This window comes from Artemia franciscana, chromosome 5 (assembly GCF_032884065.1).
Source record: "Artemia franciscana chromosome 5, ASM3288406v1, whole genome shotgun sequence".
NCBI classification, from domain to species: domain Eukaryota; kingdom Metazoa; phylum Arthropoda; class Branchiopoda; order Anostraca; family Artemiidae; genus Artemia; species Artemia franciscana.
In genome coordinates this window covers 50,897,798-50,969,886 of record NC_088867.1, presented here as the reverse complement: position 1 = coordinate 50,969,886, position 72,089 = coordinate 50,897,798, and the positions used below count along the sequence as shown (strand labels likewise).

General features: G+C 35.1%; 1 protein-coding gene across 1 annotated transcript; it reads left to right on the top strand.

Moving 5' to 3' along the window:
- Positions 1 to 15,617: 15,617 nt before the first annotated feature.
- LOC136027561 (homeobox protein EMX1-like) lies at positions 15,618 to 66,115 on the top strand. The gene is made up of 4 exons (XM_065704930.1): positions 15,618 to 16,166; positions 31,941 to 32,547; positions 50,218 to 50,390; positions 64,450 to 66,115. Exons 2-4 carry the CDS (start codon positions 31,950 to 31,952, stop codon positions 64,750 to 64,752), a joined length of 1,074 nt encoding a protein of 357 aa, XP_065561002.1. The 5' UTR covers positions 15,618 to 16,166; positions 31,941 to 31,949; the 3' UTR covers positions 64,753 to 66,115.
- Positions 66,116 to 72,089: the final 5,974 nt, after the last annotated feature.

Sequence of the window (72,089 nt, the reverse complement as noted above, 5' to 3'; positions counted from 1 at the left end):
GATGCCCTTGAATTTTTTTGGTTGCTTAAAAAGGGCCCTGGAACTCTTAATTTTTACTCGAATGAGCCCTTTACCGATATTTTAGGACTATTGACTCGATGCGATCACCCCTGGGGAAAACAAACAAACGAAAAAAAAACAAATAAACACGCTTCTTCGATCTTTCTTCTGGCAAAAAAAAAAGTACAAAATCCCACACTTTTGCAGATGGGAGCTTGAAATTTCTTCAATAGGGTTGTCCAATATGCTTAATCTGATGATATTATTTTCATTAAGATCTCTTGACTTTTAGGGGGTGTTTTTCCTTTTTTTTGAAAGTCAGGCAAGTTTTTTTTTTTGGTGTATAGCTTTTGATGGGTAACACTACACTTAATGAATTTTATGTCCTTGGAATCAGCATAAAAAGCCAATTTTTTTTGATGTATCTATTGATATCCAAGTTCCTATTTTAGAGTCTACTATTGAGCCGCGTCGCTCCTTACCTACAGTTCGTTACCACGAACTGTTTGATTAAAAAAAAAAAAAGAAACAAACAAAAACTGGATGCCTCTCTCTGAGCCATGTTTTGCTGCGTGTTTTGTTTCATTAGCACTATTGAAATGGACGCCTGTTCTTGGGTTGTTAGGGAGGGTGGATTCAGATGGTGCTAGGCCTGGTATGGTGATAATGTGGATTTGGCAGCAATTCCCGGTGAAATTCTCTGAAGAAGAATCTGGAAGGGCGTTTGAGATGGAAGAAACTTGTGTGATGAAGTTTTCATGGACACTCTAGCTAAATCTGCTTTCTATCTCCTCAAATTATCCACATAATAGGCTCCTGTGACGGTTTTTCAACCTACTGAAAAGTTTGCAGGTACGACTCTTCTGCAATCCCTTAATACTATTGGCATTGTCTTGTTGACAAAATTCCACGTATTTTTTAAATGCCCCCGTATATCAGTGTCCAAAGAAAGAACGTTATCCTCACAGCCACTCATGATAGTGGCTCATAGTCATGAGGACTACCCCTTACAGCCGTGAAAATAACTACCATTCCGAGACTACGAAGTGTCCCAACTTAATAACGCTATTATTACAGCGTTATTACATTCCACTGCATTGTAATTCCTTAGCAGAGAAATGTTTTGTACTTCAGTTTTTTTATTTTCCAGCGGTCATTTATTGCTTAAGCATTAGTTACCTGTCAGTTTTATTTTCTGAAACTTTTTCAAAATATACCATAGGTATGATCCTTGCAAGCTTGAACTCAATATAGAAATTTATATCCTTATTACCATCACCCTGTCAGAACTAAATAAGGAATTTCCACCGTTCTTTAGAATTGACGACATCTGTATTCCGTATCGAATAACAATGCTATTGCTTCGCCCCATGTTTTTTTTCTTTTAAATCCCTAGTCCATATATCAGTGTCCAAAGAAAGAACGCCATCCTCACAGCTACTCCTGACAAAAATGTGCAGAGCATTACCCTTTATAGCCGTGAAAATAACTATCATTCCATGACTATAAAGTGTCACAACTTAATAACGTTGTCTGCAATAACTTACATATAAAAAGGTTTCTTATCCTTTTTGTCAGGCTATTGTGGCATAAAATATTCAGACATTCTTCCTTTCTTTTTTGTTAGTGACTGCACAGCGCTTATTTTTTAGGTTGTACATTAGTACATGAGCGAATTTCAGGAATGCGTTTGAACAAATTGAAATCTGTCAAGAGCCTTGTTGAGAGAAAAGATTTGTTGGGAACAAGTGTCACGGTTTCTTAACCCTTTTATCTATGAATTTTTAATTGTTTATTTTTATTTAAGGGCTAGAATTAAAGTAGCATAATCGAAAGAATACGATTTAAATTAAAGTAAAAAAAGCTTTAATTCTAATTCAGATAGAACAATTTTATGGTTATTATAGATGCAGGTTATAATCACCAGAATTATATTTGACCATTCCTTTTATTTCTCTCGCCCTAGTCCAGTACTACCACCACTCCTTACAATTCATTAGGGGGCCAAGCCATCTAAGGCCAACACATCTGTGCATGCTTCTCTTCCTCATCAATCTGTGAAGAGCTTCACAAAATATCCCTCCGATGAAGTTCCACTATCCTTTCAATCCTTGACCTCTTCCTATCTCGTTCAGCGACAATCTGCTTTCCATTTTGCCCCGGTTTGGCCCACCATTGCATGGTCAAAGAAAAAGATAAGGAGTCCTTCTTGGAAATTTCTTTTCAGAGGATTACTTCCTAACTATTGGAAAAACACATGGCGACAGTCAAGGACACGTCCGTGTTTTCGATGCTGGGAAGGGAAAGTTTTGAGTCCCTGCTGACGGGTTGCCGCCGGTTTTCTGCTGTTGTATAGCAGGTCAATAATTGAAAAGTGCTATTCTCATGCAATTTTTACATTAGGAGTATATGGACAAAGGAGTGATCAAACCCAGTTGCCAAATCTGGGACCAAATCTTAAATCGAAATATTAGTTCATTCAATTTTCTTTGAAAATTAAATCAATTGAAAGCACTTTTCAAATGAAATAAAGAAAGACCCAGCAAAAATGTCTTGATAGAGAATCCTTACTTGGTGTCTAGAGGTCAGTGTCTCTTGTGATACTACAATCAGACTATATTTCTTTTTTGAGGTTTTGGTAGATCTAATATAGCAATGTTTCGTGATCCCACGTTTTTCATAATGCATATATTCAATAAGTGCAATCAATCCCATGCCAAAAGACCCCTGAATTCAGATAAATGTATGTCGATGCTCCTCCATTAGCAGCGTTTCAATATATTACGTTGCGGCGAAGCGTCCGCCATATTACGTTGCGCCATATCCGTCCATTAGCAGCGTCCGCCATATTACGTTGCGGCGAAGAGCCCACCTCAGTGCCGAAAAGAGCAACTCTATCTTCAAGGGAATACCTTTCAGATAAAATTATTCTCTGAGTCCAGCATGTAAATAAAAACGTCTACAAGAGCTCACTACAATTTCATAAGATCAAATTTATCACCCATTCCAAATTTGAGTAATAAGTAATCAAATGATGTCGTCTAACACGTGTTTGTTCATAGGAAATAAAAAGTTTTAAACTGCTTTCTCTACAGGTGCACCCTTACCGGAATCACAGAACAGGCTGCAGAATTTTTTCAGTTACTTCTGTGGCACCACAAGCTCAAACTTACCAACGTTTACAAATTTAACTTTTATTTGTGTTTTACAAAACTTTTATAAAAGTAAAAAGTTTTATAAGAAATTTAAACTTTTGTAAAAGTTTGATAGGGTCAAGTTCTAAAAAACTGTCGAGTCCATTGATGAGTCTCGATCAGTCAATCAATCAATTTATTTAAAGAAAGAATAGAGAAAAGGTTACAGAACCTTAGACTCCCACAAAGGCTCTTTGGCCTGTGAGAGTGGGAGACTAAACATTATATGAAGTAGAAGCACTACTAATATATCTCCCCTAATTAATATATCCCACTAATATTAAGGGATAATAGATATCTGGGGAAGGCAAACAGAAAGAGTGTGCGAAAGCACAGGATGACTGGTCCCCCCCCCAAGAGCCTTGAAACAGAGATCAACACCACTGGTAGGGACCACCGGTAGGGGGGATAAGTCAAGTGGCATATTCTCGTATTCTCATATTATATGATTATTCCAAATTTATCCTCGGAACGGACGAAGATTAGGGGCTAAATCCTTTCTCCAAATTGATCTAAATTACCTCTTAAGAAAAGCTGGAGACTTTGGGTTCTTTCAAGGAGTTGAAGGAAAGTCCACTGACCTCCCCCCCCCCTAATAGTTGGTTCGCAAAATTATAACTGGCTCATTGTAACATATCACAAGTAGCTGTTTTCGATTCTGATCGTCTTGATTATCTTTAAAACAAAGAAATTTTTATCATAGTGACTCCTGTTTCATTTCAAATAGGTCTTCTAACTCCTGAACAATGCAAACAGATAAATCGTTGTGATAATTGATAAAAGTCTTGAATGGTGCCCGTGGTAGAACATGACATGCCTTCAAACCCACTACATCTCTGTTATCCCTCAAGTGTAACAAATAATAGTTCATTAATGCACATTCGAATGCATATGTGTGATTTCCAAAGCTGTTACCTGGTTTATACAACTAGGAATGATTATCACATTAGTCTGTCAGAATAATGATGCATTTCACTTAAATAAGAGCAAAGTACTATTTGCTCAACTGAAGAATATTCATGGTTGATTACAAGTCATTTAATTCCTGATGCATACCGAAGTTTTTTTTTCAGAAAGTGAGCTAGTAAGGGAGCTCCCGTGCTAAAATTTGCTCAATTTTAGATTGAACAATATTTCTTCGTAAGAATTAGGTATGATTTGGAAAACGATCAGAAATTAAATAAAAAAAAAGAGCTTTTAAACTGAAAGCAATGAACATATTTGGAACCTATTTGAGTAGAATATTCTTTGTATTGAGGGAGCTGTCTGCTCCCTACTCTTTACTGTGAAGTTGGGCTTTTTTCCAAATTTTTTACATAATATACAATTAAAAAAAAAAAGATTTCTCAAAGGACTAAAAACCTTTCGTTTAATGAAGAAAATGTTGAGAAAGGGGTAGTCCTCCCTTATATACAGAATAAATTATATTTATTTTAAGTTTCGAACTTGCTACTTACTTTAGTTGAGAAACCATTTCTATTTGTTTAATTACATTTCATGAAACTGTAAAGTTTTATAAATACAATACTTTTGGTAGCGCAGTAAGAACTATCAATATTTCAACGATCTCTATTTGGATTTTGATGGAAAATCAAAGAGCTCATGATAACGAACTGTAAGTAAAGAGCGACCCGACTCAATAGTACCCGAAACTCTAGAAAACGGAATTTTGATACTAATAAATATATTAAAAGAATTGACTTATTATGAAGATTCCAAATATATAAGATTCATTAAGTTTAGTTTTACCCATTGAAAGCTACAAGCCTGAGAAAATTTGTCTGATTTTCGAAAAAAGTCTAGAAGCAATAGAATTTTAATGAAAAATACATCAACAGATTTAACTTATCAAAGAACCCTGCTGTGTACATTTCAAACTCCTGTCTGCAAAAATGTGGAATTTTGTAATTTTTGCCAGAAGAAAGATCTCGGATGCGTGTTTATTTGTTTTTGTTTTTACTCGGCGTGATCGTATCGCCCTAGTGGGCCTAGAACGTCGGGAGATGGCTCATTCTACTTCTAGTGCCCTGTTTAAGTGAACAAAAAATTGGAAGACACGTGGACACTTTACACGTGGAGGTGTTGAGGGTAATTGTCCAGTGTAATGTTTCGCCAGAATTGAATTGTCCAGAGGATATTTCTATGGGGAGGGGGATTTTCCCGTGGAGGCGGTTTAGGTATCCTGGCTTTATTTAAAAAGACGATAAGAAATTAAACAAAAAAACGAATTTTTTTAAGTAAAAGTAAGGAGCAACATTAAAACTTAAAACGAACAGAAATTATTATGTACATGAGGGGGATTATCCCTTCCTCAACATTTCGCTCCTTACTAAAGTTTAAATTTTGTCCGAATTCTTTAAAAACGACTCCTGAAACACAAGAGTTGCTTCATGTTTCTCAATAATATTGACAGTTTTGAACTTGGTTTTTAAACACCAAAATATTTAATGCCTTTAGACTCAGTGTTTTTAAAAAGTAACACATTATCAAAGTAGTTTGTTTAAAGTAAAACATTAAAACTCAGACTAAGAAAATCGGATAAAAATTTTAAGTCAGTATTTTAATTTAATTTTGAATACCAAAAACCAATATATTTGACACCTTTACACTTCATAACTGTAAAAACTTAAATCATTTTCAGAGTGACAACTAGATAAATTCAATCAATCTTGGAAAATAGTAAATAATAATAAAACACAAAAAACGGGTCCGTTCATGGGGAGAATTAAATAAAAAAAAAGTTTTTTAAATGAAAGTAAGGAGCTACCTTAAAACTTAAAACGAACAGAAATTACTCCGTATATGAAAGGGGCTTTTCCTTCTCAACGTCCAGCTCTTTACGCTAAAGTTTGACTCTTTCTCTTAACTCTACATTTTAAAACAGTAAAAAACTTTAGCGTAAAGAGCGGGGCGTTGAGAGGGAAAAGCCCCTTTCATATACGGAGTAATTTCTGTTCGTTTTAAGTTTTAATGTCGCTCCTTACTTTCATTTAAAAAACTTGTTTTTTTCTATTTAATTTCTGAACGTTTTTGAATCAATGCATGTTTTGATTTTGGCTCTCCGCAGAGGAATAATTAAAACGAAATTTGTATATATATTTTTTTTGGCTAAATGGCTTTCTCATAATTTTGATCGAATGATTTTGAGAAGAAAAGAGCGGGGGAGGAAGCCTATTGGCCCTTCGATTTTCGGTTAATTAAAAAGGCAACTAGAACTTTTAATTTCTTACGAATCTTTTTATAAGTAAAAGATATACGTAACTTATAAATTAGCTTACGTAAAGAACTTTTGTATTCTCATGTTTTTATTACATATATGAGGGGGTTCGCCACCTCGTCAGTAGCTCGCTCTTTACACTAAAGCTTAAATTTTGTCCCAATTCATTAAGAATGACCCCTGAATCACAAAAGCCGCAGAATAAATAGTTGAAATTACTAAAAATACTTTAGCATAAAGAGCGAGGTATTAGGAGGAGGTGAGCCCCTCATATGGGTAATATTTTCTGTTCGTTTTAAGTTTTAATGCTGCTGCTTACTTCCAGCTGAAAAAAAACTTTTCCATATTTATTTTTTCATTGTCTTTTTTTAAGTAGTGCTAGTAAATCCTGCGCTCCCTTCATGAAAATTTTCTTCCCCCATGACAAATTCCTCGATGGAAGGCTCCCCCAGCATATCCCCCTCTTCTCAACCCCTGCCTCCAACCAAAAACTCCTCCTGAAAACGCCTGTACACTTCCCAATCACCATTACTATTTGTAAGCACTGGTCAAAGTTTTGAACTTGTAACCCCTACCACGGGGACTGTGGGGGAGTAAGTCGTCCCCAAAGACATAGTTATAAGGTTTTTCGACTACGTTGAATAAAATGGCTATCTCAGAATTTTGATCCGTTGACTTTGGGAGAATAATTAGCGTTGGAGGGGGCCTAGGTGCCCTCCAATTTTTCTGGTCACTTAAAAAGGGTACTAGAACTTTTCATTTCCGTTAGAATGAGCCCTCTCGCAACATTCTAGGACAACTGGGTCGATACGATCACCCCTGGGAAAAAAAACAACAAAAAAACAAACAAACAAATAAACACGCATCCGTGATCTGCCTTCTGGCAAAAAATAATAAATTCCACATTTTTGTAGATAGGAGCTTGAAACTTCTACAGTGGGGTTCTCTGATACGCTGAATCTGATGGTGTGATTTTCGTTAAGATTTTATGACTTTTAGGAGGTGACGTAACTTTTGATGGGTAAGACTAAACTTGATGAAACTTGTATATTGAAAATCAGCATTAAAATGCGATTCTTTTGATGTAGCTATTGGTACCAAAATTCCATTTTTTAGAGTTTTGGTTACTATTGAGCCGGGTCACTCCTTACTACAGTTCGTTACCACGAATGTTTGATACAGTAATTCCCAGCATTCCGTTCAGGGGAAACATTTCTGATTGGAGTGGCTTCATATATCAGCTCATGCATACTCTTGCAATGCAAGAAAAATTTGACGGCATATTTTTTGCCGAAATTGCCCCTTATTAAGTTGTTTTCCTTGTGTTTTCTATAATTATCAAACTTTCTTGTGTACTAATAATTGCACTAATGACTAATAAACCAATACATATTTAGGATCAACATAAAAAGCTGATTCTTTGATTGAATGTTATCAATAGTTAGGCTCTTATACTTTGTTATTGACAAGGATCGCTATTTATTACCATTCATACTATGAAAAATATGATTTTTTTTTTGTTGCTTCAACCGAATCATATAGAAAAATGTTTGTGGAAAACTCGAAAGGGGTCACTCAGTCACAAATTAGAGCTTTTATTTTCCTTATTAATGGTCAAAATCTATAGGCAGGCAGCCAACAAAGGAGCAATACACATTTTTCCATGGTTTGTCCCTATTCTGTTCTCTTGCCTTTGGTTTCCTCATAATTACTTTATAGTCCCTTATTTCCAGATAGGGCCATGGCCCCCTGCCCCTCTACTTGCCGGCACCCATGCTGGGGTCACTGCCCACTGTCTCCTAATTAACGCCTCATGCTTTCAGTAAAACTCTTTAAACTTTATTGTAAAGAGTTGGAATTAAGAATAAAGCAGCACTCCCTATTCACGGAATAATTTCCACTCGTCTGAAGTCTTAATATTTCTCTCTACTTTCAGTTTAAAAAAATGATATTGTGTTTGTTTCCATTTAATATTTCAGGAATCTATTTAAAGTAATCGCAGGATTAAGTTTACTAAATTGACACAAACTCATGGCTAAAGTCAAGTTATGTCAAAATAAAACATAAATTAAAATAAATTAAAATAAAACATAAATTAAGTAAGTTATGTCAAAATAAAACATAAATTCATACAAAAAATTGTATTAATATTAATACAAAATAAAACCATGTTCGTGAATTTACTATTTTTTTTTTTTTTGGCGGGGGGCATGTTTAAATATCCGAGGGGTTGAATTTACCAACGAAAATTCCAAAAGGAGTCTTTTCAGTAAAAATGCCCCCCAAAAAATGTATTCTTTTAAAAAATCGAAGCGGGGAAAAATCATGGAGGTAACAGGCCTCCCTGCCTCCACCCATCCCGAAATTGACGTTATTGAATCAAACCAACCATCATGACATTAAATCTTTTGCTCTAGATATATACAACTTTCTTCTCGCAACACTGTTTTAATTAGAAGTGATATTATGGACAAATCTTATGGATTTTTATCATAGGTGGTTTAATACCTTGCTTATCCCAAAATAATTATTCCAAAAAATGATACGAACACGTTTCAGGGATTAGGATATTATTGTCTAAAAGGATGAGAAGGAATTCTTATGAGTCATTTTAAATGGGGACTGTTGAATTGGCTTTTAATAATGTCATCAAAATCAATTTCGCTAATAAATAAACAAAATCAATTAAGCCTAATAAGATTATATCTGTGATTGCTCGGTACTAACCAAGATTCTCTTCTATTTATGAAAAATGCTTCTCTTATAACTACGGGGTTCAGATCCAGGGTAACGTTTGACGACAGGGGGAGGGGAGGGTATTAGATACGAGGAAAGGGGTTCTTATTTTCAAGCTAAAAGTGCCATGTTTTGCATTCTTGACAAATTTGCCCCTGATAAACAAAAATGCAGAAAAATCATTTGTTCCGTGGTTGTCATAACCCGGTTGGTCCTGTAAGGAGTTCTTCATTCAAAAGAACGTGTAAATGAACTTTTTAGGAGAGAGGTAGTCTCTCCTGGTCCTCTTGATTCAAACCCTGATTTTCGTTTAAAGATTCATATAAACTTTTAAGGAACAATATGAAGGTATTTAAAAATTTGAGACAGAATTTAAGAGAGAAAAACGGGAATAATTAAAAAACAGTGGAATAAAATTCATTAAGCTTGAATTTATATATTTCTTTGATATTTATATTTATATATTATTTTATATTTATATTTATTGAATTTACATTATGATATCAATATTAAAATTTATTAAATTTATTTAAATTGTACCCGTTTTTTCTCTCTTAAATTCTGTAAATGGAAAAGCAGTGTGGTCTAAGAAATTATTTATGAGAAATAATGTTTATGATTCGTTAGAAAAGGGGAATTTTGAGCTGGGCATTAATGAAGCCATGAAAATCAATCTTTTTATGATGTATAGCACGAACATGAAGGTAATAAAATAAACTACTTTGCAATTATTTCATAAATTCATTTCTCGCTGTGAATAAATAACAAAAGATAGGAATATCGTGCTACTACATAAATTAAACGTAATTTTTATTTAAAAAAAAGAGACTTACATCTGTAGAATACATATGTGTCTAATGTACTGTGTAAATAAATAACACAAATGTCATCGGACTATCTAATTAACTCAATGAAAAATAATGGCATAAGAAAAAAAAATATGAAAATCCTGTTGAACGCAATTTCTATTTAGCCCAAAATCACTTAGAACAATGTCACCCTAGACCTTAGTTCCTCCAGGTCCAGCCATGGCACATAGCGCGTCTACAAAGCCTCGCCAGGCGTTTCCGAGCAGAACTGAGGCAGTAACGTCCTCAAACTGCGTTCGAAGTGACAGCTCTGCTGTCCTCAAGTCTCGGTCGTACTGTCGTCTCAAGGTGTATTTAGGTCGATCTCTGCTACGCAGAGGTTCCCGCGTGGGTGCCAATCGTGTACGGCTCTTAGAAGTCGGTCCACAGTCATTCAAAGGACGTGACCAAGGTAGGTCCATCTTCTTCGCTTCAGAAAATCGGTAATAAGAGGCTGACCAGTTCGTTGACGAACTTCTATATTCGTGACCTACTCCTGCCACAATACGTACAACAGTCTTCTAAGGCACATATTCTAAAACGTTTGGACACGCTTTTCTAGCTATATATTTTGTTTCCATCACTCGCTAGTTTAAAGTAGAATGGAAATTCCATTGCTGTTTAGAAGACATAGCTTTAAGCTTGGTGAATATTTACGACTACACCAAATTGGTTTTAGTTTGTTGTAAGCTTAAGTTGCTTGTCCTATTCTCTTTTTGATTTCTTTCATGATTTCACCATCATTTATCCTTGCATCTCAGTATCAGTGGTGAGTTAAATGTTGTCATAACCTTGGACTTATCCACGCTTATGCTCAGTCCCACATTCTCGGCCTTATAAGTTATGGTGTCAAGTAGCATCTGAAGTTGTTGTTTTGTTTCTTCTAGGAGGATAACGTCATCTTCGAAGTCGAGATCCCAGATCTGCCTGCTGCTAATCTTTACTGTAGAACCTGATGATTTTTGTAGAACATAATCCATTATCATTACAAACAGAAACGGAGATAGAACGTATCCCTTTTTAATACTAGACATTATCCTGAAGAACCATGTCTCCCCATTTTCGGTTCGAACACAGCATTCGCTATTTTCAGAGAGGGCTATAATCATTTTAACTATTTACTCAGGTATTCCATAATACTTAAAATCTTCCATAAAATATCCCGGTCAATAGAGTCAAACACATTTTCAAAATCAATGAACAGTAGGTAGAGGTTTGTGTTTCATTCTCTGGACTTCTCCATTATTAGTCTGAGGATGAAAATTAGATCGGAACAGGATCTACCAGGCTGGAATCCATGCTGCTCTTCTCTGAGGTGCGAGACAAGGGCTTCTCTAAGGCAGTGCAGTATAACTGTGGCTAATAGTTTAGTAGGAACCCACGTTATATTGATAAATCTCCAATTGTCAGATATTAGGGCCCCTCCCTTCTGTAAAAGTCTAATTACAATTCTTCTAGTCCAGTCGGCTGGGATCTTATCGCTTTTCCAGATACTAACTAGAAGGGTAGTTCATATAATAATACAGGCTCGAAGGGATACCTTTAGCCTTTCTGCAGTGATTCCGTCAACTTGGAATTCCGTGATTTTGTGCAGTGATTCCGTCAAATGGGGGTGCATGGCCATTTTTCAGCTTTGTAGTTATTATTAATTCTTTGGTGCTTAGAGGGTCAGCACTTACGTCAGTTTGTAAAAACAGTGTGTCAGGTACTATTTCTCTGTCGTAAGGTCCGGATCTATTTAAGATTTTCTCGAAATGTGACGTCCATCTTTCATCAACTTTCTGGGGGTCAGAGATTAGCTCCCCATTCTCATCTTTTATCAGAGACGATCGGTTTGCTTTTTTACCGGCATTTGTTAAACGGTATACCATTTTCGAGTCCCATTTTTCGGCAGCTTCCTCAGTATATGCCGCTTTCTCATCTATCCTTTTTCTCTTGCCTCTTCTTGCACTTCTCTTGACAGTTATATTTTTCTCGTTATAGCGGAACTGAAACCGATCTTTTTGATCAGAGCTCGATGTAATCAGGATAGCTGTTTTGGTGTCCTTTTGTTTCCTTATGCAATCCCAGATATTGTCAGATATCCACTCTTCTTTCTTTCTTTTCTTGAATGGTTGTCTTGGCCACCTCATGGTACGTTTTCTTGACTGAGGCCCAGATACGTTCCACATCTGTGACATCGTCAAGTGTGTTCAAGGCTTCAAATCTGTTTTGCAAAGACATACAGAAACCTCTGCGTTTAACCCAATTCTCCAGCTTGTCGCTGTCAAATAGTTCGGAAACCTTCTTGGCTTACTGTTTCTGAAATTCTAGCTTAACTCGCATTTCAGCTACCACAAGAACGTGATCTGAGTTCATGTCAGCTTCTCGAAAGCCACGTATGTTAAGCAGGCTGCTTCTCCAACGTCTTGATATAAAGAAGTCATTGAACTGATTTCTCGTTTGACCGTCTGGGGACATCCATGCGTATTTATGAATTGTCTTATGCTCGAACAAAGTCCCATCTATTACCACAGCTTAGATACCAATACAGTTATGAATACTCAATTTATTTTTGGGACACAGTGCATGGTAGCGATGCTAGCGGCTGGAGACACGAAACTGGTAGTCTGAATCTAAAAGTCAGAACAATACCAATAGATACCAAAGTGCGTTCCCGCCTATGGTCTTGTAGTACGAGCTGGAGGAGGCGCTAAGTTCAGAGCTCTGTACCAAAAGCTTCTCATGGGCAAGATAGGAGTTTTCATAACTGTATTGGTATCTAAGCTGTGTATCTTACTAAATCGTTACTCAGTAGATAATCCACAAGAGGTACACCGTTTTCTTTGATTTCTCCTATGCCGTAACATCCTGGCACTTATGGACAGTACTGGCGATCCGCCCCAACTTTGGCATTTAGTTCATCAACGACACAATTTATATCGTGGCTTGGAACATCCTTAGTAACTTTCTGCGGCATGTTGTAGAAAGTGCCCTTTTTGTCATCATCAGCTTCATTTGTTGGTACATAACATGCGATTATAGTCAGTGTGTTGGAGACAACACAAACTGTCATTAACCGTTCATTGACTGGGTTCCAGCTCGCCATTGTCTTGTGTCTACTTCGTGACATCCTATCTCCCACACTAGCCCGGTGCATCGAGGAACCTCCTCAATAGGCCATAGTGTATCCATCACCTAACTTCTCTATACCACTTCCAGTCCACCTTATTTTGCTGATAATCAGTATATCAATCAGATACTGTCTCATCCTTTTAATAACTTGTTCTGTTTTCGAAATCTGGCTCATAGTTCTGATATTCCAAAACCCCTCTTTTTTTCTTTTGCAGTCAGAAATCGAGCCCGGGGTCAAGCAGGAGTCGTCATCAGAAAAAAGGTTGTATCCTAGGTGGTTGTAGACGTTTCAGTTGCAAGGCACTTTCCTCCGAGGATATCCCCTCAAAGTCCTGGGTATGGGTCACAAGCCCACAGCCCAACCCACCTCACTTTATCCAGGCTTGGGACTGGGTACTGTGCACACCAAAATATACATAACAGGTGGAGTTAAAAAGTTAGAACAAACAGACTATTTAATAGGAAGTTATGGGGAAGAATGTAGATTCTAGCAAACGCACGACATCTTAGCCAGATAAAGCCAACACGACGTAAATAGGTTCTGAGACAACACTGGCTAAAAAAATGTAAGGCAAAAAGTGAAAAAAAAAGAAAATGAACTCAGCTAGTGATACATTAAACAAGACAGATATTTCGACATGGACCTTTGCTAGGCAGTGGCATCAATCCGCTAAAATTCAGAGGGGGGAGAGGGAGATATAATATATTTTGCATTCATAAGAGGGAAAAGTGATCAAGAGGGAAATGTAATGTAAATTATAAAAAAACACATTTTCAGATAGAAATAATCTCCAAAATTGCATTTTTCAAAATCTAGCAGGGGGAAGGAGATCTAAAGGGCACAGGCCCCCTGCCATCCGCTGATTTTATGGTTTGTTTTCTTAACTGCCTTTTATCTTCCATGTTAATCCACCTTCTAAATATTTATCTGTCTTCTACCGAGAACACTTTTTTTCTTCTTATGTTTTTGAGATTCTATTCTTTTTGGTAAAAAGGTAATGAATTTTATAATTTTATTTCTGTAATCGGAAATAATGTGAAACAGGATAAAAAATCAAGCTGTCCCCACAAATAACATTGTTACTATCCCTCCCAAAGCCAGCAAAACTGTCAAAAATGTAGCTATCAAATGAACTTTTTAATGATGCTAAGAGGCACTGGGGAAAGTAAGTTTTATCCCGCCCTAATTGTATGCATCGAGCTTAAACACTGTACAGCTTCTCAATTGAACTTTTTTATATTTCACCAGCCACGCTGAAGTAATCAGTATTAGACCCTTTTTACAAGTGGGCACTGATTTCAGAGTCAAGATCTGTTCGAGAGGTGAGGTTAGTTGAAAATGAGGAAGAGAATACAAATTTTGAAACGTAAGAAGCTTAAATATTTGTGTATTTATAGCCAGGGCCGTATCAATGATTTCGCTCAGGCGTGGGATATCTTTTTTTCGGAGGAGGAGGTCCAAAAAACTTTGAAAACCGCATCAAAAATTTGTTTATATGCAGATTTGTTACTTTTTACATGTCCTAAAAAAATTTCTGGGGGTTCAATCCCCCTCCCCCTGGATACGGCCTTGGTTATAGTCTGGTCGATCCTACATGGAGTTATCTGTTTTATGTGATTCATAATGTATGTTGTTCAGTGTTAGAAGGGTAGTAATGCCTTATTACTTAGGTATTACTTTCTGATAATGGAAACCATAATAGTTTATGACGAGAAGTCCTTGTATTGCTTATATATCTTTTTTTTGTACTCCCCACTACTTTAATAGATAATACCTAAAAAATAGTAAAAAAAAGAGAGAGAAATGAGGACAATAACAGTGAAAAACAGAAGAGAAAATCCTGCAAATATTTCTGCCGAGACCTCCACTCATTCGTCCTCAGTGCAGAATAATATAACAATACAGGTAAAGGCCCAAAGGACAATATAAAAACCAAGCCTCAAAACGAACACTGAAACAAAAATAAGAACCGTTTCGAAGCAAAGATGAAAAGGTAACTCAGAAATTATATAAGGCAGTTTTTTCTTATAGCCACCACACTCAAGATCTTGTAACGCTAACATGAGACAATATCCGGTTTTCGGTGTCTTTATACCAGAAAATATTAGATTCGGCTCTGTGGGAAACTACATTGTAGGTATATTCTAATTAAATGTTTAGTTGGCATTTGGTTAGATTAGGTTACATATTTGATGTAATGCGGTCTCGGTGCCCCCCCCCCCCCCCATCCCACCTAACATGATTCTTTCTTGTATTTTCAGAATTTTGTTGATAAAGTATTATATTTTCATCATATTTTGATTTAGTTCATTAACATTAATCAAACTTCTCTTCTCGACGGAACTTGAGTGTGGTGCCTATAAGACGCAAGTACCTTATTTAATTGGTAAGGAGGGATGGGGCCCCCCATTTCTTATACATAACTCCTTATAAATAATATCTCTGTCCATCCGTCAAGTCAAAAGGTCTTCAGCTCGCTTTAACTTTATCGTAACTTTAGGCACCATACACCATCTCAAGAGTGTCCAGCTCCTCATTACCAGTTGATGGTTCTAATTGAGAAAAGAGCTAGTAATAATATAATGACAGTCAATATATTTCTCATTCAAAAGCTAAGAGAAGCAACATCTGCGTGCCGAAGTACCATTTTGAAACACGAACCCCAAGCTCGCGCCAATCTTTGCATTCATCATAGCTCGTTTGTACACCCTATTAATTCCAACTTCAATTTGTTAAAGAGATATTGGGACTGATGCAAATGTATATAATAATGAAGGTTCATCTCCAGTCCGTCCCTGCGAAACAGTCCTTTCGACCAATCGAGTCAAAGCGCCGCCCAACATCCACAAAATCCAGTGGCAGTTTTTAACTCATGGATCTTGCTGGAACTCAAATCTGGGAACTCAATGTGTGATATGTTGAGAGTGACATTACTGATATCCATCTTCTAGTTCTATTACTGGTTTAGTTGTTTGAATAATTGTGGTGATTAAGTAAACTAAATTTATTAAACACTTTTATTGCTAAGGATCTATTTTTATCTGGAAATAAAAGAGGTTGGTGACCAGTTATTTGTTTTTACTTCTGCTTATATTTGTTGTTGTTAAATAAGAAATAGTCACTTGATTCGGATATTGCAATCCTAAACACTGTATGTTACTACTAGTATGTTATATACTAGTCCCGGGACATACTTTAGTCTGTAGTTTCATCCCTTAAAGTTTCATTTTCCTAACCAAACCCTTTCTGACATTGCAAGAAGTCAATTAACTAGAATTTTACCAAAGAAAGAATTAACAAAACATCATAAAATGGAGAAATAAATTTCGTTTTTCTTACTGCTATTACCAAACAGTTATCTCTAAATGGAAGATTTTTTATACATCCAAGATACGACCAAAAAATTACACAGAAAGCTCCAGTTTACAAATACTTTCGCATTCGAGGAGCTTTCCAAAGCAATGACACATTAAGTTTTTTTAATGACTACAGCTACCAGTCGCGGAGGGGACATTATGTGGCTGGTACTCATGTATTATAGCAACCCCACTCAACTTCTTGATCTCGGTGAAACCAGTTTGTCTGTCTGCAATCGGCTATGATTAGTTTAGTCTTGGTAAGAAACACTATGATTTAGTTATATTTGAATTAAATATTTAATATATAGAGTACAATATATAACTTATAATATATAACATATAATATATAACATATATATAACAATATATAACAATAATTTAATATACAAATATGTTAATATTTAATATAAATATTTAATATATAATATAATATTTAATATATAAATATTTAATATATATAATTATTTAGTATATAGAGGTGGTTAGGTTTGGTAAATATAATACGTTCTGGGCCGCCTGCTTCCCATAATTATGTGTTGTAGTTTTCATAATTATGTTAATAAAGTAGTATATTTTCATCATATGTAGGTAGGCTACATTTCATTAGGATTAACCTAATTTCACTTCTTGAATGGGGTTGCTATAAAACATAAGTAGCAGGCGGCTTCTTCTTAAATTTTGAAACAAAGTTTCTTTTTTATTTTAATTAGAATGCGTGTTTTGGCACTTCTACTGAAAAATTGTAAAAAAGTTACCATCTCAACCCTACATTAAAAAAAAAAAAAAAAAATACAATTTACATTATTTAATTTTCTTGCATCGACACTACTGGCAGTTACATTCTTCAAGGGGCAATAAAGACAGATAACAGTCCTTTTTTATGAAAACCAAAGAATATAGGCTTGTTCGTATTTGTTTAAACATATACAAATAATAATTATACACTTTTTCTGGAAATTGATAGATAAATACAATTAGAAACTAATTCAATAATAAGTCTGAATAAGAAATACATCGTCATCAGAATCGTATCCAAGATTTCTAATGGGAGAGGGGGACATTTTTTGGGGGGAGAGGTTAAAAAAATAAAAACGAATTAAAATTTGTATTTTGTTACGCTTTTACGGGCCAGACAAAACATTTGGAGGGGGGTTCAAATGTCCCAACTCCCCCCTGGAAGCGGCCATGATAATCATATTGCCCCACAAGGCTCTATGGTTGGGAATACAGAGAAAGAAAAGAAGAAATAAACAAACAAAAGTACACGCACAAAAAGCATAAAATAATAAATGACAAACAGCCGCTCACCACTGATTTTTGCCGAAAACCAAGCCAGAGCAAAGTGCGATGCGCAATTAACAGTACAAACATACATTTCCGGCTTGGTCCAGAAATATCCACCGCATAGGGGCAACAAAAATAAATTAAAAAATAATGCGGAAACCGTTTTTCCAAGTTTTTCTAAAGGCACCTAATGAGTGAGACTTTTAAGCTGACTCAGACAAAGCATTCCTGGCAGCAGGCAGTTTGAAACCAGAGGCGCCATTTGGGGGGGGTCAGGGGTGGGCAAACGCCCACCCCAGATTTTCCAGGGGGCCCAAGCTTCCACCTCAAAGGGCCCTTTGCTGGCCATAATAATCCATTATATCCAACATAATCCATTCTCTCCAATTGATTTGAAATTACTGCACGCCTATTAACCAAAGAGCGTACTTGACGACCCTTGGGGTAATTACGCTATTTGCTATTAATCATTATAAACTTTGAAAGTAGGTAAGATACATAATAAAATTCTCGAGTTCTGTCAAATACCCATTTCCTAGATGATTACGCGACACGAAGTGAGTCGGGGGGGGGGCAAGATACAGTTCATGCCCACCCCAAGATTTGGTCCAAATGGCGCCTCTGTTTGTAACAGGCCTTGATATTTTTAATTTACTTTCTTCGTAATTTTCGGGAATGATCAGGCTGTGCAGGTTATGGCAAAAAAAAATATTTGCTTCTGTTTTTCCAAGATATCCGTAGATATCCGAGTTTCGGAGTTCTGCATAAAAAAGTTAATTTACAGACATGTATTTTAGTGAAAAAAAATTACATTTGAATTTACCTTTTAGATTTTGTTTAGTAAAGAAAGCATTTTTATCGAAAATTTTACAGAATTTATTAAGAGCAATAAATTCCCTGTGTTTTGAAACACTTAATTTTCGCCGTTTTCCTTTTAGTAATGTTTCTAGCACTTTCTAGTTTAAATTGTTACCTTTGTAGTGAAAAAAGACTACAAAAGTAAATCCTTTAGACACTCATATAAAGCTTTATCTCGTCTTCTACAGCTAAAAATTTGACTTCCAGTCAATAGATGTATAAAAAAAAAAAAAAAAAAAAAAAAAAAAAAAAAAAAAAACAAACAAAAAAACTACGGAAAAACTAAAAAAAAACTTATGGAAGTGTGATAAAATGTCGGTAACAAAAAAATATAAAATATTTAAAACAAAATGTGACCTGAGCCATATCCAAGGGCAAAGGTTACGTGGTTTGACTCCCCCCCCCCCAGAAGAAAATATTCGACTCGTACAAAAATAGCGAAACTACATGAAAACAAACTTCATTTCGTTGTATAGTTTTTTTACTACTCCAAACACCCCCGACAAAGAAATCGAGGGTATAGCCCCGGGTCTGACTTTAGGGTCTTCAAGAATGGGTGCACCTTGCGCTTTTGTTGCAGGCAAAAGGGCCGTTTCAGAACAGAGACACGGTTACCGAACTTTGTCATGTATAACATACATGTTCAGTTAAAAAAAAGTCTTGACTTGTACAAAAATAACAAAAGTACATGAAATGTGTTTGTACCCGTGTGCAAAAAGGTCTCTTTAACTGTGTTTGGGTTATGCTACCAATTCCTTTACGGAGGTGAAAGTGTGTATTTGGAACTTTGTAAATAAGCACAAATTTGCAAAGCCAAAAACGTTAGTTGACCGTTATTTCAATTGTTTTTTGCCTAGTTAATAAATTTTCGAAATAATGTGAAACACCGGCGCCAATTAACAGAAATTAGGAGAAGGGAATATATTTTCAAAATTAAGGGGAGGTTTTTTTTCTGAAATGCCAAAACAAACATTTTTCTATTGAAATACCAAAATAAGTATTTTTTAAATCTAGGGAGTGGCAAAAAATCTTGGGACTAATGTCCCCTCCTCTCGTCTATTACCGGCACTGATACAGAGAAGCATAACACTGAAAGGTGGTAAAAAGTTGTTTAATGAATACCACAAAAATAAGAAAAAACTGTCACTTTTGTATTTTAATATATAGGGCCGTCGTGAGGGGCATATCCTTGATTTTTGCTGCAATCAAAACGCTTCAATAGAGTCACGGTTGTCATACCTCTTCTGCAAACATATTTGTTCAATATGAAAAAGAGGATTAGGTTGTTTGAATGAGATTCATGGTACACTTTTGTTTTCGTGTGTATCAGTGACCTTTTCGGGTAAACTTTTATTAATTTACTATTATAACTTCACAGTTCTATCAGTTTTTTCTTTCGGTTAATATTTCTTCTTATATATAGCCTATATATTCAATATATATATATATATATATATATATATATATATATATATATATATTTATGAGTAAATTTATCTTTATAAGCACTGAAGGATTTGTCTGTTGCGCAACAGACAAATAATGGAAATTAATTAGACATACTTTTGCAATTAGAAGCCTCGAATCGTTTTTATGTTTGTTTAGCCCATTTTTTCAACCGGGAAAAAAATATTGGTGCACGTTCAATGATGGTACAATAAAGGCTGGCACCGTGAGCAGAGTATTGAAAAGTTGCAAGAGTTGAAACTGGGGCTAGTGTCAAAAGAATCACCAATGTCATCTAGCGGTTTGTGGTTTTGACATTTTTTCAATCTGTGTAATTTTTTTTTTTTTTTTTTTTTTTTTCTCAAAAAGTAAGATCAGAGCCATATAATTATACTAATTTTGACAATTACACTGCTTGCACAATTTTGAATTATTATTACGCTGAAAAAATGACATGCAACGCCAAACGCTAAACGACGCTGATGACTAGCACAAGATTCAACTTTTGGTAGTTACCGGTACGCTTTGAGTCTGGACTGTCTGTGTTTTAGATTCAACAATCAGAAATATAATGGTAATAGCCAAGACCGTATACAGGAAAGGGTGTTAGGAGGTTTGACCCCCCCCCCCGAAATTTTTGTCTGACTCGTAAAAACGTAACAAAAATTAATATAAACAAATCTTTGATGCGTTTATAAATTTGTACATATTCGGGGATACAAATTTGTACCCCCCGAAGCAAAATCCTTTTGTACCCCCCCCCAAAGAAAATACTGGATACGGCCATGGTAAGACCAGGAGCAGAGTTAGGCCTCATAATCTGGTGGACAAAGTATACCATAGGAGAATAAAACAAAAAATAGTGAAATTTAACCTCAGATGTAAAAAAAAATGGGGAAACAGTTGCTCCCCTTCACAGGCCTTGAGCCAACACTCGGTAAGAGGTGTGGACAAGTGAAAACCATAGAGGGCACCGATGCAACAACAGATATTTTGTAAAGGCTGGGAAAACAATTCTCTAAAACTTAATAGGGATCCTAAATAAGAGCTTTTTAGGAAAACTATCCTAAAACAAATATGTTTTAAAAACACATGGGGAACACTTCTTCTATGTGTTTTTAAATTCTTATATAACGATAGGTGGCTACTTCATGAGACCCCCTAGCAACACAGTAAAATAGAAAATACTTAACCCTATTTGAACGATAATCAAAATAATTATTTTTTCTTTAGGAAAAACTGAGTTTTTGGTTTCAGATTTCCACCAGAACAAATAGCTGAAAATCGACCTTTAGTTTCTAATCGAATTAAGTCAAACTTGTAGGCAAATAGTTTTATAAGCTATAAAACTGGAACAAATTTATATAGGAGGGGACCAAAAACTTAGTATTTGGAAAATGGTTTTATTTAGCAAATAGAAATATCATGTTTAGCGAATAGTTAAGATTTTATGTTTTGTAAATTTCTAGTTTTCTAGGGAGACCCTGGGACTAAATCTCCATTGCCATCCCCGAAGGGCGCTTATCGCATTTACTGACATGCCTCCCCCCAATATTATATTAATTCTTATGTATTTCAGCTGCAGTGCAACAATAGTTATGATTCCTTTTACTTATAAAAAGTTCTATTTTTCACCCAATTAAGCCAAAATTCACTGCCAAAAAAGGAAAAATAAGGGGGATTTTCAAGCAAACCAAAAGATTGATAGACTTTTGAATTTTGCTTTTAGCTGACTCTGCAAATTTTGGTTCTGACTTTTCCTTATCTTCTCCGACTCAGAAGAGTAAAATATCGTAAATAAATTAGACTTAGAATCTTTCAGAAGATTGATTTTGAATTGAAAATCCCTGACGTAAAGTCCCTGACTCAGTAAAATAATTTAAACTCAAATTTTTCAGAAGCTCAATTTTCAAATTTAAAATCCCTGGCATAGAAGAACAAAATGCCATAAATAAATAAAACTCAAAAGCTTTCAGAGGCCTGAATTTTAATACTTTGAGTACAGTCCTTTGAATGATGACTTTGATCACTGCATCACTTTAGTCACTACATGATGGCTTCGATCTTATGAAGACCTCTCTAAAGTCACCCTTATACAAAATAGTCTTTCTATTCTATGAAGTAATCAAAGGGATAACTGTATTTCGCTTTAGAAATTAGGCGACAGACGTAAGCCAGTGAAATTAAAACACACTTTTTCTGTGTGGAATTATATCCCAAAAATCAATTAAATTCTTGATTAGACAGGGGATCCCTTATAACTGAATATAAGTTTCATCTTCCCAAAATTCTGTCTTCCATGACTCCCTAATAGGTTTGATTCAGACTGGACATTCTCTTCAGGTAGATGCGCTACACAAAAAAAACTTGCAATCCTTCGAGTCATTTGAATTAAATTAAATCATTGAATTAAAATGGAATAGTTGTGGGCATCAAGTCATGGCAAATTGAAGAAAAAGCTAAGACTGATAGTCCACTTGAGTGAGAGGCAATTCTGGCATTAATCGTCCCTAATTAGGATTGTATAAAAATTATGTTAGTTAATTTGTTAATAGATTTTTCTATCTATTATCCGTAATCAGGTGAATTTATTAATTAAATTAATTAATGAAAAGATTGTTTGTATTTAAAAAAAAACTATCCTTTGTGCCATTTAAACCAACTTTTTGGACCAACAGATAATAAAGTAGAATTTATTAGTTAAATTTATTAATGAAAGGATTGTTTGTATTTAAAAAAAAGAAAAAAAGAAAAAAAATTACAATCCTTCGAGCCATTTGGACCAATTTTTTGGACCAACAGATAATGAAGTAGAATATATTAATTAAATTAATTAATGAAAGGAGTGTCTGTATTAAAAAAAAAAAAAAAAAAAAAAAAAAAAATACAATCCTTCGAGCCATTTGGACCAACTTTTTTGGACAAACAGATAATGAAGTAGAATTTATCAATTAAATTAATTAATGAAAGGATTGTTTTTATTTAAAAAAAATGAAATCCTTTGTGCCATTGGGACCACTATCGTCATCAAATTTGGCTTCTTTGAAAAAATCGAATCGTATTTTTGGCAATGTACTAGTAGTAATCTATAAGAAAACGACCATTGGTTATCAATAAAAGAAGATAAACTTGTAATTTCTGTATGTATTGTCAGCAGATTTCAAAGAAATTGGAAAATCTACTGTCCTATTTGTCGTCTCAATGACATGATGTATTTTCTATTTTTTTAGTGGAGAGATGAAAATGTAAATCAGCCTTGAGTGTTAAACCTGACGGAAAATATATTTCAGAATGTTTGTGAAAGCTTCATTCAATTTAGGTCCTATTAATATTTAAAGTTATTACGAAAAAGCAGCCATCAGCAGGAACTAGACCCAAGATCACCAGGATACAAACCCGACAGTGTAACAAACCCACTCGTTTTGTCTGTTCAAGTACCAAGGGCAGTAAATATATATATATATATATATATATATATATATATATATATATATATATATATATATATATATATATATATATATATATATATATATATATATTCATAACCATACATACTCGTGTCTCAAAAAGTTAAGAAAAAACCAGGAATTCAGTTTCTATTGAAAAATACCTCCGTATTCAGTTATGTAGTTTTTGGTTCTAGCGGGCATCGAATTTATAAAAGAAGATAAGTAGGGCTTACAAAAAAAAGTGGGTTAAAGTGGGTTACGTTTTTGTTTACAAAAATACATGGAAGAATATTCAAACAGTACTAGTCAATATAATTGGAAAAACAACATTATTAGAAGAAATATTCTTCTAGATAGTAACTAAATTCTGATGTGTCAAGCTTGCATTAATTTGAAACGTTCTGGAGCGCTCTATGTTTAAAAAAAGTGTTTTTATTTCCAGTTAAGTGTCATATTAATTGCAAATTATTACAAATTATCCTACTTTACGCATGGATGATTAATTTGGTCTGAACAGGGGAAATCTACCCTCGGTTTCATGCCAAAAAAAATTGAAGTAAAGTAAGCCACCACCAACTAGTGGCTTAGTTGTGGGGGAGAGAGTGATATCTATCCCCGGACTCAGGTCCTGGAGGATGCCAAATTGTGAAAATCCAAGCTAAATCTCTGCCACCAACTCATAAACTCAAACGTTTTATGGAGTTTCGAAGCTGGAGAGTATAAAGAAAAATAAAATCAACAATCAGACCATATGCAGTAAAATAAAAATACAAGCATGAATACTGGCCGAAATACACAGACCTAAATTATTCTTATAATACTTTATTACCTTCCTTCAAAATATCACAAATTTCAACATAAACAAGCAAACTAAAATCTTAAATTTTTTAAACCTTGAGGAAATTACAAAATATCTCAATTTGGGACTTGAAAATATTTAAAAAAAATACACATACACCCACTAGATTCAAATACAAAAATCTCCCAATAAAGGAAAATAACGGCAGGAAATGGCTGCGCCACAAAGAAACAAACAAATGGCTGCGCCACAAACAAAGGGACAGCTTGTAAATATAGCGACTCAAAAACTGTTTGTGCTTTTCAGTACCTCAAAATTCCAGACAGGAGAGCTGATCAGGTTCTTAATAGATGGGGTTCTTCGTAAGTGTGATTGGCTTGTTAAAATGCGTCAGGGACATAAACAAATAGATATAAAGCATTTTTTTTTACTACGGGGTTATATGGATGTAACCCCTCTGTTTATCTGAGGTTCAATTTTAAAAGAATCTGTTTTTTATGCTGATAAGCGTGTCAGGTATCTATTTGCATGCTCTCATTAAAAAAAAAAAAGAAAAACCTTAATCAGAACTGGAGAATCCCTGTCACTCCTATGATAGAAGTTTTGAAGCACTGCGGCTATAGTATATCGAAAAATATCATGTGACAATTTTTTTTTTGATGGTCTGCTCCGTAGAACTAAAGACCAAGGCACAGTGTGATTTTACTAATACTGAAATTCAGCCCGTTCCGAATCCCGATACTAACTGATGCTATTGGTCAGATTTTACTCTTTGCAATGAATTATTCAAACACTGAAATCAACTTATAACGTAATTATCCCTTTTTTGTTGTTATCTCAGGTCTCACAGAGTTTTTTCTTCTCTTATCGCACAAATGTACTGGAGATTTGACGAGGTTTAGTAACCCCTTCTGATATTATGCTTCCTTTTTATTCTACTTTTCGAATATTATGAATTTTTTGTTTGAGTTTTTTTTTCATTTCTGGGTAAGGTTCAGATATTGGCCAGCCTCAAAACTCAGAAAATTTTCTGAGTTTTCAGTATGAAAAATTTCTACTATCTCCATCTTAACTAAGTTCATCGACAGAGTTTCAGTTTTGCCTCGATCCACTTCCGGGGGCTAGTTAAATCATTATTTTGAATGGGTTGAGTTTCAACTAATTCCAGGAATTAATACTAGCAAAATTTTGGTATTATTAAACTCTCAGGTAAAATGGGCCTTAAGCAAGATATATTGGTTGGCTAAGTAAATGTTAATAATTTTTTTTTGTATATTCATTGAAAAATTACTTTTGGTGTTTTTAATGAAACACAAAATTGTTCCCTCTTATTTTTTTAAAAATACATTTGCCCCCTCCCCCTCTACATTTTAATGAATTAGGGCCGAGAACTCTCCCTTCTTAGTTGGTTATCATGATACTTAGAAGTTTCCTTTATGAAAAAATTCTGTACATCTCAATGGTTATTTTACGCGCAGAGGCATGGTAGCAGGGAAGCAGATTTTTTTATGGCATTTTGTTGGTGTTTTTTGGATGCCTTAAAAAGTATTCTTTTTACAAACAAATCCGACCTTACTAAAAGTAAAAAAAAGAGAAGAAAACTAGACTTAAATTTTGAGGTTTCTTGTCCCAGAGTAGCTCTATATCAATACTCTATATCAGAGTATATAGATCTATATCTATATCAGAGTAGCTCTATATCAATACTCTATATACTCTATACCTATATCAACTCTATATCAACGCTGCAGATCAACTTGAAACACTTTCTTAACAGAAGTCATCCTTGAAAATCCATCTATTAATTCAATAGACATAGCTCTAGAAAAAAAAACTGTAAAAAAGTTGACAAGGGGCATATCAGGCCCTAATTTTTCAATGGCCCTGTGTTATAAAAGCTGTCAAAAAAGAACCCAAATGAGTGCTTTTAAGGAATTTTGCTGTATCCTAGCATAGTATTCCACCTTACCACTAGCTTTTGTGATGTGACTGACAGTATACCAGAGCTTAATACTCTGACAATATCCCACTGCAAAGTGAGAGGATTTTTTTCGGGGATTTTGTACAAAAGGTCTTTTTTTTTACAAAACAAAAACTTTAAACACTCATCAAAAATTTGTTTATGTCCATTTTTGTTACGTTTTTATGACACGGACAAACATTATAGGGGAGGGGGTTACTCTCTAAGCCCCCAATAAAAAAAAACAATAAAAAACTATTGCAAATAAAAAAAAACTATTATGTTTAGATATTTTTAAATCGCTGCTATGGAAGATTAATAAACTATTTAAAAGCATCTAAAAGTTTATTTGTTCACTTGCCAAATTGACGTAATTCTTTTTAATGTTGTTTAACAACCTGAGACTGCAGTATAATTTTGTAGTGAAACGAACCGTTTCTTATTGCTGCTATTATAAAATGGGTGTTCCTTCTAGGTGTTGAAAGGCATGACCTATTGCTTATGCAACAAGTTCTTCAAGTTTATTATTGAAATACTTGTCCATATTGGTTCCAAAAATTCATTGAAAGCTCTAGGAAGAATTCTTTTAGCCAAATTCTTTTAATTAAAGTTTAAGGTGAAATCAATCACGGAACTAATTAGTTTTGAAATTAAAACAAATGCAGCTGGAGTTGGTAAAACATAATTGAACGCCAGCATGCCGAAGTCTTCAAATAACAAAAGCAACAAACAGATCCTGATTGGTTGACCTGGAATTGAATTGCTTTTGCGGATTTTGCCAATGAGTAGGACAGTGCGTTATGCACTTTATTAAAATAGTTGAGTTCTACAAAATGTTATTCATGAAACAGTTTTTGATGACGTACTGCAAGTAAAGAGTGACCTTTCCGATACTTACCAAAGCTCAAAAAAGTTGGAGTTTGGAAGCTTCAATGTTTAAATATTTAGAATTCGTTAAGTTTAAAGCTACCCATCAAATGATATTAGCAGAAAAAAGTTTGTATAATTTCAGAAAAGTGGGAAAAGACCCTCAAAAAGGGATTATATATTAATGAAAATTCTTCCAGCAACTTTTGACTGTCCAGGAGCTCCTTAATATAAATTTTCAGCTCCTACTAGACAGTCAAGGCTGGACTGTGTTAAATCAGTGACCGAAGAATTCTCCCGGACAGGACCAGAAAATTAAGAAGAATCGCTCATTCCATATAGTACACAATAGAATTCACAAATAAATCTCCAAAGAAAAGTAGAAAAATAGAAAAAAAAAATTAGACTTGAATTTGCAAAAATTCTGTTCAAGACTATTTTAGGCTTTTCAAAAGACACACTAGGAAATCAACCCATTCATGCAAATTATTGGTTTTAAATGGTACAGTTTATCATTGAATGGCAATAGTTCTGTTCTATGGCAATAGTTCTGACGGTCCAGTTATGAAGCTGGTGGTATGTCTTGTTCATGGTATTTTATACCTTTAGTGTCTGATTGGAGTTAACTCTTTAATATTCTTAGTTCCAATTTTTTTGTATTGCTGCTTATTGTGCCCACCCAGGGCCGTAACATGTTTTTTCTTTGGGGACGGGGGCGGGGTTTACAAAGAACTTTAAAACGCATCAAAAAGGTGCTTATGTATTTTATTACGTTTCTACGAGTCGTACATATATTTCGAGGGTTGGGTGAAACCCCCTGACCCCTCCCTTGAATGCAGGTACTCATCTTAGCCTATATTATTTTCTTTTACTGTTAATATCTGACAAGGGTGGGAGATAGAAGTTAATTGTCATGTCACGTCTTGTCAGGTTATCTTATCATGAACACACCTTGTAATACGTTAGCGAAGTTTTTGATGAGACAGAAATTTTGTTCGAAGTAATTTTAGAACCTCAAAAAATATCTTTTTTTTATGCGTCTGAAAAAAATTGTGTAAACGCCATCATTTAGGCCCAGGAACCAACTGATAAACTTTAAAAGAAAGGTTGGTACAATGTAACCTTTTGCATTCGAAATTGAGAGCAGATACAGGCTTGCATGATTGAAGGATTATGTGTCCTTTTTTTCTTGTATCCCAATAAAACTGTGGTCACAAGGACTATCACAATCGAATTGACGATCAAAACATTTTGAAAGGAAGCTTTTAATTGCTAGTTCAGACGTGAGGGCTCATATCCAATTTTTCTTAGAGGGCGAACAAAAATTATAATCCAAAATTCTCTAAGGTTCAGTTTTAGAGTTCTTAGAGCGAAAAGGCCCAACTAATTACTAAAAAACATCAGTTATTCCAAACGGTTTGGAACTTCTAAGTATCATTATCTGACACATGGAACAACGTACATTTTTGGCAAAGAATATTAGTGTGCCCGGTAATAGGCCAAACACCTGGCTGTTTCTTATCGATTTGAAACTTTAAGGCATAAATCTCCAGATCAAGAGTAGCCTAGTGTAGAAAAACTGTTTTAGAGGCATGGTCTTCTCTAAAATGAAATCCAAAAAGGGCAAAACACTTCTTAGTTTAATCAGTTAAGAACCTATATGCTAAAGTTCCTGAGTTAAGACGACTCCAATGCAAAAGAAAAAAGTATTCGTTCCATAAAAAAGAGGTTCGGCAAACTATGTTTTTTTCTGAATTGCTTAGAATTTAAAGCAGCAAGTCTGTGCGCCGAGTGGGCCCTAACAGAAGAAAAATTTAGTTTAGGGGCAAGCTCTCTGAAAATTGGGCATAAGAAATGACACAAGTCCTTTTTACAGATTGGCTTGAAACCTTCAATGATTCATTGCTGAGCTAAAGAAACCACACTCTATTGTTGGGATGGGATTGGGGAATTTTATAGAGACCTAGAATAGACCAATAAACTTTTTCTCTTTAGTTAATTTGAAATTTACGGCCGTGGGTCCGTGACCTAGGAAAACCTATAGTAAAACCAATATGCTAGGGTAAGTGGGGCCCAGAAGAAGGCTAAAAAACTCTTTTTCTGAACACAGAATTAGAAAGCCAAATAAATGTAGAGGCACCTAAGAGGGCAAGGAGGAGGTGGGAGTGGGATTGGTTTCCCTCTTCAAAATCCCCGCAATATACCTTGAAAGTTTCGACCTAATAACCACAACCGTTCCTCAGATACTGCTGATATTCCCTTTTGAGAACCAGCAAGCAAAAAGTGTGTTTTCATTGTGTTCAGAATCACTTTTAACATTTCCTTAAAGTTTCACCTTAATGCCCTAATCCTTTTTAGAGACCCAGGATCAAACATGCCCTCATTTACCAATATAAAAGCTTATATGTTGACAATGGGCAACTTCTATAACTTACAACCTTTGTCCCAAGGGCTATGGGGGATTTTGTCAACCCTCAAGGCATATTTATTTGATCTTAGGTGCACTTTGAACAAAATGGCTATCTCAAAACTTTCATTTGATGTATTTAGGGAAAAGAGGGTATTGAGAGAAAGGCCGGTTGTCCTCCGATCACTTTTGACTCTTAAAAGGGGCACTAGAACTTTTAATTCCCAATCAGATTAGCGCCCTGTGAAGTTTTAAGACCACCCCTTCCAAATGAAGTGACATGGGAAAAATAGTAATGATTGGCAACATTGAAGCCTTAAGATCCTTTTTTATAGGCAACGCTATAGTGTTTCATCTGGTTAAAGCTATAGAATTTCCCATTGGCGAAAAGGTAGCTAAAATGTTCAGTCTGCAATAGGTCTTTTGCCATTTATTAAATAAAAAACTAGTTTTTTTTAACTGAAAGTAAGGAGCGACATTAAAACTTAAAACGAACAGAAATTGCTCCGTATATGAAATGGTTAGTCCCCTGCGCAATCCCTCGTTCTTTACGCTAAAGTTTTTAATTGTTTTAAAAGGTAGACTTGTGGCAAAGAGTCAAACTTTAGCGTAAAGAGCGACGGATTGCGCAGGGGACAACCCATTTCATATACGGCCAATTCTTTAAGAATGACCCCTGAATCAGATAGGCCGTAGAATAAATAGTTTGAATTACTAAAAATACTTTAGCACAAAGAGCGAGGTATTTATCTCCTCCTAAATACCTCGCTCTTTATGCTAAAGTATTTTTAGAACCCCTCATATGCGTAATAATCTTTGTTCGTTTTAAGTTTTAATGCTACTCCTTACTTTCAATTGAAAAAACTTTTTCATGTTTATTTTTTCATTATTTTTTTTTTATAGTAATGCTAGAAAATCCTGCGCCCTTTTCATTGAATTTCTCTTCCCCCCTGACAAATTTCTCCAAGGAAAGATCCTGTCACATAGCCCCCTCCCCTCCATCCCTCCCCCAAACCAAAAAAAATCCCCCTGAAAACGTCTGTACACTTCCCAATAACCATTACTGTATTTAAACACTGGTCAAAGTTTGTAACTTGCAGCCGCTCCCCCAGGGACTTTGGGGGGAGTAAGTCATCCCTAAAGACATAGTTATTATGGTTTTCGACTATGCGGAACAAAATGGCTGTCTCAAAATTTTGATCCGTTGACTTTGGGAAAAAATGAGCGTGGGAGGGGGCCTAGGTGCCCTCCAATTTTTTGGTCACTTAAAAAGGGGACTAAAACTTTTAATTTCCGTTAGAATGAGCCCTCTTGCGACATTCTAGGACCACTTGGTCGATACGATGACCCTTGGGGAAAAAAAAACAAAACAACAAACACGCACTCGTGATCTGTCTTACGATGAATGCGATGGTGTGATTTTTGTTAAGATTCTATGACTTTTAGAGGATGTTTCCCCTTATTTTCCAAAATAAGGCAAATTTTCTCAGGCTCATAACTTTTGATGACAAAGACTAAATTTGATGAAACTTATATATTTAAAATCAGCATGAAAATCTGATTCTTTTGATGTATCTTTTAGCATCGAAATTTTGTTTTTTAGAGTTTCGTTTACTATTGAGCCGGGTCGCTCCCTACTACAGTTCGTTACCACGAACTGTTTGAAAAAGCAAACAATGCGTGTAAAGGTTGCGAAATAAAAATAGATTTTTGATTTCAATATTAAATATATAAGATCGTCAGCTAAGGGTAATATAGGACACTTTATTAGTTCTAGCGTGATTAAAGTTCTTGGGGCTTGACAATAAAAATGAAAATGTCATTGGGCAGAAATGTAGAATCAGATGAATAAACGTAATGAAAAATATAACCATAACTTTGTCTATGCTCAAAATATTGTTGAGGGCAAAAGATAGAACAGGAAGAATTGGTTTTTGAGGGGAGGAGTTGATTGAGGCCTGGAACGGGAAACTCCCCCTTCCCAATGCAGTTTATTTCCTGGCAATCACCAAAATTATTTACCAGGTATCGTTAAATTTAAAAGTGGTTAAATTCTTAAGTGCTAAAAGTAAAATATATGTTGTCATATTGAATATCAATGGCTATAGTAGTGAGTTGTGTTTAACTGTTTTTTCCAATTCCCTTTCTTTTGCTTGTCATGTGCATCTGATTAAAAACTAAGGAATCAGTATCCAAGTCACGATATGCCTTTTTATTATTTATATTGTAAAATTTTTAATTTTGCTCTCACTGTACTTAAAATTTGGATGAGCAGACTGAACAGCTTTACTTATAACTATACAAAATTGTAAAACTGTTGCATGTACCTCAATCTTTTAAAGTATTAGTTAATCTAAAGAACTTATTCAATAAAAAATGAAAAAGAAATATTTTACAGATCCAATTCATGAACAACAAAATGGATATAGTACGGCCACCAGAACCTTCAGTGTGGGATAGTTGGCATCGTCAGCTTCTTGAAGAACGAAAGAGGCTGTTAGAGCAGCAAAATTCAAAGCTGGGCTGTGAAAAACCAAAACTAGGATTTTCTATTGACTCTATTGTCGGCGAAGTTCTGCCACTTATTTCAAAAAAGCCGGACTTAATTCCTCACCAAGAAGAGAGTAGAAAACGACAAAGATCCCTCTCTCCGGTGCCACCTAGACCTGAAGCGAATCATTCACCTCCAAAGCAATCGACACCACCCCTGCAGCAAAAAATGCAAATGCCACGGTCAGACATCTCACCACCACAGCCACAAGTGTCGAATCCTTATATGGACGCGTTAAATGGTTTAAGGTCGTTTTTTCCTCATGAGATGGTCCAATCTCAAATGCCATTAATGAGACCACCCATTCCTATGATGCCTGGACCATCTTTACCACAATTCCTGCCTGGAGTTCCTCCCCCTGGCTTCCCTCCACATTTGCCAAGAGAAGCGTTCGCCAATCCCTTATACCCTTGGCTACTAGCACGGCAAAGGTTTCTTCACGTTAGATTTCCAGGTGAGTTTCATTCAAGTCAATTAATATTAAAGAATTTAGTTATTCTGTATATGATCCACATGTAGAATTTGGAGCTTTTGCTCTTCTGATCCATTAATAAGGTATATTTCAAATTGGGCCTACCAAATTTGTTTTATGTTTTCGCATGTAACTGATTTTCGCATCAGGATTTAACTACACCAAACAATAGTAGGTAACTTTTAAGTAATTGCTCCTATTTTCTGGAAAGGAATTGTTCTATCAAAGCCATCTTTTGACCGCTTATTCTGCAAGTGAAGGTTGAGCTGAAAAGAGAAAGAGGGTTTAATTTCCAATAGTTCCTTGGTAAAAACGATGGTTGATTTTCATTGGTCTAGTACTGTGACGTATTTTCATATCTTGTACAACCTTGTCAATTGTAATAGCCTTGAAGTTGCATAACCTTGGTTTTTTAAAATTTTATTGGCTTACTAATAAAAATTTTAAGCCAGTAATAGAACATCAAGCTGTTTGGCCACGAAATTTCTTTTTATTACAATACTTTCTTCTTCTTCTTCTCCCTCTCTCTTTCTCTCTCTCACTCTCTCTCTCACTCTCTCTCTCACTCTCTCTCTCTCTCTCTCTCTCTCTCTCCTCTACCTCTCTCTCTCTCTTCTACCTCTCTCTCCTCTCTCTCTCTACCTCTCTCTCTCCCTCTCTCTCTCTCTCTCTCCTCTCTCTCTCTCTCTCTCTCTCTCTCTCTCTCTCTCTCTCGCTCCTCTCTCCTCTCTCTCTCTCTCTCTCTCTCTCCTCTCTCTCTCTCTCTCTCTCTCTCTCTCTCTCTCTCTCTCTCTCTCTCTCTCTCTCTCTCTCTCTCTCTCTCTCTCTCTCTCCTCTCTCTCTCTCTCTCTCTCTCTCTCTCCCTGTGGTTCAATCGAAGCCAAAAATCTATAAGCAGTTATTTTAATGACATTTTGGATTCTAACGATGAGCTTGTCACCTTGATGTATATCAGAGAAAATTATGATCTTTGGGGACCATTCATTGTATATGGCATTCGTTTATGTTTATAAACGATTAACATTAACTCATGATATTATGTGGTAGGATACCAATTCTATCCTTCATGACCCAAAATAATTGTTTCAAAATTAACCAATTATCATCAAGCTAGTTGATGTTTAATGTATTTTGAAATTGGTTGATGTTTAGTTGATGTTTAATGTAAGTTCAAAATTAGAAATTTTGAACTTTCAAAATTTCTAATTTTGAAAGTTCTTGTTAATCTTTTAAAACTAAAGTCAAAATCTTTTCCTTACCGACATCCACCGATATGGACACCATATAATAGGTACCTTGTAAAAAAAAACTGTTGATAATCTTTTTTGGAGGGGGGGTATAGAATGTATTTTTCAATTTCAATGCTTGCACAAATTTGTCGTTATTCATTGGAAATAGCAAAAAAAGGGCATTTTCAATAAAATAATCCCATAAAGGTACGTTTTAAATCTTTGGGGGGGGGGAATCCAAAAGGGTACATCCTCTTTTCCGATCTACATTTCTGCCATTTTTCCTTCTCTCAAGAAAAACGGTCACTTCGTCTAATGCAATAATTGTCATGGAAATAAACTGTGATTTGGCTGTATTATTCCGTAGGTTACTTCTCCGGCAAGGGCTTTATCCTAAGCTGTCAAGTTCGTCAACATTACCAATTAAGTCATGGATCATACACATCAGCGGAAGAGGCAATTTCTTCCCACGCATGAAGATGCATAATCTACTGACTCGACAATCATTTCGACAGCCATAAAAGAGCATCTCGTTGTAGAGATCCAATCATTGAGCTATTTGTTCGGAAATATATGCTAATATAAATGATGAAGTTTGGCTGTACAAGAAAGAAAATCAGATAAATTGGCTTATTAATTTATTTCCTCTGTTAAAGTCAATTGGGATATTAATTACGTCCTTGCTCTATCCATGTTGAAGTATTAGCTAAATGTTGGCGACCGTAAGATGATATGATCAATACATCTTATTATAGTTCGGATATGCCAAGACTACCGCTTTATGCCCAGTAGTCATTGCCTGTGCTAGTAAATTGTGCAGATTCTAAACCGCGGTGAGGTCATAAATCAGCACTGCTAGTTCTTGGGATTTTTCCCAGGAATTTGATACTTCAGGCCTAAGCTAGGGATTTTAGAAAGCAATACTATCCTAGACTATGTCTCATTATTGTGTATGTCTTATTGTTGTTTAGCATCTTTGAATTTTGTGCACTATTGGAGATTTTCCGCAGGTGAATTTCCTGAATGCCCCTAATGTCTTTTAATTTATTTAAACATTCACTAAAACTTTCCCTTAAATTTTGGACTTAGTACCCTTAGCCCTATCTGTGGTATTGCATATACATCATTTTGACAATCTGTCTGCATGTATTATATTGTAATTTAGTTCAAAATCCCTGTTAATCTTCCCTGAAACTAACAATTTAATACCCTTAGTCAGTTTCTGAGATAATGCAGATTTATGTATATATGTCTTTGGGTTTATTCCAATATCCCCCCTCAGCATCCCCTTAAAGTTTCAACTTAATACTCTTAGCCAGTCTTGAGATATTGTAGACACATTCCTTTGACAACCTGGAAAATCAGAGTCTCTTATCATTTATTTCAAAATCCTCCTAAACAACCCAAAACTAAGAGCTTAGTACCCTAAGTCGTTTTTATGATATTGCAGGTACGTCGTTGCCTTCCGATTTGGTTCAATTTTCTGTGATGTTTTCAATTTGATATTCTTAATTGCTCCTGAGATATGCACCCCCTCCCCTTTCCATTATAAAGCCTTGCCCCATGACCTATGGGGTCAAATTGTCCTATGAGGTACATTTATTCGATCTTTCGGCTATCTTGAATAAAATGACTATCTCAAAATTTGGATTGAACGTCTTTGAAGCTTAAGGCTGAGTAGCATCAAGGGCAAGAGGTGAAGGATAGTGGCCTTTCATTTGTCTTAATTCCTGGAAAGAGCATTAGAACTTTCAATTTCTAATCGATTGACCCATTCCAAAAATTTTACGACCACCCCTTGCACATGAATTGGCTGTGGGAAAAAAGAACAATACGTTGAAGGTATGCGTCTCTTTTCTATTCGTAACACCAGAGCGTTGCCTCTGATACTTTTGACGAGTTTGAAGTACCCTGATGATGGCCAGCGCAGGACTGGTAGGAACTATTTCTTGAAGATAATATCGGTTGAAACTTCAATAGCTAAACTTGAGCATGTATTTCAATCAAGGTGCATCACCTTTGTGTAAAGAGGTCTGTAGGGAGAGAAACAGGGGGTGTTGGAGGAATCAAGGGCTGACCTCGGTTCTCCAGGCACAGCAATAAAAAAATTATTGTATGATTCCAGTTCAAACAAGGTCAAACCTGCCTGTCTTTCTGCATCAAAGTTGGAGTAGAGAGGAGCTTACACTGCAAAAACGTTTTAGGGGAACAGAGTACAGAGACATGAACTGTTTTGACGAGAAGAGGGAGAACGGTCCCAAAACCCAATTTTCCTTCCAACCATAGTGATTGAAAGTAGTAACATGAATATGGTTCAGGCAGATTACTGTATGCCTATATTTCAACTAAAATATTTATACTAGAGGTAGAGGGAGGACTCTTAGTGGGGCCATCGAACCTTGTTTTTTTCTCTACTCTTAATAATCAAAAATCTTTAATGATTCTTATTCAACAAGGTGCAACATGACTACCTCCCTGCTATAAATTTGGTGAATAGAGGGCAGAGAGGGCAAAGAAGGTGCAATATGAATAACTTTTTCTTCCCAAGAAATGATGGGGGAAATGAGAAGGAGTGGGGCTGTAAAGGCCAATAGCCCGGTTTGGTCTTCCAATCATACAGATTGGAAATCCTTGCTTTATTCCACCTCAACCAAAGTATAATATGCCTATTTTTCTACAGAAACCTAGGAGTTAGAGAACAAAGGGGTAGGAGGGTTTCATGGCCCAATTTGGCTCTCCCATAATAAGGATTGAAAATAATCTCTTGATTCTGTATGAAACATGGTGTAATGCCAATTTTCAAGGAATGGCGATGAAGATATGGCAAATTAAATGAAAATTTTGGATTCAATTTGCTTATCCTTACTGTCATATGCACCCTCTACTTTATTTTAATAAAAATTATATTTCAAAATTACAAACGTTTCAAAATTACAAAACAATTATAACCGTTAGATTTTTTTTTCAAATTTTACACCCCTAAAATTTCTGCACCCGGAGTAAGTGCCCCCTCTGTCCTCCTCCCTAAGACCACCTCTGAAGTCTTGTGAAAAAAAGTTAAGCATTGCAATGACAAAAAGGTCAGCCTATTATTATCACAAAAGTTCAACTTCTAAATTGTTTGTCAGCGTCTGTTGGAGGAAGACTTCATTTTTGGCTCTTCGCTATTGGCTAAACGCTGTAGTTTTCAAATCTTCGAAACTTTTAAAATTGTGTATAGAAGAGCCGTTTCTTCTAAAAGAAAACTAATGTTACATTTAGTAATGTCAGCCTCAAAATAAGCTGTTCTTTTTATTCTGTAGTCTCTGACACCTAATCAGTGCTATTACTTCTAAAAATGCACAATAATGCCTTGTTACTTTGACCAAAAGCGTATACTAATTATCTATTTCCGATTAGTTGGGGATAACAATGATTCGTTTTTCCAGAAATGGATATACTTATCTCAAATGCAAACCAGAATTGGCAATATAAGCTTAGAGTAAATCTATAACCCTTCTGTCCTTTTTTCGCACATGTTATGTGATTCGAGCTTACAAGCCGTATTAAACTTAATACTTCTTAACTGCAAGTTACGATTAATAGGTAAAATATCCACCAGAAATCAGGAGCCCATCATCGGCAAAGATAACCATGTTTTAACAGCCGATTGTTATCCAGAAACATAAAACCTACACGAACTCTGATACTTTAAAACTAGAGAATGGTGATTACATGAAAAAGCAAACATTGCAATTTGAAAATTTCCAACGTAACACATCATGTCTGATGCTGTGAAATAATCTTAAAAACTTAGTGTAATGATCTAAGTACGAGCTGTTTTCCACTTTGTAGTTGCTACCCCAACTGACATAGTCGAACTTCCTTTTTTATAAATTGTGTCCCTATTTTCTAATGGCAAGCTTCGATCAAGCAAAATACTATTCAGGAAAGGCAGATTCTACTTGAAATAAATTTGAATTTACTGACAACAACTTTAATCAAGTGCTTTGAGTAAAATTTAAATAGGCCCTAAATTTTTTTAAGTTCACGGCGCCATGTATAATTAAATATTTGTTTTTCCGCTAGTCTTTTATCGAGGTTTTCAGATGGCTATTGATTCTTTTTGTGAAATAGTCAACAGAGTAATTTTAAGGGATCACTTCTTCAGTAAGATCGAGGTGCTATTTTAGATGACACTGTTTTTCAAATACTCTGTTCTCGAATCCTCAGCCTGAAGATAATTCGACCAAGCATCGTGTGTCTGACTTGTTGGTTTGACAGTTGTGGTCATAATACGATAAAACTCTAGAAAGGGAGGTGAATGAGGGTACTTATAGAAAAGAACAATAGACGCTGTATTAAACCTTTCGCTAATAGACTGGAAAGAGTTGTGGGTAATGACTAAACCTGTCCTATTATCCCTAATTGTGGTCTTTTGGTGTAATACCAGCAGCTTTCTAGGAGCATCAGTAAACAACAGGAATTCATAATCGACACTGGGTCTGATTTGAGACATCTTATAGTTCTTGAAGAGGGTTGAAAACTTTCTGGCTAAAACGGGCCTTGCTAATCTAACTTCTAACTTATTCTGTAGAAAAAATATTTTGGCTGCGAGGTGTAGTTGAAGGGGAAATTGGCTCACTTTTGTTCCCCATTTACACCCATTGCAAAACACTTCAGGATTCCAGTTCAATTAAGCTGCAACAGACCAACATTTCTGCTTAAAGCCAAAAGTATGGTGGAAGGACACTTCCACCAGTGTGGTAGAAGGTTAACGGTAATTGTATGATTCTGCTTCAATTAAGGTGTGACATGTCCAGATTTCGGCTTTAAAGTTGGTGTTAATAGAGGTCGGAAGTTTTGTAGAGACATACAAAACTATTTTCCCATGTTTTCAAGGTATTACCTTTCTGATTCCTTGCTTAAGAAAAGCCAAAGAGTTAATTTTTCTTGTTTAAAATTTAACAATCAAGAGCTGACCCATCTTAGTTCACGGTTAGTGGAGCATTTGTGGAGTGTATTTCAAGTTGAATCTGATTTAGATTCTCTTTTTGATTTGTTTCATCATTCATTGAAAGAAGTTATCTTGGATACATGTGATGTGTCCCAGTCAAATCTAACATGAAAAAGAACAGTCTTATTAAATCTTTGGATGACTCCTGGACTCCTCCTTAAGCTGAAAGAGGAAAAATAACCTTTAGAAGATTGCTCTTCAAGTGAATATTGAGTTAAACATCTCACAGCTTATAGGAGTGTTTAAAATTCGTTCTGTCGAAGCTAAATCAATTTTCTATATTGGAAAATTATCTAAGAAAACATTAGGAAGACATTGTAAGTAATCAATTCTATCGTCAAACCATCTTCTTTTCCTTCTTCTGTCCCTTGAAATGTTTTTTTTTTGTCTGGTGATATTTTCAAATTTCTGGTAAGCTGAATTTTCAAGATGCGTTTACTTCTTATTTTGCTAACATTGGCAAAACTTCGACCTCTTGCATAAGTCCTCTTTCTTTTCCACCTGATTTTGGTTCTGGTCTTGGACCTACTATTCTTAGATTAATGGCTTTAGAACATGAAGGTGAAGTTGGCAGAATCGTCAATGATTGGAGTGGTTCGTCATTTTCTGCACCAGCCTGTGTTCCTACTAAAGTGGTCAGGTTCATAATTCATGTCATCGTTCCTTCCCTAGTGACGCTTGTCAATGCTTTACTTGAAAATGGCTTATTGCCAAGTGCTTTTAAGCATGCTCGTGTTATTAATCCTTTTAAAGCTATACCATGAAGAAATAGTGCAAATTATCGTCTCATTTCTCTTTTTTCAGTGTTTAATATAATTTTGGAAAAGGCTATGCATTCTCGACTTCTAGATATTCTTAATTCTAAGCTTTTCTCTCAAGTTTTTTCACTTTAGTTTTAAGACAAAAATTGAGAATATATGTAGAATTCTCGCCAATTATTTACATTCAGCTTTTGACTCTGGTATGAGACCTACTGCTCTATTTCATGGTGTATGAAAACCCGTCGATTCATTACATATATGATTTCTTCAGAAATTTTTCACATTGCTATAAGACGTAGTGCTTATTTTGGTTTCTTTTATATTTATCTGGTCGAGTGATCTGGGTTGATCCACTCCTTTGTAACCCTTCTGTAACAGAACTTGGCGTTCCACAAGGATCTGTCGTTGAACCAAAACTCTTTATATCTTAATAACTTTATTAATGAGGGTGCAAATTCATAACCTACGATTTGCTGTCGCCTCTGTAAACCATTATCTAGCAACAGCTTTGACAAGAGCTAATCCTTTCTCGATGCATTGATTGCTTCTCTTGATCACAGTGCTCTTGGAACAGCCGGTAGAGCTCAGTATAATCTTTGTTCAAAGACATCAGCCTTTTTTGAAACAATTATCCAATAGTTTGATGCAAATGATATTGCATTAAACGTTGTAAGTCATGCCTTCTTGTTTTCTCAAGAGTCTCAAAGCTTGCCCTGACTGTATTCCATTCTCAGGCATTGTGCTGAAATGAAGATTTTTGAAATCAGTATCATGCTGACCTGACTTGGATGAAAGTCTCCAGAAGTCTAGGGTCATATGCTTCCTATTGTCCTGTTATTTGTATGTAAGCCTTTTCCTTGTCACTCAGGCCATTTTCAAAGCCTTACGATAAGAGAAAGATTATTATTCATGAAAGTATCCGTTCTTCATTTAAAGCTTTGCTTGATTTGAAATCTCTTTATAGTTTACGTGTGCCTCTTTTACTCTTATATAATTGCATTCAATAATTTACTTTTCCCTTTACTTTTACTTTTCTCCAATTTATTTTTTGTAAACCCTGCCTAGCTTGTGTGGGGATTATTGAGGTAAGAGATTTCTTTCTCTTTTCATTGAATGTCTTTGTAGCTGACGAGGGGGGGGGGTCCCTTCCTTACGACTCTAATGCCTTGATAGCTTCTCTTTTTTAGATCCTTGAAGGTGTGAAAGTGTTTTATTTTGGTTTCTCTCTTGTCGTTCCTGGCAATGAAAATGTTTTGCTGGTGAATTTTTGTTGTATTTTGTGTTTCTCTCTTACCGTTCCTGGCTTTGAAAATGTTTTGCTTGTGAATTTGTTTATTTTTGTTTCGTTTTTTTAGTTCTTGGATTTGAGAATGTTTTTCTGTTGAATTTGTTTTATTTTTGTTTCTCTCTTTTCGCTCCTGGCAATAAAAATCCTTTGCTGTTGAGTTTGTTTTAATTTTGTTTCTTTCTTTTCGTTCCTGGCTTTGAAAATGTTTTGCCGGTGAATTTTTTTTTTCTCTTTTCGTTCCTAGTTTTGAAAATGTTTTGCTGGTGAATTTGTTTATTTTTGTTTCTGTCTTGTCGTTCCTGGCAATGAAAATGTTTTGCTGTTGAAATTGTTTTATTTTGTTTCTCTCTTTTCGTTCCTGGCTTTGAAAATGTTTTGCTGGTGAATTTGTTTTATTTTTATTTCCCTCTTTTCGTTCCTGGCTTTGAACATATTTTGCTGGTGAATTTTTTTTTATTTTCATTTCTCTCTATTCGGTCCTGGCTTTGAAAATGTTTTGTTGGTGATTTTGTTTTATTTTTGTTTCTCTTTTTTGTTCCCGGCTTTAAAAAGGTTTTGCCGGTGAATTTGTTTTAGTTTTGTTTCTCTGTTTTTTTTTCCTGGCTTTGAAAATGTTTTGCTCTTGAAGTTGTTTTTATTTTGTTTATCTCTTTTCGTTCCTGGCTTTGAAAATGCTTTGCTGGTGAATTTGTTTTATTTTTTTTTCTCTTTTGTTCCTGCCTTTGGAGCGTTATGGGGGAGACTATGTTGAAGTGTTTTTGTTTTGCATTTACTATTGAATAAACTCTGAAGCTCTGAAAGGAACGAAAGGCGCACATTGTTGGCCGTGGTGCAGGACAACAAATCTCTCGACAAACTGGTTGTTTGCCACAGCGGCAGACTAGGGCGTAGTAGATAAAGAAGAGAAATAAAATTTTTATTGATGCGCGTGAGATTGGCCCGGAAGCTTGATAATAGTAAATTGAATAGGGAACAGATCATTTATGTATATATTGATAAAATAAATAAGAAATCCGAATAATCCAGAAAAACACTCCTATGAAAATTATGAACGCAGAGCAGTTAAAAAGTGTTTAATATAAAATGCAAAATACAGGCATTTCCTAGAAAAATCTCATAAAGAAATTTACATGCTTCTTTGTATAAATTTCAAGTCTACACCAATTTATAGAAGATGATGTTTAGATCTGTTAACCCCTTTTCTAAAATGTTTTGTATCCCCGAAAAGTCGTATCATTTTATTTTTTTAGCACCATGTGTAATGTTTCACCATATTTTGCACCGCAGATAATTGATTTTTTTTTGCAACTCTCCAAAGATGCAAGGATAAATACCCCATGGACTCTTTTTGTCACAAGTTTCTGACTTTTCAAGGGAAAGTTTAGGAGAGATTCAAAGTTAAACGCATATTTTCCACGGGGAGAATTTTCTAAGGGGATGGAAGTTTCCAGGAGGTAAACTTTTCAGGGGAAATTTTACACTTAGAGAATTCACCAGAATTCTTATACGAAATTTCTTTATATGTTTTGCTTTCTCTTTGCTGGCTGAATTTTATTTTATATTTCTTTATATTATATAAGAAATATTTCTTTATATGTTTTGCTTTCTCTTTGCTGACTGAAGGTAATTGTTCTGGGTAACTTTTCACCGGGATTGAATTGTAGAGAGGATATTTCCATGGGGAGAGGAATTTTTTTTGCGGAGGTGGATCCAGGTATCCTAGCGTTATTTAAAAAACTGATCAGAAATTATATTTTAGAAAAAAACAAGTTTTTTCACCCCAAAGTAAGAAGCAAGATTAAAAATTAAAACTAACAGAAATTATTACATAAATGATGGGGGGTTCATCCCTCCTCAACGCCTTGCTTTTTATGCTAAAGTTTAAATTTTGTCCCAATTCTTTGAAAACTTTTTTGAAGTACCAAAAAACTTTAGCATGAAGAGCGAGGCGTTGAGGGGGGGGGCTCATAGTTAAACGTAAGTTAAACGTATATTTTGCACGGGGAAAATTTTTCTAAGGGGATGGATGTTTACAGGGGGTGATCTTTTCAGGGAAAATTGTACAGAGTATATTTTGATGGGGAGGGGGAGTTTTCCCCCAGGTTGTTGGTTGCTATGTAAGAAAAGTTCAGAAATTAAATTTTAAAAAACAAGTTTTCCACCTCACAGTAAGAAGCAAGATTACAACTTAAAACGAACAGAAATTATTACGTAAATGGGGGAGGGTTAACCCTTCCCAACGCCTTGCTCTTTATGCTAAAATTTAAATTTTGTTCCAATTTTTTAAAAACGAATCCTGAAAGACAAGGGTTGTTTAGTTAGAACAATAAGTAACTTTTTAAAGTACCGAACAACTTTAGAGTGAAGAGCGAGGCTCTGAGGAGGGGGGACCCCCTTATATACACAGTAATTTCTGTTTGTATTAAGTTTTAATATTGCTTCTTACTTTGAGCTGAAAAACTTGTTTTGTTTAATTTGGGGTTAAAATCAAATAAAATAAAGTTAAAATTGATTTTATGGCCAGTATAAGACAATTGAGAGCTTTATGAGTTTTTCTTTTATTTTCTGCAAGCCGCTTAAGGGTTTTTCTGTTTGTATCCTTGTTTTATTGCTTCTAATTTACGTTTTCAGTAAAACACTTGATTCCCAGCCCCAGAATTCTACGAATATAGGGAAATATTTTAAGCAAGTTTTTTTGAATAGCTTTTCAAAAATATGCTGCCTAAACCCCGAAGTAGTAATTTTTGTTTCTTTTAAGTTTTAAGTTCGCTCTGTACTTTCTTCCGGAATTTTTTTTTTCACTTTTAATACTGTACAATACGACAAAAAGTAGTCAATGTTGTCTGAAAGACCCTTCCACCCGCCAGCAGATGCATCGCTAAGCAGAGACAAAGCGAGAACCCTCATGTTTTGCTTTTTTTTTGTATTCCCACGAATGCACAAAAATCGACCAGTCAATAGCAAAAACTTAAGACAGGGACCCTAATGATGTAAGATTGTGTACTGAAACACCTTCTTAATTAGCTATGAAGGTATAATTGATGAGGTAAATAGTTGAAGTTTTTGCTCACAGTTTGTGCGAAGGTTTTCCACAATCAGCGTTTGTAAGAAATAACCATATTTACTATATCTCTTCAGTGCTAATCTGTGGGACTGGTAATCGAACACAACGTCTGTATATGCTTATTAAGGGAAAAGCTGTTTTCTAGGTGATGAATGAAGATGAATTTGAAGAGCGTAAAATAATAATTAAACGCCAAGTCAAACGGAAATCTAGTAACAAGAGACAGAACAAACAGTATTTTTTGCTATATAGTTAAGACTTATGGCAAGAAATATAATTGATGACTTAAGAATTATGACAAGAAATATAATTGACGACTATAGACTGAGGAATGTTGTTAAGTGTCAAGTATTATGTCATTGGTTAACAACTTATTTCACCAACAGGACTAGTTTTTACGAGTTTAAAGTAACAGATTTTGAAGACATTTGACGGTAGATGTGTATATTAAAATTTGGTTTTCTTTCAAAAGTGTACTGCATCACGGAAATTGATGTCAGATTTTGGACACATTTTCATTTTTATTTCCCACTATAGAGATTTCAAATTACCATCTCTTTTGCATAAAAGTCACTAGACTGACTTAAGAAGGTAAAAACTAGTTTTTGGAGAATGACTTGAAGATTGGTTGCTCTGCAATCATTGTCGACAAAACATATAGAATATAAAAATAAAAAATAAAAATAAAAAAGAACAAAAACTAAGCGTCAGAAAAAGAAAATCCATCTCTGCATTTATATACCTTTTCTGACACCAGGGTTTATTTGTTATCAGCCTAAATGCTCCTTACGCAAAACTAATTTAAAAACAAAGTTTTTCTGAGCGAACCGAAATTATTACTTCACAGCCTTTATAACATATATCGATAAAACCAGTGCAAATAAACCAACTGGGGATATTTCCCCATGTTTGCAGGGTTATAGAAAACTAGCAGTTTACTGAAACCACAAAACAATATAGGAGTTTTGGTACAGTAAAAGCAAACCATTTAAGGACACTATTAACAGTAGAAAAATAAGGCATTTTAGGATTGTTCCTTTTTTCATTTAATTTGACATCAGTTCTGCACAATGAGCTCAGTCCAACGATTGCCTCTCTTTTTGGATATGAAAATGACATTTTAAGATTATTTTGTAAACAAGTTCGAAGTAAAGTAATCTTGCTCGGAATACAGACTCACTTTAGAATTTGCCTCATAACTCGAAATTCTTCGTTGTATAGAGAGAAATAACCGGATTTCCAGATTTCAAAAAATGGTCCATTTGTTCTTTATTCCGAATAATATTACGTGAGACCAAGATGACTGAAACTAACTGATATCACAGCTCTTGTAAGACTATGAAAAGCGTTATAGATTTGTTTGTTGTTGTGAGGCTATGTACTCAGGTCTTACTCCTAAATCAATATCCTTGTTTTTTATGCTTGGCTTTTGTGTTTTCAGTAAAGTGCTAGTTTTCTATAATCCTACAAACATCAACGGGGAAGTATCACCAGTTGGTTTATTTGGAATTTATTTACACTAGTTAGATAGGCTGTGAAATAACAATTTTTGTTTGCTTTAAGTTTCAACTTCGCTCTTTACTTTTCTCAGAAAAAATTTGTTGTTTTTTTTAAGTTTTTTGCCCTTTTTTAATAAAAAATCATATAGAATGCAAAAAATAATGATTGAAAAAAATACCCGATATCAATACGCCCGATACCGATACGCACGATACCAATACGTCCGGTGCCGATAGTGCGATATCGATATGTCCGATACTGCTACACTTGATACCAATTACAGCCCTTTCCCCAGGGACTAAGGAGGGTAATAGCATCCCCAAAAGCATATTTATTGGACCTTTGAACTATGTTGAACAAAGTGGCTATCTCAAATCTTGGTCGTACCACTTTTGGAGGGGGGAGAAGAGGGATGGGAGCTAGCTACCCTCCAATGTTTTTAGTCACTTAAAAAGGGCACTAGCAATTTTAGTTTTCCGTTAAAACGAGCAATTAAACATCTCTCTATGATGTTCTGGTAATTCTCTAGCCCTGCCAATGTTGGAGTAGCCTGCTGGTAAGCATATGATTTATGAAACTTATCAAGGGGACTGGGAGGGGGAGTACACGAGATGGGTTGTTTATGCCTCCAGTTAAGGGCTTAGGACCATAATTATTACAATGGTACCGTTTTATACTTCCAAGCACCAAATATGCCATTTTTAGTGCTATATGGCACTAACGGATGGTAAAATTGATAAAAAGCACGTAGATATGAGCAATAGCTTTAAAATAAGCAATTAAATATATCTTTTAGAAGTTCTGGTAGCCCACTAGCCCCAGATTTTCCACTTGAGACATGGGAACAAAACTGCCGTTTCTAGTGCCATTTGGCACTTTCAGATAGTGGAGTTTATATAAAGAACGTAGATATGAGCAATAGCTTTTATATGAGCTACTAAACTTCTGTCTAAGATGTTCTGGTAGACCGCTAGCCCAACCCCTACAGAAATGGCTGAAAAAAATACTCTTTTAGTGCCATGGTACACTTGCAGATAATGGAATTTATAAAAAGCAGGTAGTTATGAGAAATAGCTAAATGAGCTATCAAATATCTCTCTTTGATATTCTGGTAACCCACTAGTCCTGAAAAAAAGGAGACACGGCAATGTTGATTCCAATGATGCACTTTTTGTTTTGATCAGACGCCTTTTTCTAGGGGTTTTAGGTTTTTTTTTCTTAAATTACCATAGATTTCTTTTCGCCATTAAATAAAAAAAAACAAGTTTTTTTTAACTGAAAGTAAGGAGCGACTTTAAAACTTAAAAAGAACAGAAATTACTTTGTATATGAAAGGGGCTGCTTCCTCATCGACGCCCCACTCTTTACGCTAAAGTTTGACTCTTTCTCTCAATTCTTCTTTTTAAAACAGTAAAAAAACTTTAGCGTAAAGAGCGGGGCGTTGATGAGGAAGCAGTCCCTTTCATATACGAATTAATTTCTGTTCGTTTTAAGTTTTAATGTCGCTCCTTACTTTCAGTTAAAAAAACTTGTTTTTTTTATTTAATTTCTGAACGTTTTTGAATCAATGCATGTTTTGATTTTGGCTCTCCGCAGAGGAATAATTAAAACGAAATTTGAATATTTTTTTTTTTTTTTGGCTAAATGGCTTTCTCATAATTTTGATCGAATGATTTTGAGAAAAAAAGAGCGGGGGAGGAAGTCTAGTTGCCCTCCGATTTTCGGTTAATTAAAAAGGCAACTAGAACTTTTAATTTTTTACGAATCTTTTTATCAGTAAGAGATATACGTAACTTATAAATTAGCCTACGTAAAGAACTTTTGTATTCTCATGTTTCTATTACATATATGAGGGGGTTCGCCCCCTTGTCAGTACCTCGCTCTTTACACTAAAGCTTAAATTTTGTCCCAATTCATTAAGAATGACCCCTGAATCACAAAAGCCGCAGAATAAATATTTGAAATTACTAAAAATACTTTAGCGTAAAGAGCGAGGTATTAGGAGGAGGTGAGCCCCTCATATGGGTAATAATTTCTGTTCGTTTTAATTTTTAATGCTGCTTTTACTTCCAGCTGAAAAAAACTTTTTCATATTTATTTTTTCATTGTTTTTTTTTTAAGTAATGCTAGTAAATCCTGCAATCCCTTCATGGAATTTTTTTCCCCCATGACAAATTCCTCGATGGAAAGCTCCCCCAGCATATCCCCCTCTTCTTAACCCCTGCCTCCAACCAAAAAATCCTCCTGAAAACGCCTGTACACTTCCCAATAACAATTACTATATGTAAGCACTAGTCAAAGTTTGTAGCTTGTAGCCCCTCCCACGGGGACTGTGGGGGAGTAAGTCGTCCCCAAAGACATAGTTATAAGGTTTTTCGACTACACTGAATAAAACGGCTATCTCAGAATTTTGATCCGTTGACTTTGGGAAAATAATTAGCGTGGGAGGGGGCCTGGGTGCCCTCCAATTTTTTTGGTCACTTAAAAAGGGCACTAGAAATTTTCATTTCCGTTAGAATGAGCCCTCTCGCAACATTCTAGGACAAGTGGGTCGATACGATCACCCCTGGGGAAAAAAAAACAACAAAAAAACAAACAAATAAACACGCATCCGTGATCTGCCTTCTGGCAAAAAATACAAAATTCCACATTTTTGTAGATAGGAGCTTGAAACTTCTTCAGTAGGGTTCTTTGATACGCTGAATATGATGGTGTGATTTTCGTTTCTATGACTTTTAGGGGGTGTTTCCCCCTATTTTCTAAAATAACGCAAATTTTCTCAGGCTCTTAACTTTTGATGGGTAAGACTAAACTTGATGAAACTTATATATTTAAAATCAGCATTAAAATGCGATTCTTTTGATGTAGCTATTGGAATAAAATTTCAGTTTTTTAGAGTTTTGGTTACTATTGAGCCGGGTCGCTCCTTACTATCCCCGACTTTAATAAAAGTAGGATAATTCTAAATTGCCCGTTTTATATTTGTTACCTGTGCAAGAAGAAGTAGAATAAACTGACCAGACATTTAGCATTTGTATTGTTTATATCCCTCCATGTCCCCGTGACTCGTTGACGAAAGTATATTGCTGCATAAGTGAAATTACAAATAAAAGTTAAGTTTTAATATCGCTGTCTAAAATCTAGTAGTTTCTTTTTAATTTAAAACGGTTCTGAGTCTGCATTTTGGCTATACCAGCCTGAGCTATTTTTTCTAAATCCAAAATAAAATTGATGTGATGTATTTTGAATCTGGAGACTGGGAATGATGAAGGTGAAGAAAAGATGTTGGGTATCAAAAAGATTGATCAAGTAGATATATTCACTTACCCAGTCAGCATTATTAGTAAGGATGGTGGATGCAGTGATAAAAGTAGAATAGCCGAGGCCATGGTATTTTTTTTTATTTATTTTTTTTACAAAGGAAAAAAATGGAAGAATAGGAAGATAAGCCTGTGAACCTGTGAGGCCTGTGAAGATTAGAGCATTGAAAGCCAAAGTAATGATTGTGGTCATGTATGGATCTGTAACGTGGGTGCGTTGAAAGGTGGGAAGAGGTCTGTTTCAGAGGAATTGTCTAAGGAGTTTTTGGGTGCCAGTCTGACGTACCTCATTTCAAAAGTAAGCTGAACAAAAAATGTGATTTTATCTTGTATTCTGGTGCTATTATGAGGCAACGGTTGAGTTAACTAGTACAAGTTCAGCGGATGAAGGATAACAGATTGTCAAAGACCGTCCTTTCTGATCAACCATGTAGAGCGAAACGAAAACAATCTGTCCCCAAATGGGTTGAAAGAGGCCATAAGAATGGATTTTAAGGAAATTACGGCTTCTTGGGAGGGTGCAGAGAGGAAAGCATTGAACAGATTGAAATGAAGCAGGAGCGTGCATAGTTGTGATGGCCTCAGCAAGCTTGGTGCTGCAGTGAGTTGTTAGTAGTAGTATCATTAATCGAAGCTTATTTAGAATGGTAATATTCTCAGTAACTGGTATGCATCGGTATGTCGTGAGCTCTGACCATCGATCATGGGATTTTGAAAAAATTTACAATGTTTCACAGTACATCGGTGGCTATAAAAATATTGATTACAGTAGAGGGCCGTGACTCTTAATTAAAGAGGAGGTAAGGCGATACCCAAGACATCAGAAGTTTAATTTAAGTCTATTAGTTTTGAAAAGTAACTGCACTAAAAAGAGCTCTTTGTCTCGAAGCATTGTTATACAGAAGTTAAACTTTAGCATAAAGAGGGAGGGGACGGATGAGCCCAAGCAATACAGGTCATTCAAGTGGAAACAAAGAGTAATATTAAAACTTAAAATGAACATAAGCTATCTTGTACCTGAGGAGTGCAAACCAACTCTCCATAGCCTTCCACTTTGTATACTTAAGTTTCTCCCAATACTTCAAAAATGAATGGTCCAACAGAAGATAATGCAAAAAAAGTTTCACATTGCCTGATAAATGGAAGGGATTTGTGATAAGCATTTGCTCTGGGAAAGAACAATTTTAATCCAACTTTTTGAAAGGCAATTGCTGAACACAAAATTTGCCATTACTAGCAGTCTGTATTCATTGAATCCAAAAATACATGTAGTGTAAGTTAGCCAAATTTCACCATAAAGATGGTGGAAGTTGGTGGGGGGACTCTCCTCGTACATAGAATAATTTATGTTCGTATTGATTTTTACCAAGTAACATATGGATTTTGTTACTTAAGTAATTAATTCAGAAGAGGTGATATACTGAGTTATTATCAATTTTTTGCTGGATTATTGAAAATATTCATTGGTTTCTTAAGAATTCTTCTTAAATTTAGGACCTGAAATGGCTGGTTTTCTGCTTGCTCCGTTTCGAAAGCCAAAGAGAGTCCGCACAGCTTTCAGTCCTAGTCAGTTGTTAAAACTAGAAGCAGCATTTGATAAAAATCACTACGTCGTGGGTGCGGAAAGAAAACAGCTTGCACAGACATTAAACCTAACGGAAACTCAGGTAACTACATTTATCAATTAAAATTTTAATTCTCAAACAACTAAACATTTCAAAATCCAAGACCACTTCCGAGCCTCTTTATACAACATTCCCAGGATTTTTTTTTTGGGGGGGGTACAAAAGGATTTCTTACGGGGGAGGGGCTACAAAAAAATAAACTTTAAAAGCCGCATCAAAAATTTGTTTATATTCATTGTGGTTACGTTTTTACGAGTCGGAAATACGTTTCGGTGGGGGGGGGGCTCAAACCCCCTTATGTCTCCATGGATACATCCTTGATATTCATCAATATTTTAAGATGCATTAAAACTGAATAGTGACTTTATTGTCTCATGATTGTTGTCTCAAGCCATTTACTTCGACGTTTTTGTGAAATTTTCTTTTGTTTTTCAGATGCATGGTGGCCTTATGAATTTAAAATTCACAAATGAAAGTAAAAAATCTTTATTCAAATTTTGGCGTTTTAGGATGTGCTTGGACTTATTCTCTCCTGAAACACCATGGAAAATAATAACTTGAACGAAACTCGTACAATTTGCACGACACTAAATCTAAAAAAAGAACTACAAATTTATTAATTACAATTTTAATTTTGTATTTAAATGAAAATTTAAAAGAATTCTTTGCCACCATTTTGTCCAGGATAAGCTAGCATAAATAGATTGATCAATGTACTAAAAATCAATATGAACGGACATTTTATTGATAGAGAAAAGCAACCAACAACTGAGTTTAATGGGGAATAAAAAACAGACATAAAATATGTTTTCTCAATTTATGCTAAAATATACTTTTGACCGATCTATTAAACTTACAAGTTAAATTTTTCTGTATATCGATCGACGGTTTAATTTTTAGAAAAAATATGGTATCATACACAGTTTTTTGACCAGTATTTTGTTTTTTTAATATGAAATTTGGCCTAAACTCGGTTTAAAATTATGTTCGACATCTGCTAAGCTTTGGTGATATCTAATTGAATGATAATATTACTTTATTCGTCCCGCAATAGGCAAATAATATTTGCCTTTGTCGCTAAGTAGTCACCACTGAGTTTTTTGGGGGGATAGACTATTTTGTTCCTTGAAAACTTGAGCAACTACCTGCAAATGAAACGCAAAAGTAGGATTGAAATACATTTTTTTTTTAATTACACTGATTTTTGGTTACTTTGCGTACAACAAATAGTTAATTTAACCAGACAAACGGGGTACACTAGATTCATGTATTTTGGGCAATGTGAAGTGTTAAGGCAACCTTTGGTTTGCCGAATATAATTTAGCATTTTTTCCAATTTTTCATCTCCCTCCATCCCCCCAGATGGTCGAAGCGGAGAAACGACTGTTATTAAGTCAATTTATGTAGGTCCCTGACACGCATACCAATTTTCATCGTCCTAGCACGTCCAGAAGCACTGAACTTGCCAATGTACTGTATTGCTTGAAAAAAAATCATCTGGTAACTATCCAGTGTTTCCACTTCTGCCAGTTTTTTGGGGGAACTACCGAATTCCTAATCCATCTCCAGAAATAAAAGAAAATATATTTTTTAAATTTAATTATTTATAATTAAATTTTAATTATTTAATCAGTAATACCTTAAGTTCCTTAAAATAACGTCAGAGGAATAAGATAAAATGCAGATCCTATCTACATTTATAGACTACATTTACAGGGATAGACTACTTTGTTTCTTGAAAACTTGAGCCACTAACAGCAAATGAAACACAAAGAAAAATTGAAATCAGTTTTATTAATTATTCTGATTTTTGTTTCATTGCTTACAACAAGTAGTAAATTTAACCAGAAAATCGGGCTGCACCAGATTCATGCTGTTTGGGCGATGTGAAGTGTTACGGCAACCTTGGGTTTGCCGATAAAAGCATTTCAGGAGCAGCCTCCTGATTTTGTTTCTTCCCCATCTATTAAACAAAGATCTAGTACCGGCTTTGACTTTTCAGCGGTGGAAATTAACTGGTATCAAACAGTTTGTGGTAACAAACTGTAGTAAGGAGCGACCCGGCTCAATAGTAACCGGAACTCTAAAAAATGGAATTTTGATACCAATAGCTACATCAAAAGAATTGCATTTTAATGCTGATTTTAAATATATAAGTTTAGTCAAAAGGGGCCGTCCCTGGGGGCTGTTGCTTCCTCAACGTCCCGCTCTTTACGCAGAACTTTGACTGTTTCTCTCAACTCATTTGTTTAAAACAGTAAAAATCTTTAGCGTAAAGAGCGGGGCGTTGAGGAGGGAACAGCCTCTTTCATATACGGAGTAATTTCTATTCATATTAAGTTTCAATGTCGCTCCTTACTTTCAGTTAAAAACACTTGCTTTTTTATTTATTCGTTACAGCGACGATATGTCTATCTATGAGCTAAAAGGCTGATGGGAGTATTGGATAGGCTTGTGACTACTTTTCCTTTCTAGTTATACTGAGCAACATTGTTTTAGCGATTTTGGTTCAAACAAACATAACGTACCTATCTTGCAAATAGAAAGCTGATACGAGGAAAGGCGAGGGGATTTTGGATGGACTATTGGCTCAGTTGACTTTCTCCTCTAAATATGCAGAAAAACAACTGTGGAAAAATGGTAGAAAGAGATTAGCTGTAGAGTTCACTTGCCAATAGTGTGCTTTCGATAGCACTGATCTTAATTCTTTGTGTGACTCTGGTCCAAACAAGATGACAAATGTATTTAATTTTTAGTAAACATTTAGTGGTGGGCTGGAGAACATGAAGAGGTACTGCTCCTATTATGGCTGTCTCTTTCGGTACTGCTCCTATTTTGGCTCTCTATTTTCATACTGCTCCTATTTTGGCTCTCTATTTTTGTACTGCTCCTAGTTTAGCTATCTATTTTGGTACTGCTCCTATCTTGGCTCCCTATTTGGTACTGCTTCTATTTTGGCTCTAAAGTTATTCAAATCAAAAATTATTCTACAATTCCAACTCAAACAAAGTGCTACATGCCTATGTTTCTGATTACTAGTTAGAAGTAGGAGGGCATGGGGATGCGACTGAGGAGCCACTGGCCCACTTTCGTTGTCCAATCATGCAGACGGAAAACCCATTCGTGACTTTGGCTCAAATAATGTGTAACATGATCTCTATCTGTGACAAGCTGGATATAGTTGAACTGTGAAAGGAGGTGTTGGGTTAACCAGAGGTCCCTTAGTATCAGCTTGTTTTTACATTGATATACTAAATCTGATAGTATGACTTTCATTAAAATCACTTGACTTTTAGGAGGTTTTGCCTGCTTTTATAAAATCAGGCAAATTTTCTCAAACTATATATTAATCGGTATATTATTTCGGTTTTTGGATTTCGAAGTTTCGTTTGCTATTGGGCCGACTCGCTCCTTACTTAAAGTTTGCTACCCGGAACTGTTTAATAATTCTATTTATAAACAAACACTTGCAATTACCCATTAACTAATTTTATTGTACTTATAAATGCTTTCAGCTTAGCACTATAAACTTTTAGTGAAGAGGACCGGGGCTTAAGGAGGGGGCAGCCTCCCTTACATACGAAATAATTTATGCGTTTTTAAATTTCGCTTTAATTTTTTTTAGTTTTATTTAATCTCTTCATTATTTGTCTTATTTATCTCACCTTGGTAATTTCAAAACATGTAGTCGTACTCGTAATTTTAATGAGATGTAGATCAAATTGTCGACCGCAACTAACTATTTTTGGACGAAGAGATTTTTAGACTTAAGATTAAGTGTTCTATTCTGTTTTTCTTAAACAAAACTCTTCTATAAAGCCAAACGTAAAGTAAGATCGTAGATGCAATTTATATGGAAAAGGTTACATGACAACAATGCATAAATTTATAATTTTTGGGGACAGGAGGGGATGGGAAGCCTATCATCTTACTGCCTTAGGTCCAAATTTGAGGTCAAAAGTTTAATTCCTTCTCCATATTTGTCTGATGGAACTTTCTTTGAAAGTTTGAATTAGACCCAAAAAATGCTTTTTTTGCGGCTAAAAATATGATCTCCCAATAAACAGATCCAATGTACATCCCATTATGACAGAAGTCCTACTATTCCCCATAAAAATACAATAATATAAGGGAATTGGGGCCTAGAACACACTTTATTGAAGGGTTGAACCCCTCCCCTTGATTAGATACCCTAAGCTGTAATGGCGTAGATTGTTTGCATCTGTACCAAAACCTGATTTGGCAGATCGTGCAAATCTAAACTCGTGCTGAATCGGAAGTTTGTTTCTCCCATTGCTCGAATTAGAAAATATATTATTATATCTTCTACGGTGGTCGAAATCGCAACTGTTTCTTTAATAGACTGGTAATTGCGGATTTGTGGTCACGGGTGTGGTAAGACAACTAATCATTATTTGTAATTAGTATCAGACAAGTTCCTGTTCGCCAGACTTCAGAGAATGTTCTGTGTGTTGAACAAAGCGTTGGCTAGCCAAAAGTTAGTTTTTTGTGGCAAAAAAAAACGTTCCCAATTTTCAAAACTGGAAGGACTAAATGACATTTGCGTCAAAACTCCGTAAATAACCATTGGTTTGTAGAAAAACAACTTTTGGAAATTCCTTTTTTTTTAATTATTTTCCTCTTTCAATGACAATCCTTTTAGAAGAGACGTTACCTGGGACCCCAAGTTCATTTATGAGGACCTGAAAATAATTGCAGGATACAAAATATTTGAAAGATTATTTTTACTTCTCAATGTTGGTTGAGACACGATCTCTTTCCACCAATCGTAACGTCATGAGTCTGAAGCCTTGAGTATGCTCGTGTGTAAACTACAGCAAAACTAGTAGGTAGTAAGATCCATTTTTTTTTGAAAAATTTCGTTTTTTGAAATTAGCTCCATCTAAATATGATTTGCCATTATAATTCATCCGGACAGGGGTGTAGCTTCAGTATTTTTATGGGGGGGCAAGAAGGGTATCCACCCGGAGAGTCAGGGGGCATGGGCTATATAATAATTTTCTACAAATTATTGGGAGGGGGTAACTGCCCCCCCCCCCCTAAACGACACAACTGATCCCGGAGGTATGTACCCTAGGACCCCAAAATCATTGATCTGGACCTGGAACTAGTTGTGGGCTGTCAAATACTCAGCGTCCAAAGAAAATTTGTGTCAGTTATTTGTGTTACCGATTAGATAGAAATGATTTTCCAGCCAACCAATCAGATCATTTGAATTTTTAATCCTCCTTTGGAATCTTTTTTATTAACACTTGTAATTGTCTTTGTAGTCAATCACCAATCTTTGTTGTAAACACCAAACATTTACGCTAAAACAAAAAACAACTAGGCCACTCTTAGCCTAGTCTAAGAGACTCTTTGAAATCAACCTTTGAAAAGTGAATTACTTTTAACAGGTCGAAACAAGTTGATTACTTGATATCAAACAGTTCGTGGTAACGAACTGCAGTAAGGAACAACCCGGCTCACTAGTAACCGAAACTCTAAAAAACGGAATTTTGATCCCAAAACATAAATCAAAAGAATCGGATTTTTAGACTGATTTTAAATATACATAAATTTCATCAAGTTTAGTCTTACCCATCAAAAGTTAGGAGCCTGATAAAATTTGCCTTATTAGAGGAAAAAGGGGGAAACACCTTTTAAAAGTCATAGAATTTTAATGAAAATCATACCATGAGATTAAGTGTATCAGAGAACCCTAATGTAGAGGTTTCAAGCTCCTGTCTGCAAAAAGGTGGAATTTTGTATTTTTTGCCAGAAGAAAGATCACGGATGCGTGTGAAATTTGTTTTTTTCCCATGTGTTATCCTATCGACCTAGTGGTCCTAGAATGTCGCAAGAGGGCTCATTCTGACAGAAATTAAAAGCTCTAGTGCCTGTTTTAAGTGACCAAAAAATTGGAGGGCAACTAGGCCTCTTCCCACGGTCATGCTTTTCCCAAAGTCACCAGATCCACATTTTTAGATAGCCATTTTGTTCAGTATAGTCGAAAATTTAATAAATACGCCCTTGAGGACGACTCAACCCCCAGAATTCCCCTGGGGGGAGGGATGCAAGGTATGAACTATACCCATTGTTTACATATTGTATTGGTTATTGACGAAGTATACTGACATTTTCAGGACTTATTTTTCTGATGGGGGGGGGGGGGGTCGGGAGTTACATGAGAGGATTTTTCTATGGAGAAATTTATCATGGGGGAAGAGAATTTCTCCGAAGGGAGTGCTGGATTTTCTAGCATTATTTAAAAAACAATGGGAAATTTAAATTCTAAAAAACAAGTTTTTTCAACTGAAAGTAAGAGATTCTGATCATATTCTTGATCTAATTCATCTCTCAAAGAAGGTAAGCCACTGCCTTACCCGCTACTGCATGTAATAATTATAGTGGTGGTCTATTTTTAGATTCTAATCTTTGAAGTCATCTGATGAACTAGTAAGGCTGAAACCACTTATTTGAAGACTACTTTTCAATGTTTGGCACTGATCAAACCCTTGAGAGGTTCACACCATTTAATTTAAAATGTTTTTCCAAAACATCCATGTTTTCAAATCTTAACTTTCTCTCCTTATTTTACCGTGTTTACGCTAAAATAGTGTTTTGTCAATTATAGCGTAAAACGAGAGAAGAACGGGAGGAGGGGTTTTAAATCCATTTCAATCAGAAGCCAAATCGAACGCTGCAGAAACTTTTGAAATATTAAAGATTTTCTACCTGTGATGCAAAAAACAAAAGCCTTTGTTACGCCAAAGCCAAATATGCGACTTTGTTCCATTTTGTGAAAAAAAAAACTTGGAAAAAATTCTGTTCCGTTTCTTTTTCCGTTCCTTTTTTTTTCGTTACAGCTAGAATGTTAACAGCTATTAGTTGCTATCAGCTAGAAAAAGCATTCTAAGGAACAAAAATTTGATGGAAGGAACTAAACCTGTTCACTGTTCAATTACAAAATTTAAAAATAATACCGTATTTTTGGGTGATCAAAATCATTCAGTTTTTTTATTCTCAAAAAGTTGGCTCAGATATCTTCAAGATAAAGAATCAGGATTTTCATATGTTGATATGTACTTTTTTGTGGCAGCTGAAGGGCCGATATATTACAGCGATTTGAAAGGATTCCATTTCCTTTAAGGAAAGTCACAACTTCAGCCAGCTTCAGCTTTCTAGAAAAGAAAAAAGTGGAAAAAACTATAGACCTTTGTAATATTCGGAAGAATATAACGTGATTCCGAAAAATAGTGACCTTCTTTCAAATTTTTCCTTTAGTGCTCTTTGAGATGTTTCAGACTTGCCAACTTTGAGCTGACACAATTTCTTTGTACATTGTAATACTAAACTCAAAAAGTTTGGTGCTCTATATGTTTTCAAGTATCAAAGTTGGCTTTCAAGATAACAAAGACTCTGTATGTTCAAATGTGTAGACTATGTACTATGTAAGACTATATAGACAAAGATGTTTGTTCAAATGTGTTGCAATCCATTTTTGATCCGAAAAAAAGTTCAAAACGGAGCTCTTGATATGAAAATCAAATTCTATATAATATGAATGATATTACTTTACTAAAAAATCAATTCCAGAACACTGGTGTATTTTGGAAACAACAACATTACAGCATGAGGATACCTCTTTTACAGATTTCTAACAGATCTTAAGAGTGATTAAATATAAAAAAAACAGTTTTTCAACTGAAAGTAAGGAGCAACATTAAAACATAACGAACAGAAATTATTATGTATATGAGGGGGCTCACCCTCCTCGTCAATAGCTAACTCTTTACGCTAAATTTCGGATTTTATTCCAATTCTTTAAGAATGACTCCTGAATCACAAAGGAAGTTTTATTAGAATAAATATCTCGTTTGAAAGTACTAAAAAACTTCATTGTAAAAAGCGAGATATTGGCGATGGTACTCTCTCATATACGTAATAATTTATGTTCGTTTTAAGTTTGAATGTTGCTCCTTACTTTCAGTTGAAAAAACTTGATTTTTAATCTAATTTCTGATCGTTTTTCAAATAATGCTGGGAAATCTGACACACCCTTCATGAAAAATTCCCTTCCCCCATGAAAAATTCCTCCATGAAAAGATCCTCCCACGAAACCCTTTCCCTCCCCATTACCAGAAAAAAAAACCCTTAAAAAGTCTGTATACTTCCCAATAACCAATGCTATATACAAACAATGGGCACAGTTTATAGCTTGCAGCCCTTCCCCCTGGAACTTTGGTGGATTAAGTCATCCTCTAAGACATAATTTTTATATTTTTCGACTATGCTGAAAATTTGGCTACCTCGAAATTTTGATCGGATGAATTTGGGAAAATAATTAGCGTGGAAGGGGGCCTAGCTGCCCTCCATTTCTTAGGTCACTTAAAAAGGGCATTATAACTTTTAATTTTCGATAGAACAAGCCCTCTTGCCATATTATAGAACCACTTGGACGACACGATTACCCCTAAAAAAAAACAGGCATCTGTGATTTTTCTTCCGGCAAAAAAAAAAATTACACAATTGTGCAGAAGGAGCTTGAAACTTCTATAATAAAGTTTTCTGATATGCTGAATCAAATGGTGTGATTTTCATTAAGATTCTATGACTTTTAGGGGGTTGTTTCTCCCTTTTTTAGGAAGTAAGGCAAATTTTCTCCAGCTCTTTAACTTTTGATGGGTTAAACTAAACTGGAAGAAGCTTATATATTTGAAATCGTCACAAAAATTCAATTCGTGAATGTCAAAAATTGTGAACGTCGACTTTCACCGATGAATGTCGACAAACACCAAATACGTCAGTGAAAGATCAAATATGTCATTACATTCTTGTGCATTCGGACTCTCACCGGTGTATGTCGACAAGCACAAATATGCTTTGGTGAATGTCAAAAGAGAAAAAAAAACCCAATCCTTAAAACCCAATCCTATGAATATCCAAATCAGACAAAAAAAACCTAATCCTTAAGGCTCAATCCATATCTCTAGTGAACGAAACAAAGAGGGCGGAATAAGTAGCGCATCAAGTTCTTTCAATGTTTTCACATTTGGTGTTCAAGCCATAATGATAGAGAATTCTGTAATTAAGTCATATCCGAAATTTACGCTCTATGGGAGCATGTTAAGATAGTTCATGGAAAGCCTCTTCATAGTCATAGCATCTTCTTTTTTGCCTAGCGAACAAATGGCAAATATGGAAACCGAAGAATAACTGACAGAAATTGTCATTGCTTTTGAAACCGAAGATCAGCTTAAAGAAAAAAGTCTGAAAAAAATCAAGCGGTGTTCTTGCCAAACTCCATATTGCAACGAGAAATTTTGAAGAGGACTTACAGATCACCACGTTTTCGCATCAGGTCCTGGCTGAAAACGCCAGTTAATTTTTATAACAAGAGGGCAGCGAAAAGCAAATTTTCTGCTGCAATCGATAAAAATGTTACGAACCTCACGATAACAATTTGCTCCTGATCAACGAATACTAGTCCCTGATATCAACCTTGATCGTACAGTTAACAGAAAAGTTAGCAGTTGTTATTGGAATAGTAGACTCTGATTTCTATAAACTTGCAAATGAAAGTGGTACCCTCAAGCAGGTTTACACACGTAATCAGTCTATAATTTGTAAAGAAAAGTTACTTTCTACGGATGAGATTGATTTTCAAGAAATTTCGCAGACAGAAGCAGCTAATTCGAGAAGCGTTGAGAAAGGTTATATACGCTGTCATTGCAAAAGGAAGTGTTTTCCAACGAAATGTCGTTCTAAAAACAAGGGTCTTTTGCGCAATTCTAAGTGTCATAATAGTTTAAGCTGTTTCAATAAATAAGATATTGTAATCAGAAAATGGTAGAGAATTCAGTAACCAAGTTATAACCGAAATTTGCGCTAAGCGAAATTTTTTATTATTATTATTTTCTTTTCTCATTAAAAATTCAATGTGTCTTACGTTCTTAGTCAATCTTCCCAGAAAGGGTGTTGAAAAATGTATCTTGACTGAATTACGGAGAAGAAAATATAAATCTCAGAAATGATCAACATTTACCATTAGTGCATGGTGAATGTCAACATTCTCTGGTGAAAGTCAGAAATAGGAATGTTTAAGAAATTATTCAAACATATATCAAGCGACTATTTTTTTGTTCAAGTTCACCGGTGGATGTCGAAAGATTTCGGACAGTAACGGTAACATATCTATTGGTATCAAAGTTCCGTTTTTTAGAGTTTCGGTTACTATTGAGCTAGGTCGCTCCTTATTACAGTTTGTTACCCCTTTCTGTTTGACCTAGCAAAACATAGCGATTTATTGACACAATGAGTGAAAACAATTTTCTTTTTTTGTTCGTTGATGTATGTACAAGCATTGAAAGCTCTATAGTTACTTGGTGAAGCTTTGTACTTGGTGAAGTTCTATAGTTACTTGAGAAAGACTCTGTGAAGTGGGTTTAGTTTGCGATACCAATCCTACATTAACTATTTATATCAAACTGTTTTTGCTTGCATTTTGATCATCCAAGTATGTGAAAGGTAAATTGAGTTTTGTTCTAATCCACACTTTCTGTTTGAAGCAATGGCGTCGTTTGGAAGGGGGACAAGGGGGTAGTTGCCCCCCCCAATAATTTAAAGAAAAATTATTATATAGCTTGTGCCTCTTGACTCTCCAGATATAGACCTCTCTTGCCCTCCCCAATAAAAATGCTGCAGCTACGCTCCTGGTTTGAAGCTATTGCCTCAGCTATTTGCTTAGTAAGAAATTTTAACTATTTGTTTTAAAACAACAGCTCAAATATTTATTTAAACTATGTGTTTTGAATTATCCTTTTTAACACTCATTAATCATTAGAATAATATAGGTCTGTACTAATTTTGACCCTAGTTTCCTTTTTTCCCTTTTCCTTTCGTTTTCTGCTTAGTTGTATACCAGCCCCAATTACAGCAGCTGCAAAACATATAAATAAATTCATCCCTTCACCAAAAATTTGTCTATCCATACTTTATTCATGATTCCATGCTTAACGACCATATAAGGAAAACTTATAGCTTTGAATAGGTCTCTTATTCGAGAGTTTCCAGAGGGATTCCCAAGGCTAAAGCCATTAGCCTCATCCCCATACGTCACACTTGAGCTGGTACAATAGCTAGGCGTTGTTACGTTGAACGTAGCAATAAGAAATTCCTATTAAAAGCCGTCTCCTATTGGTTGGATCAGGAAATGAGCGTAACATAAAAATAATCGACAAAATTACGATTATGTCTCTGAACAAACTGAATAGGCTTATCCGGAAGTGGGGGAAGTTAAGAGGAATTTGGTAAATTAACTGGAATAATATACTGTTTTTGGCCATAAGACAAATCCTCATGTTTCATGTCTTGGTGTCTATACTTCGTGAAAGAAGTATCGAAATAGCAGAAGGCGAGGGGGTATCAGCTCTCGACACCTTGTGTCATCTTGGTGTGCAGCTTGCTCAGCCGTCTGGAGCACACATTCACATTGCAACTTCCATGGGCGAGCTGGCTCCCACCACCTGGTACAAATCTAAGGACTCATATGTTCTGCACAGTTCTGCCACGCTCGGAGCACTCCCCAAAATGCTTTGAACAGTTCCATCACGCTTGACACACTCCACATGGTGTACATGATATCTGGAAGACAGCCACCCCTCAGCTACTACTTTTTGCGCAAATCATGGTGTACTTTGCGCCATGCAGAGCCCGTGGAAAGTGGTCACCCCCTCAACAGAAAGCTAATAAAGTCAACTAGTGTTCAGAAATATAGCAAGGCGAAGAAAAAAGGGAACAATTAACTTGGTTGATTTTCATTTTTATGGGAGAAATCCATAAAAGAATGAATGTAACAATCGTTTTATATGTTTTCTTTAGAGATCTACATTGGAACAATTGAACGCTGTTAAAAATCCAAGTGCTGTACTTAAAGATGCATATATAATATATAACAGCCTTCTTAAGGACTTGAGATAGATTGAGGACCAGGTAACTTTTGTAGAATATCAAAGCTTCTTGTGCAGTAATGCTATTTGAAAATCGTGGTATATAATCTTAGAAAGGTATCCAACATTAAGTTCATCCTACGTCTCTATCGTTTTTTATATAGGCAGATACCATCCGAACAATTTTTGTGTGAGTGATCGATGCGGTTCAAGAAGACCATCCTTAATGAAAATATAACAGTTCAAAATAGGAACGAAACCTTTTAATTGGCAGTGAAACAAATATAAATTTTTAAACTGGATATTTCGAACACATATACAGTGTTCATCATCAGCAGTAAAATTCAGCAGTTTTACTGCTGATGATGGACACTGTATATGTGTTCGAAATATCCGGTTAAAAATTTTATATTTGTTTCATTGTCAATTAAAAGGTTTCATCCCTATTTTGAACTGTTATATTTTCGTCATGGAAAGGCAGTGTGGTCTTCGAGGTTATCTAAGACCATCTTTTGGAGAGAGAAAAAGGCTGAAACATCCACTTGGGCTCTATCGTCCGTCTAGTTCCTCTTTCCATACAAGTAAGAATGTATGGGGTCATTCACAGAGTAATCCCAATTCCAAGGACACGTAACAAGTCTATATAGACGAAGTTGGGGTCAAAGGAAGCTTTCGCCCCAGTTTAGAGAAGTTGGAGGAGGAAGATAGTTCCCAGGTTATTCGCGATAGTTTTTGCTCAATTTTAGTCTATTTCTTCAATTTCGCTGTCATTGCATATAGACGAAGTTCTAAATAGACAAAGTTCTATATTCTATATAGACGATGTTGGGGTCAAAGGAAGCTTTCGGCCCCACTTTAGAGAAGGTGGAGGAGGAAGGCAGTTCCCAGCTTATTCCTGATAATATTTCATTTTTAGTCTAATTTTTCAATTATTGTAATTCCTGTTTTTTTAAAGTTCGATTTGTTTTCCATTAGTTGCAACTTATATTCGTTTTAAGCTTGATGTCCATCTTCATGTTAATTAACATTCGTCGCCATTTCGGTTTGTTGTTGGACCCTATACCTCCCAATTTTAAATTTATATTTAAAAAAAAGCTTAAATGATTGAGTTATTTGATGTACAGATTAGGTAATTTTCGTTTCGTAGTTTGTTTTGTTCGGGATCTCCTTGTTTTGCCTGAATTTTTTGTTGTTGCGTATATGGCACTTCTGCTTTTAAATACACTGATCTATTTATCTATCCATTTATATTTAATTTTCGTTGAACCATTTTAAAGCTTAATAGCATCAAATAACATTCGGAGAAAGTCCCACGGTCGGTTTCCAGAACCGATAGGAGTCTCTTGTGACCGTCAGTATCACTTTTACCTCACATACTTTGTTTTAAAATGTATAATTACAATCAGAGCCATTCTTAGAGTTGGGGCTTGCCCCGGCAAAAATTAATTACACCGTCCCCTCCCGTCTAAAATATAAGCAAAACAACCAAATAGAGTGTTTATCAAAATATGCAATCCCTAGCTGCAGCAACTTCCCATCCCCTCCGCAGCCATGGCACCCAGGGCAGGCTCTTCCTCTTTGAATGGCGCTGGTTGCAATGCATGCATACTTCTGCTCTAACCGTTCTTATTTCCAATATGGACTTGTAACCTAGAAAAATTTGATTTAGAAGTCTGCTTTCCCTTTTAAGGTACCACTTGTCCTTGTATATTTTGGAATAGTCCAAACGAAGTATTTGATACTATTTAAGACTAAAGGACATATCTCGTACTCTGATAATTTACAGGAGAACACAACATAATTGTTAACTATTCGCGGAAATAGTTTTTTATTCTAGGTTTTTAATATAAAAATTAGGAATAGTAAAAATATTTATAATAGATTGTAAAAATATATTATAAATTTATATAATATAAAAAATCAATAATCATTTTATTATTATATGAATTGTAACTTATAATATTCATTATTTATAGTATTAAAAAATTCAATTAATATATAAATAGTAAAAATAACATAAAATTATAAGAAATATAATATTTTTTAATTAATAAAAATTATATATGTATATTAACTATAATTCGCAGCTGGACATGGCTAACCTTAATAACTGACAATTTAACGTAATCTGAAGCTCAAAATTATTCCAGGTTAAGGTTTGGTTCCAAAATCGTCGAACAAAGCACAAACGCGTCCAAACCGACGATGAAGAGCCTCTTCAGACGTCAAAAGAGGGTGATAAGACTGATCCCAGTTTGCCACGAGAACCATCCACCTCAAATCAAATTAAACAAGAAGAAAGCGAATCTGAAATAGACCTAGAGGAAAGTGAAGATGATGAAGACCAAAACAATGAATTTTTTTCCAATCCTTATTTAAGTCATCAGCTTTTTCAGCTTCAACAGCAGCAGCAACAGTTCTTATCCCATCAACAAAAGCCCCCAGAGTCGTAAATATTATATTTACCATTGAATTGTAAAGAATGAATCATCCACTTCTGTACACACACAAAAATTGAAAGTAACAACAATTTGTCGACAACTTATATCTCGAGACAGCTACAATTATGCTCGCCATTTAGTCCCAAGTTGCTGCAATGCGATATTTTAAAGTTTAAAATGTTTTGATTCAGGGGTGTACGCCAGGGAAAGGGCCTTGAAATCTCCCAAAATTGAATATTTTTCAGAATTTTTGGGCACTTCTTATCCAAATTATCAATTAACCTCCCCGAAAAGACCTACGTACATGCCTGCTTTCAGTTATGGCGGTGATTCCCTGAAATGTTGTATTCTCGGGAAGCTATATTTTCTGACTTTGTTTTATCGTTCAACCCTATCACGATTAAATCTTTTATTCTAACGAGGTACTTCAGTCAAACATACTTTTTCAAACAGGGGTAAGCTTGACAACCAAAGAAATAAGAAAAAAAATTCAGAACATAATTTCTGATAATTTCTAATAACTGGGATTCAGCGTCATGCTGAATCCCAGCTATCAAATGAGAGCAAACTTCGCTGAAATATCAAACCGCAGGACTGCAGAGAAATACGGTAGCAAAATCTTGCACAGAGAACATTCGCCTTAAATATTTGAAATTTGATTTCGGACAACTTTGCATGTCTAAGAAAAAGATTGATGTCTAAGGAAGTGAATTTAATTACAGCATTTGTGAAAAATATCCCCACTGTGGTCTTACGTGTCGAAAAAAAAGATGAATGATTCGTTTTCATCGTCGACTTTACCAATTGTACTAACGAAGCAAATGATTTTCATGGCAAGAAACTGGCTTTGAAAATATGCCCTTAGTTGTGTCACTAATTATTTCCTAAACCTCTTCAGATTTTTTTTTATCTAATTTTGTCTATAAATGCAACTGCAGTTCCAATTCTAAATCTTTGATAAAAAATAATCTGAATAAAAAAAGAAAGAAAAAGGAAAGAAAAAACTGCCCCATAATTTTTATTCTAACTGGTGAATCTTAGCAATTTTCTTTGACAGGTGAACACAGCCAAACTCCCAAGAATCACTCAAGGGACACATTAGTGACCTTGTAACCTTAAGTAGCCCCGTTTTTATCGCAAGTGTAACAGTAGTATCGCTCAAGCATAAAACTCGATATATCGGTTTGAACTGAGAGCAGGTTATCAGCTATATAGATCTGGCGTTCCTACATCGTTGTGGAGCAGAAGATTTCTGCTGTAGATATCTGTATTAAAATGCAAATTGATACTCAAAGTACTGTGTTAAACTATTTAGTAATTTTATTCGGAATTATTTGTGCCATATTTCTTAAATAAAGTGTTTTTTTTTGTTTGAGATTAATATTTGTACTAACACGTAGGGTTTCGTAAAATTTATAAACAAAAATAGACTTTCATAAAGTTTCTTCTGAGATAACTCTCTGTTGTTTCAGTATTTCAGGTAGCTGTTACTAGTACTAAAAGCTTCACTGTCATATAAGAGCTGGAGGGGGCTGGGTGGTAAATACCCTAGTAACTTATAAATAGGAACTTCAGAATAATGGTGGGATACACAGAACATTTCGTCATTAATTTTTACGTTTGCTTAAAACATTAAGGTACACTCATCTAAGGTATGATAATATTTATTGAATGTAGATACGGTCAATTATTAGACATTATTAGATTGACTATAAATACACCAATTAATGACTGTATTCAAGGTCATCCTCATGAGTGGATTAGTTTCATTTTGATCTCCTCCCTAATGGCTCGCCATTATCAGAAACTACAGAGTGTATTTGCTTACGATTTTGTAAATTATGGCTAATTTTGTTACTAATTTTCTGTTAATATTTAATTATTAGTTACTAATTAATTACTTAGTTACTTTTTAGTTACTATTAGTTACTAATACTAATTAAAATTAGATACTAATTTTGTAAATTAGTAACTTAGAGATGTTTCAAACCTTCCACCGTAATAAACGGGAAATCGAAGCCACACTTGCCAGTAGGTGTTTTGCCATCTGTAGTAGTTCTTGCCAGCAGCAGTAGTTGCTAGTAGGCTAGTTGCCGAAAAACTAAATTTGAAAGCAATATATATAAATAATGACGAAGACGACACTGCCTTTCCATAGTACAACAACAAAGGAGAGAATAATCGCCAAAACAAATTTTGGCGAAGTCAACCCCTAATTAGATCGATTTTTTCACAGCTGAAAATGGTAGTATGCCAATTTTCAAACAAATTGCAGCGCCGTTTTGAATAAGAAAAAATGTACATTAGTATATGCATATATTAGCCTACAGTTATTGCTCGTTTAATAAGATAGATACAAGTATATTTTTTTCTTTGTTTTTATATATATTATCTATGTATATTTTGTATATTATATGTTTTGTATATTGCTATATTTTTGTATTATTTGCTTAATTTGGGTGGGTAGCTTAAACACTAGAAATTTTACAGATGCCGAATAAGCACAAATGCATTCACTATTTGTATATATTGCTACAACAACAAAGGAGAGAATAATGAGGACATTTGTTTTTTCCCAAGACAGTGAACCAACAAAACCTATTTGAATGTTTCGGCCCTATATCTAAGGGCCGTCTTCAGCAATGAAAATAATAAACAAGAAAACACTTACAACAAAAGTTCTCGGTTAAAAATCTGTTTTTTAAATAGCCTTGGCACCATTATTTCTTAACGAAAGTTCAACCAAGACTGTGTGATGAAAGCTAACATTTTACAAGCTAAAAAGGTTCATTCATTTCACTAACTGTATTTATTAAAAATTGGAATAATTTCTTATTGCGATGTTTGCCTTCACTCCAACTAATCTGATAGTTCTTTTGGGATTGGGCTTGCTTTTGTTCGTTCCTATTTTTGTTTTATTTTGAATTAGATTATTTTCTATAATGAATTTTGTGTACATAGGGTTGAGTGTGTATTCACCCAAGTCTCTATACAGGGATGTATTATTATTTAAGTTTCATTTGATTTCGATTGCTTCGCAGACAGTTTGTTTGATTCCTGGGTCATTGCTAATTAGAATTGTTTCGTCAAATAGAATATAATGGTTTGGATTTTCAAAAATATGATTGTTGAAAGCTGAATCGTTGATATTGAGTTATTTTTAGATTTTATTTCTTTTTCAATATTTTCTTTGTGTTGCTGTAATCTTGTTCCTAAATTTTGTTAAGTTCGACCAATGTAATAATTTCCACAACTGTGTGTGTAATATGTAGCATGTCATATTACAAACAGGTAAGGGGCCTTCCTATGGGAGCACTTCTATCAGGCCTACTCGCAAATACTTTCGTCGAGAATCTTGAAAATTGGGCCCTGGATACGTATTTGCTTAATCCTGTATTTTGGGGACGTTTCATGGACGACGCAATTTCGGTTTGGAATTATGGCGAAAGTGAACTTAAAGGTTTTCTAGAATATTTAAATACTTACGATAGAAACCTGCAATTCACTCTAGAGACCGAAAGAGATGGAAAAATACCTTTTTCAGATGTATTGATAATACGCAGTGTGAATAAGCTTGATTTTACGGTTAACAGAAAACCTACACTTAACAATAGATACCTTCACTTCAAATCTAAGCATCCTCCATAGGTTAAAAGAGGTGTGGTAATATCTCTTGTGGATAGAGTACTTAATATCTGTTCAGAGCCGGTATATTAAAAAATAATTAAATTTTATTATAGACGTACTTTTTCGCAACGGGTCCCCAATTTCTCTCATAAATACTGTTATTGCTCAAAGATTAAAGATGCATTCTTCTGAAGCCTTAAATCCCACAACAGTAAACGATTCGAATAAACCCACAAGCAGGATTTACCTACCTTATGTTCCGAAAATTACTTCAAAACTGAAAAAAAGTTTGTTTAAAAAACGATTTACGTGTTGTATTCACAAGTAATTTAAGCATAATGAATTTTCTGAGTTCTGTTAAGGATAAAACCCCAGGTACTCGTCTACGAGGGGTGTATCAAATACCATGTAGTTGCGGAACTTATTACTTTAGTCGAACCCACCAAAATTTAGGAACAAGATTACAGCAACTAAAAGAAAGTATTGAAAAAGAAATGAAATCTAAAAATAACTCCATACCTATCGATTCAGCTTTAAGCAATCATATTTTTGAAAATCCAAACCATTATGTTCTATTTGACGAAACAATTCTAATTAGCAATGACCTAGGAATGAAGCAAACTGTCCGCAAAGCAATCGAAATCAAACGAAACTTAAATAATAATACATTCCTAAATAGAGACTTGGGTGAATATACACTCAACCCTATGTACACAAAATTCATTATAGAAAATAATCTAATTCAAAATAAAACAAAAATAGGAACGAAAAAAAAAACAAGCCCAATCCCAAAAGAACTATCAGATTAGCTGCAGAGAAGGCAAATATCGCAGTAAGAAATTATTCCAATTTTTAATAAATACAGTTAGCGAAATGAATGAACCTTTTTAGCTTGTAAAATGTTAGCTTTTATCACACAGTCTTAGCTGAACTTTTCGTTAAAAAGTGATAAAAAAACGGATTTTTAACCGAGATCTTTTATTGTAAGTGTTTTATTGTTTATTATTTTCATTGCTGAAGACGATCCTTAGATATAGGGCCAAAATATTCAAATAGGTTTTGTTGGTTCACTGTCTTGGGAAAAAATTGTCCTCAATATTCTCTCATTTGTTGTTGTAGCAATATATACAAATAGTGAATGCATTTGTGCTGATTCTGCATCTGTAAAATTTTTAGTGTTTAAGCTACCCACCCAAATTAAGCAAACAATACAAAAATATAGCTATATACAAAACATATAATATACAAAATATACATAGATAATATATATAGAAACAAAGGAAAAAATAAATTTGTATCCATCTTATTAAACGAGCAATAACTATAGGTCAATATATGCATATACTAATGTACATTTTTTCTTATCCAAAACGGCGCTGCAATTTTGTTTGAAAATTGGCATACTACCATTTTCAGATGTGAAAAAATCGATCATAAATAGGGGTTGACTTCGCCAAAAAAAATTTCCCTGCCCCAGCCCCCTTCACATTTTTTCATAAATCATCTATTGACTGAAATTAGATATTCCTGACGGTTGAAAGCCTTGAGTATAAGTAGGAGGAATTCTAAAATTCAATTTGTTTGCTGAAAAATTGGTTGTTTTCGAATTTTTGTTTAGTTGCTTTCTTACCTTTTGTGACTTTTTGTGGCTAGATATCAAACAGTTCATGGTAACGAACTGTAGTAAGGAGCGACCCGGCTCAATAGTAAGCAAAACTCTAAAAAATGGAATTTCGATACCAATAGCTACATCAAAAGAATTGCATTTTAATGCTGATTTTCAATCTATTAGTTTCATCAAGTTTAGTCTTACCCATCAAAAGTTACGAGCCTGAGAAAATTTCCCTTGTTTTAGAAAAATAGGGGGAAAAACCCCCTAAATACATAATTTTAAATATTAAATATATGACTCTAATATAAATATATAAAATAATTTATATAATAAATATAAAATTTTAAATATATAAGTTTAATCAAGTTTAGTCTTGCCCATCAAAACTTACGAGCCTGAGAAAATGTCCCTTATTTTAGAAAATATGTGGAAACACACCCTAAAAGTCATAGAATCTTAACGAAAATCACACCGTCAGATTCAGCGTATCGGAGAACCCTATTGTAGAAGTTTCAAGTTCCTATCTACAAAAATGTGGAATTTTGTATTTTTTGCCAGAAGGCAGATCACGTACGCGTGTTTATTTGTTTGTTTGTTGTTTTTTTTTCCAGGGGTGATCGTATCGACCCAGTGGTCCTAGAATCTTGCGAGAGGGCTCATTCTAACGGAAATTAAAATTTCTAGTACCCTTTTTAAGTAACGAAACAAATTGTAGGGCACCTAGGCCCCCTCCCACGCTCATTTTTTCCTCAAAGTCACCGGATCAAAGTTCTGAGATTTTGTAGAATTCAGAATTCTGAGATTATGTATTAACGGTTACTGGGAAGTGTACAGACGTTTTCAGGTTTTTTTTTGGTTTGGGGGGAGATTTGAGGGGAGATTACATTGGGAGATATTTCTATGGAGGAACTTCTCATGGGGGAAGAGACTTTCAATGGAGACTTTCTGTCGGTCTGTCTGTCCCGGTTTTGCTACTTTAGGCACTTCCAGGTAAGCTAGGACGATGAAATTTGGCAAGCGTATCAGGGACCGGATCAGATTAAATTAGAACTAGTCCTTTCCACGATTTGACCGTCTGGCGGGGGAGTGGGGGTCGGATAATTCGGAAAAAATAGAAAAAATGAAGTAATTTTAACTTACGAACGGGTGACGGGATCTTAATGAAAATTGATGTTTGGAAGGATATCGTGTCTCAGAGCTCTTATTTTAAACCTCGACCAGATCCGGTGACATTGGGGGGGGGAGCTGGGGAGAGGAACCTAAAATTTTGGAAAACGCTTAGAACGAAGGGATCGGGACGAAACTTGGTGGAAAAAATAAGCAGAAGTCCTAGATACGTGATTGACATAACCGGAACGGACCAGCTCTGTTTGGGGGAGTTGGGGAGGAGTTAATTCCAAAGATTAGAAAAAATGAGGTATTTTTAACTTACGAAGGAGTGATCGGATCTTAATGAAATTTGACGTTTGGAAGGATATTGTATCTCCGAGCTCTTATTTTGAATCCCGACTGGATCCGGTGACAATGGGGGGAATTGAAGGGGGAACCTAAAATCTTGGAAAACGCTTAGAGTTGAGGGATCGGGATGAAACTTGGTGGGAAAACAAGCACAAGTCCTAGATACGTGATTGACATAACCGAAACGGATTCGTTCTCTTTGGGGGGGGGGGGTAATTCTTAAAAATTAGAAAAAATGAGGTCTTTTAACTTACGAAGGAGTGATCGGATCTTAATGAAATTTGAAGTTTGGAAGAATATCGTGTAACAGAGCTCTTATTCTGAATCCCGACCGGATCCGGTGACATTGGGGGGAGTTGGGAGGGAAGACCTAAAATCTTGGAAAACGCTTAGAGTGGAGGGATCGGGATGGAACATGGTGGTAAAACTAATCTTAAGTCCTAGATACGTGATTGAAATAACCGGAACGGCTCCACTCTCTTTGGGGGAGTTGAGGGAAAAGGGTTAATTCTGAGCAACTAAAAAAAATGAGGTATTTTTAATTTAAGAAAGAGTGATCGGATCTTAATGAAATTTGATGTTTAGAAGGATATCATGTCTCAGAACTCTTATTTTAAATCCGTACCGGATGCGATTAAGGGGAAGTTGGGGT

What these genes read in the sequence shown, in the direction of transcription:
- LOC136027561 (XM_065704930.1), top strand. Translation starts at nt 31,950, where the DNA reads ATGAACAACAAAATGGATATAGTACGGCCACCAGAACCTTCAGTGTGG. An exon ending in TCTTCACGTTAGATTTCCAG is followed by an intron (nt 32,548 to 50,217) that starts GTGAGTTTCATT and finishes TCTTAAATTTAG; the next exon opens with GACCTGAAATGGCTGGTTTT. An exon ending in TAAACCTAACGGAAACTCAG is followed by an intron (nt 50,391 to 64,449) that starts GTAACTACATTT and finishes AAATTATTCCAG; the next exon opens with GTTAAGGTTTGGTTCCAAAA.